Genomic DNA, 72,089 nt, shown 5'->3' on the forward strand with positions numbered 1-72,089 from the left:
CTTATAACCATATATTTTTATATGATAATATAAAATATTATTTATAATATATTAAAAAAAATATAATGTTTAATATAAATGTTTTATGTACAATCAAGTTCGAACATGATTATTAGTGTGCTTTATATATTTTTTCTATAAATACACATTATTGACTCTTTTTACATGATAAGATATATAAAAGTAATAGTAGAATCAGCGGCAAAGAAAAAATATTTTTTCTAATTAAGTTTACTCAGCCTTTTTTAAATGTTTTATAATTTTTACTCTTGTCACGTTGTAAATATGTTTTAATGTAGAAATTCATGAACAAACAAAATATGACAAAAACGTTAGCAATCCATAAAACATTACATGCTTGCGATACTTCACAGTCGTTAAGATATAGATATCCTAAGAACGCGATAATAATAATGAATTGAGCCTAAAAAAAATAAAAAATTGATTAATACTTACATAAATATTAATAAATTGAACTGTGAAATATAATCATGAAAATTACATTTTCCTTTTTCTTTAGGCTAACAGAATTTATGTATTTTTTGTTTATTATAATATCACGAATTTCACTCTTTCTTCAATTTATTTTTCTTTATATTACGTTAAATTTTTTAACATTTAATAAGTCTAGATACAGATTTAAAAATAATATACAATAATAATTCTGAAATATTTTTTAATATAAACTGAAACATAGTCATTTGATGAATTTTAGTTATACAACATCAAAACATTGTTTCTATGTCTTTCAAATGTGAAGTATATTCTAAGGCACATTTAGAATATACGTCCAGTAACAAAATAATACGATTTTATTGGTAGGACGTAAATTAACAGGTCAAACAAAGATTGTAAAATATATAAATATAGATTCTTAATATTGACCATAATCGTAGGAACTATTGTTATTTACTTTATAGGGAAATTTATTATTTATTATATTATATATAAATATAATATATTATATTATATATTATTATTATATTATATTATAAATATATATATATATATATATATATATATATATATATATATATTAAATATATCATAGTAAACAAAAAATAATAAAATAAAGTAACTGAAAATTATATTATTGTTTGTTAAAAAAATTCTTCTTCTATGATAAAAAAAAAAATGGAAAAAGGCTTAGGAATTTAAAATTCGTAAGATATCCAACGTTTTAATATCTTACTATCGTATTCGTTTTACAAGTGCAATTGATGTTGCACTTCAGATGATGACGTAATAGCACTGATGATGACGTAATAATGAGGTAATGTGAGTTACACTTATTGTTTTAAGTTACATATTATTGTTAAAATTCGTATATTGGTATGAGATTGGTAAAATAAGGTGGAAGATGTTTGTACGACTGGAGATGGAGTAGGAAGAACTATTTGTTTATACATTTGAATATTCCCATGTGTCGAGCATTGGCTTTTGACCAGTGTTGCGAAATCGCGTGTTGTTATTTTTTTAAATGCAATTAACCGTTGAAGAATTTGTTTTTGTGAAGGAAACTTATTTAGAGATGAGATTTCATGTTGTGTAGTGGAGAAAGTTCAGGAGAAACTTTAAAAGGAAAAAGGAGTGAAAAGTTTTATTCTGCAGTTAGTTATATATTTTCATGAAACAGGTTATTTGTCCGAAAAAAATATGTTTTGACGACAAAGCTCGTACAAAACATTAAAGCGGCACTTACAAGATCTCTTCATAAATCTTTGCTGAGACGATCCCGAGAAAAGGAAATTTTACTAGGTTCAGCCCATACTGCTATGAGAAGAATGCTGAGATGTTATCTGAATGGAATACAGGTTTTCCATTAGGTAACTAATTCTGATTATGGTAAAAGGATTCAATACTATCACTGGTACAAGACTTCATTAGAGGAAATACAGGCATTTCAGATGAAGTGTTTTTCATAGATGAAGCGTGGTTTCACCTTGGTGGATATGTTATTAGAGAGAACTTCTGGATCAGGGGTGATGAAAACTCACAAAATTTATTTGAAAAAACTCCTCTACCCCAAAAAATTGGCATATGGTTATAAAATATACTCGGATTCAAGACACGGAGTAACCGAACCATTGTTTTATGAAAAAACTGTGGATGCTGCCGTCTACCAAGAAATTACGTACCAGTTCATAGTTTTTCTGCAAAAGGATGAGCGAGACTGCTGATTGTAACAGGACAGCGTCACTTGTCATACAGGTCTACCAGGGGTTTCTACATGATTATTTCGTTCCAAAAATGATTTAAAAAGGATTGTGGTCACCTAGATCCCCTGATAAGACTAATCCAGACTTCGTTCTTTGGGGTTACTTATAATAAATTGTTTATCAGAACAATGCACGCACACATCCTACAGGAATTGGAGTTAAACATTACCACTGTCATCCAGGAAACAGACACCGTACAGCTAACAGCGACCTAGAGTAGCCAAAAACATGGACAAACTTGTTGGCTAGTGCATAGAAGTTAACCGACATAATTTTCAACACCTTTTGTAAATTATTATGTGTTTACCAAGAAACTATTATTTGTAGACTAAACCAATAAGTTAAGTACGCTAAAATATGTGCTAATAATCCCTGTAATATTTATTTCTAAACGCTATATATCAACACAAAGACATAGGAAACATTGTACTGCGTAAAATTAAAATAATTTGAAAAATCTGTACTTTGCACACCCGTCATCAGTAAAACACATATAAGAGAAATGTCTACACCTAATGTTTCACTGTTTGCATTTCACATTTTCTAAAAATAATGTTTTTAAATATTATTTTCTTGGGACTTTTCATCTGTTCCTTAAAATCTACTTTACATAACTTTAAGACTTTTCTTTCATATTTATAATAAATATCTGAGACCATTTTATTTTTATTTTAATTAAAATTTACTTCAATAGCGATATTTCATTTTTTTTAAAATCCAAAATTCCAATTTTTATTTTTTATTTTTATGTTGCTGTTGCTTCTTTTTTTTTGTTTTCTAATAATGATAATTTTTGATTGAGATTTCATTCGTAGTTTCTGAAAATATTTTTGTAACTTATTCCATTGTCTTAATTTAATTTTTTATATTCTAATAATGCTATCATAACGGACTCTTATAAATTATTATTTATTTGAATTAAGGCTAATGAACTAAATAAAATCAAAAAAATAGTTTCTTAATTTAATTATTGAAACAAAAAAGTAATTAAATCTTTATTTTATGTTACGGTAATTTAATTTGACTGTCATTTGTAATATAATTACAATTTGCTATAAATAACTTAAATATTTATTACTTAAATTAAGGTATAGTTTTTGAAGCAAACTTACAATTTGTATTTTGGTTAAATAACGTTTCCACCAAAGGTACTTTTGTACTTCAGGTCCTAATGCTGCCAGGAAATAATAGGTATACATAATTACATGGACACCACTGTTTATTGCACCAGGTATAACTCCTAACTCAGCTGAAAATTAAGATACTTTAAGTTAATGAAACTTTTTGTTCTATTGTTAACTTTATGAAAAACCTTAGCACAAAACGCTATCGGGTCAATATTTTTATTTTTAGTGAATAAAAATGGAACTTGAGCTATATTTGAGCTAACTTGAGCTGACGTTATTCATTTAATTCTTGTTGAGACAAGAGATAAATAAATGCAATCATAACAGGAGTAATAATTTATTAAATCAGTCATCTCCAATTTCAGTGGTTTTAATGAAAATTGCAACCTCTTAATTAGCACTACTTTAGAATGAAATGTTTGAGCGAAATGATGTAATTTTTAGCGTTTTGTTGTGCTAGTCAATCATTTTATATGTATACAATCAGAGCAGAATTGTTTAATACACACCTCTGACATATTTTATGCTGATCCAAGTTCCAGTTACCATAGCTGTATGATGATACAAATGTAAGAATGTTATATGGGAATTTTTCTTTTTTAGTACCATAAAAAACTGAAAATAAATTATAACATATTATTTTTTAATATAAACTTTCTATTATACATTTATCAGATTAAATTATGCTACTGATAGTAAGTCACGGGGTTGCCACTCCCAGATTGTCTAGACCCTAAAGCTCAACTGGGGAGTGGTAACCGAACTTTGGCAAAATACGTTCACTAATAAAAACATTGACCTGCTCTCAGATGTGAAGTGTCCGAGGGTCAATTACACATTGACCTCAATCCAGGGCATCAAAATGGTTAACGACCATTTCATAGTTATCGTCATCAAAAATGTCGTCATTAAAATAGTTTATAAGAAAATCATCATCACCTTCATCATTATCCTTAGCATCACTCACCCAGTTTATATAATCGATTCCTAAAATGCATTATTATTATTATTATTATTATTATTAATACATATTTTTCCCAATAATATTAAACTAAATCATAAAAATTTTTAATTTCTCATATTTTTATCAGGCGATGTTCAATTATTTGTGTGTACTTCAGTGTTTTGTGACTTTGTTATTGTTTTCCTTTTTCTGCCTTTATTATTTGCCATCTGTTTTTATTGCCCAATTTGTGTCATGAGAGGGGATGCATATTACTAATATTGTATTTGAGGTTGGCTATCTTTGGATAGCCTTTTGATACGTTACTCTTATAAAAAAATGCAATTTTATCGCAATCCTTTTGGCGACCGTTTGTAAAAATAAATTGTTAAAAAAAAATGTTGTGGCTACTCACATTATAAATAAATATAACATGCTTATACTACATCAATCAAAACATGTTTAAAACATCAATCAAACATTTTTTTTTTTGTTGCACGTCCATCTACTTAACGGTCATTTTTTTCAAAATTTTTCGGTGAGTGCCGGATCTCCATTTAAAATGGATTTTATTTTGTAGTATCAGTAAAATAATTTTGCTGGAAGCAACAAATAGTAAACTCAGATAAAAATCTTCTATTACTTCTTTCATTAAACATTTTTCAAATTCATTAATTACAGAATTCTTATGTTCAGAGCGTTTTCTTTTCTACTCGTTATCGACAGTATTTTATTTTCATTACATCAACGTTCCATTCCTATTCATTTCCTTTTTTTATTATCGAATCGTTATCGTAATTCGACTTTCGTTCGGTGTATTGCCGAGAAGAAAACGAAGAATTTTTGTTTAGCTGCTTCTTTACAGCTTATTTTTAGGACCATATTTCTTTCAGCATTACAAATAGTTTTACCATGTTTTCGTCAACCTTTGAAATCTAAAATAATAACACGGAAAATACAACATCCTAATAAAAGGATTCTATGCGAAAATATTAACAGTACTGCACAATAGAAAGTTCAATGACCGTGCCGATGTAAGAAGGAAGGCACTTAGATATGGTGGGCGTATGGGCTGTAATCTGTACTCTTCTGTAATCTGTCCCTCAATTTTCCAGAATTCCCCTTCTGACTAATTATCGGTAGTCAGTTCTTTTCATAAAGTTTATTTCAAAATTTTTCATAAATCTCAATTGTTAATAAAATATATAATGTATTACTTACCATTAAAGTGTAAAATTATTTATTTCATGAAATACTGAAAAGAGATTTTTAAATATCGTATGTAAATTACAATTATTTAAATTTTACTAAATACATTTTACGTACTGTTTAGCAGATTTACGACGCTATTATGAATTAAGCATAACTTTTAATTGAATAATTTATGTAATGTTTTTAGTTGAATGTAGAAGTTAGAAATATAATATGAGGTTTTTTAAACCGTCATCATTAAAAAAAAAAAAACAAACAAGAATCTTATGAACCTTAAAGTGTCAAGGATCTCTTTCTATACAAGCCTTTCATGTAATTAAATTATTTTTAAAAACTAATATTAGGAAGTATGTTTTAAAAGCTTTGATATGAAAATTTGAAGAAAAAAAAACTAAAAACGTTTTTCTACAATTATGGCAATCTTATCAACCTAGAAGTACTACTAATATGTATTTTTTAAATATACAAAAGTTAGAATTTCTGTATACGTACTCCTTTCAATACGGTGTCCCATTTCGTATTACTTTGTGAAATTTTTATCACAACAATGCAATATCATTTTGAATAATATTTACTCGGGAAATTAATCACAAGTCATTAATGAAATAATTTAGCATGATTAAGGTTTATTTATGAAAGGTCATTCAATAGTTTTCAGATGTTTAGTATGTATGTTTCAGATGTTATGTATGTTCTTTTAAATTTTTTTTTTTTTGGAAACAAAATTTACCTCTATTATATATCATTTAAGTATATGATGCCCATTACCCGGTTGAAATTCCTGTTTGATATACATAAAATACTAGAATTTAATCAATAATTTCAGATGATTAATAGTTAAGATCTTCAATTTTTGTCTACTCTAAAATTAAGTTACTTTATCATATTATACGTATTTTTATCAGTATTTTTAATATATATGAAACTGTTGCTGTTAAGGTGCCGATGTTGTTCGGGGCATGGGAGCCCTGAAAGCTTCGGTGTGTAAGGGCCTGGAGTCAGTGCAGAGACTGCGCATCCGCTCTCTGCCAGGACATATGCCGGTTCCACCGGAGTACCGGAACGGACCTCCAGGGTTGGTAGCCCTGGAGTGGGGGTGTACCCCGGCGGCTAGCCTTACTACAGAAGGGATTGATTTGTTCATGAACAACTAAACGTAACAGAGGGTTCACGTAAACACCCTCGTCTAGAACCAGCTGTTTTGCCTGAGGAAAAACGGAGAAAGAGTGCAGAGTCAAGAAAGATTGAGATTGACTCTAGGAAAAGCTTACAAAAAGTTTTTTTTAAGACTAGTAATGTACCGAAACCCAAATATTTGGTCATTACAAAGGAGGATGGAAATTTCTCGAGTCCTTTTCTCATCGCTCGGGAGATAACCAGCGCATTTGGTTATCTCTGGTGGCCCTGTAAAAGAAATAAGGAAGACCTTCACGGGACTTCATGTTGAGACTGTAAATGATGTCCAGTCTGAAAAAATTCTAAGGCTAAAAAAGATTGGAGAACTGGCTGCAGATGTCGATCCCCACGGTAAGCTCAACACCTCAAGGGGTGTGGTTGTCTGTCGGGATCTTCTAAATTGCACGGAGCAAGAAATTGTTGAGGAGTTGTCATCGCAGGGAGTAATAGAGTGTCGCCGATTGAACATGAGGAGGAATGGCGAATTCCTACCTTCAGCCTCTCATGTTCTCACATTTAACCGGCCTACCTTGCCGGAGAAGATTAGAGCGGGGATAGTGCGGGCATTTATCCCGCAACCAATGCGATGCTTCAAGTGCCAACGTTTTGGCCACACCACTATCAAATGTGAGGGAACGCAAATATGCGTGTGCGGCGAAGAGGTGCATGAGGGAGAGCCGTGTAAAGAGCCCCCTACATGCATCAATTGCAAGGGACAGCATTCATGTAGGTCCAGGAATTGTCCTGTCTACAAAGAAGAAGTAGCTGTGCAGGAAGTTAAAACCCTGCAGAAAGTCAGCTACATCAAAGCAAGGAAGATTGTTAACGCCCGCAAACCTAGAGCAACAACATCTTATGCTCAGGCTGCGGCTACTGTTCCTGCTCTTACTCCAATTGCTGTAGATAAAACTCAAATTATAAATAAAATTGCGCCTACATTGGCTAACATGATTGACAGGATCATCGAAAACAAGATGAAACCTTTCAGCAATAAAGAATTTGTTAAGCCAAAGATAGTGGTTCAGCCTGCTGAAGATAAATCGGTAAAAATGAAAGTGTCTCCCGCAGAAAAGAAAACGGACGCCAAACCAGAATGTCAAGCCCGTCTCAGCGAGATTCTTAATGACAAGAAAGAGTGTGTTATAGAGGCTGCAAAAAGCCTCCTGCAACTGAGGTGGCCTCTAAACCACAGAGGCCACAAAATATCACACAGGGGGGACGAGTGACCCCCTTCCACAGGCGGTGACCAGTACGACCACCGTCGTACTGGTCACCGGCCAGTACGACTAAATCGGCGCCTGAAACCGGCGCCGATCCATGCCCGTCGTCGTCGGCGGCTTCCGTGGTCTCCGATTCGGAGACCGGAAGCTACACGGGCGACGACCTTCTCCACGAACACGATGCTGTTCGAAAAATGGACAAAAAAAGGAAAAAAGGGTGGCCGAAAGGCAAACACAGATCATAATTAATTAAAAATTAGCGAGTCGATTGTACAATGGAACATCAATGGATGTTTTTCAATCCATGAGCTCCAACGCTTGGTACATGATGTAGACCCGATTTGTATATGTCTGCAAGAAACGCATTTCCGCCGAAATGAAAATTTTAAATTAAGAGGATTCAATATATTCCGGCGAGATCAACCGCCAAATATAAGAGTTGGAGTATATAAGTATATAAGTAAAGAGTTGGAGTAATATAAGAGGTGGAGTAGCCATATTAACATCAACTGGAGCTACCACCGAAGTGGTTGTTCTAAACACTAACCTACAAGCGGTCGCCGTTAGAATGAAGCGTCCGCTCCAGGTCACTGTCTGCAGCATATACTTGCCGAATTTTGATTGGAATAAGGATGACGTAGCAAGACTAATTTCCGAGCTTCCCCCACCTGTTTTACTGGTGGGTGACTTTAATGCACATAATTCTCTTTGGGGATCAGATCGAGTAGATCCCCGTGGAATAGAACTGGAAAGGTTCCTGATGAATTCAGAACTTATTATTTTAAACGACGGATCAGGAACCTTTTTCAATGCCAGAGATGGATCGACGTCCTGTACAGATCTTGCACTTATAAGCGGATCGATAGCACCAAGGTACAGCTTCCATGTCATAGACGATTTGCATGGAAGCGATCATTTACCGGTGCAAATTGTAACTGATATTACAAGAAAAATATATCCCATCTCTAAAAGATGGTTATTTGATAAGGCAGACTGGACGAGCTTCACAGCTAGAACGATACTCCCAGAAACAACTGGAGTAATCGGGGACGATGTCGACGCCATAACAAATGCAATAATTGAGTCGGCATCGAGATATATTCCCAAAACATCTGGGAAACTTACGAAGAAACCCGTTCCATGGTGGAACTATGAAATAAGTGAAGTTATAAAAAGAAAGAAAAGGGCGTATAACGCCTTTAAGAAGCGTCCTAGCATAGAAAATCTTGTTGCCTTTAAGAAATACAGGGCGTATGCAAAACGTCTTATGATAGACTCAAAGAAACGATCCTAGCAGCAATACGTGTCATCCATCGACAAAACCTCTACTGCAGCAGATGTTTGGAGGAAAGTGAAGGCGATTTGTGGGCGTAATGATTTTGCTCCCATAACTAGCCTTCAAGATGAAGATGAAATAAAAGACACTCCACATAATTGCAGAGCTGTTATCCAATCACTTCGAAAAGGCCAGCAGAACGGCCAACTACGAAGAAGATTTTCGTACTAAAAAAGAACAACTTGAAGGTCTACTAAACTTCAGAACTGAGTTTAATTACCCATATAATGTACCATTTAAAATGGAAGAGTTCGCGAAAGCGTTGGAAAAATCAGGTAACACAGATGCTGGTCCGGATGAAATCCATTATAATATGATCAGGCAGCTAAATACCACTGCAAAGCGTAGATTATTAGAACTTTATAATAAAATATGGCGGGATGGAATGTACCCGCAGCAGTGGAAAAAAGCTCATGTTGTTCCAATACCAAAGAAAAATAAAAATTTAACAGACCCCAATAGCTATCGTCCTATTTCGTTGACGTGCGCTATGGGAAAAATATTTGAAAAAAAGATTAATAATCGACTTGTTCGGGTTTTGGAAAAAGAAAACCTGATATCACCGTATCAAGCAGGTTTTCGGCAATACCATTCTACCACTGATCAAATGATCAGCTTAGAGGACGTTATATATAACAGCTTCATTATAAGGAAACATTGTGTCGGAGTCTTCTTTGATCTTCAGAAGGCTTTCGATATGACCTGGCGTCATGGTATAATGCTCCAGATACATGAATGGGTAATTCGTGGCAACCTGCTAGTCTTACTGAGCAACTATATGAATGACCGTACTTTCCAAGTACGAGTCAATAGCCAATATTCATCTGTAAGAAATTTGAAAAATGGCATACCACAAGGTTCGCCGTTGAGCGGTACCTTGTTTACCATTGCCATTAATAAATTGATATTAGCCATTCCAGTAGAAATCAGCTAAAGCGTCTATGTTGATGATCTGGCAATTGTGTATGTCAGCAGCAAGACTGCTATGGTGAGGTACAAATTGCAACGAGCGATCAATGCTCTAAATGAAGTTTGCAAGGAATAACGGATTCCAATACTCACCAGAAAAAACGCTTTGTAGGAAGAGAATTCCTCATCAAAGTCCTGCATTGACAATTCACGATAATCCAATACAATATAAAGACAATGTAAGATATTTAGGACTAGTATTGGATAAATTCCTTACATGGGGATTACATATACAGGACTTGAGTGATAGATGCAAAAGAGCCCTAAACATTATAAAATGTTTATCGAATTTAAATTGGGGCTCAGACAAAGAGACATTACTGAGATTGTATAAGGCATTGGTTCAATCTAAACTAGACTACGGATGTATCGTATATTCATCCGCTAGAAAGTCGCATTTAAAAAAGTTAGACGTAGTTCATAATAGCGGAATAAGATATGCAACTGGTGCTTTCCGCACAAGACCGGCGGCTAGTCTGATGTCTGAAGCCGGAATTATGCCACTACATTATAGAAGAGAGACCCTTTTACTAAGATACGCAGCAAATATATGGGCTTATCCGGCCCATATAAATAATAAACTTTTCAATAACCATCCTATGGCTGCATTATACGAACGTCGTGCAACCTATTCCAGACCAGCCGGAATTAGGTACCACGAATTAAGTAGTAAATACGAAATTGCCTTTCCAGATTCACTGGCAATTTCTACTAGAGAAATACCGCCATGGCTCTTGCCAGCGGTAAATACAAGTTTGGATCTCTCTCAAGGAGAAATAAAAACGAAACCAGCAGTGATAATCCAACAGGAATTTTTGGCAACCGTCAGTAGTTACGGGGAACATATTAGAATTTATACTGACGGTTCTAAAACCGAACATGGTGTTGGATGCTCAATATATGTAAATGGAGAAGCACACTTTTGGAAATTGCCAGATGTGGCCAGTGTCTACACTGCAGAACTCACTGCAATTCAGCAAGCTCCTCGCTACACTGAACACTATTGCGAAGAGAGAGTGTTAGTTAATATGTTCCGATTCTTTAAGTGCACTTGTCGCAATTCGGAACAAGAACATTAAGGATGTCCTAATTGCAAACATTCTGTCCATTTTATACGTACTAAAACAACGAGGACAGCGATGCGTATTTGTATGGACTCCGGGGCATGCTGGTATTACAGGTAATGAAATCGCAGACGAAGCCGCCAGAAAGGCAACAGTCTGCGATGATTTGGATGCATTTCCTGTAAGAGTGGCAGATGTTAAAAACCGTCTAACAAACATAGTAAAAAACAAGTGGAATGCTGAATGCAGGAGTTTAAATACAAAATTAAACTCAATGAAAACTTCTCCTTATTAATGGAAAAGCGATTTTAAGTTGACTCGCCGTGAACAAGTAGCGGTGACCAGACTTAGAATCGGTCACACGCGATTAACAAATTTATATTTGTTAACCGGCGAAGTGAGACCAATGTGCGGTGTTTGTAATAAAACACTGACAATCAAGCATCTAATAGAAGAGTGTACCATATATGACGACCTCAGAAAGAGGTTCCGTCTTATAAATAATATTAGTGCTGATCTGGATAATGGAAATGAAGAAAATATAGTTGCATTTTTACACGCCAGTGGACTTCTTAAAAGTCTATAAAATGAAAGTTTAAAGCTGTGATAAAAGAATCTCTAAGCGGTAGTTTTATATATATATATATATATATATATATATATATATAAAGAAAGAAATGGTATTGATAAGTTGAATTTTTTAATTTCATAGTCTTTTGATTACCTTATCTCAAATTTTAATATTGGGGCCCTTTACACCCCATAAGTGTTTGTGATTGTCCTTGTCTTTTATGGCTTAATGTTTATTGTGAAGTTTGTGTTTTTAAATAAAATGTAAGGGCCCTTTACACCCTTACATATGACGATCCAGATGGTGATAGTAATTTCTTTTAAAGAATATGACGAGGGCTATCCCTCGACCTAACCCTAGCAGTCAATGCCGTAAAAATTTCAGTTAAAAAAAATAATAATATTAGTAATAATTGTGTAATAATTTAGTAATAATTACCGTGTCTAGTAGATCAACAATTTTGGAAAAAAGATAACACCACGATGCGTGGTAAAACTGAAAAAAAGATACAGTATTTATTTTAATTGATATTTTTACTCTGAATAATAAATATAGCTTATGTTGGTAAAATTTAGATTTCATGAAATGTAAGTAAATGATGAAATTATATCAACTCTTTCAGACATTATTTTACGTTAACCTGTAAATGATATTTTAGTAGGAAAGGATGTGGTTCTGTAAAGTAATATCTACAATAATTAGAGACGATAGTTTTTGCAGTTTCTTTTTAAAAGGTCCATGAACAAACTGGCTTTTTGAATAAAAGGCCATTTTTGAAGGATCAAAAACTGGTTTTTATTCTAAAAGCCACTTTTTGAATAATTTTTATTCTGTCAGAAATTATTATAAAAATCAATTGAGCTGTATTGAAAATAGACAGCTATAGTACAGCTGTAGAAATATTCAGCCTTAGTACACAGCTTATTAAATACATATGTAATTAAATGAAGATAATTTAGTTGATATTACGTCAAAGAGAAAAGTAATATTTAAACTAGAAAAAAATGATCATACATTTATTAGCAGAAATATTTAATTATTTGTATTGGGAAGACATTGTCTGGCACTTCGCCTTAGCGTCTATTTCATGATCATAACAACCGCTTCCTCTAAGTTAGTTACGTTACAATTATTTATAAAGAATGTTTTTTCCTTGACGGAGAATAAAAGTACGCTAATTATAATAAATAGTATTAATACAATTACTCAAGTTCTGGTTACAGGCACTAAAATGTATTTACATACGTTTCTAATGAGCTAGACAGATTTGAGTAATTGAAAACATTAGTCAGTAGAACATGTATTTCTCTACAAATATTGTTTAGTGTTAAAAGGACAGTTTATTTTAATGAAATTACAAATTTCATATATTGTTTGAAAAGTGATTATGAAATGAAGTAAAATCACTTTCAATTTATTTTTCCCAAGACTTATTAAAAATCAACCATTTCGCGCGAAAAGTACATACTCAGAAGTATAAAAGTACATACTCTTTTATATTTACATTAACATATCATATCAACGGTTAAAACTTTGAAATGAAATTAAATACAATCTGTTTGTCTGTTGTCAACATTCAGTACAGATATCAAGAGTTTTTCTAGTAAAAAAAAAAAAAAAAATAAATGACAAAAGGAAAAAAGATAAAAGAAAGTCGAGATAATATTGTGTAATTATCTTGTTACTTATTTGTTAATGATATCAATTAATTTATGTCATTCACATATGAATTTCTACAGTTTATCTAACAAAGAATTTAGTTGAGTTTTAGGTTTCATAATTTAGTGAGAATATAATAGTGCAAAAGCATAACATATACCCTATTCTTTTTATCTTCATCTATAACATAATCGAAAATAAGGTATATATAAATGTGACCCTCTATAACGAAATCATTTCTGTAATCTTTTTCATAAATATTTAATCTGATGTGGACATCACATGACTTCCTTGTACGCCTATGAAATAACATATACATATTTTTTTTTAAATGAAAAGTACAAAAAAATTTCCTTTACCAATAATAACTTTCGATTTTTTAAAATTATTTTTTGATTTTTTGTAATCTGAGATTAATAATTATTATTAATAACTCAATATATTTAAATTTATAAAAAGGTAAAAAAAGGAGATGAAGTCTGTCTGATTCGAAAAGATGTGCCTTCCCTTGCAAGATCCAAATATTTCATTAAATAAAATCTTATTTGGCTATAACTCTGGAAATCATGAACATAAGCACCAGTTATGATATATCGTTGAAAAACTCCGAATGAGGGTTATTAGTGCAGTTAAGAAAAATTTCAACATCCAAATATTTTGAATTTTGGCTTTTTTTTTGTACATTTTTGGTCCCAGCGATTTCAATCAAAAGGGAAGGCTCACAACTACGTGTATTCAACTTTCAACGGCTAATCGTTTTTGAGTTATGCGAGATAAATACGTACAGATGTCACGCCAAAACTATTAAAAAACCGAAAATTTTCGCAATTACAATACTTCCTTTACTTCATACAAGGAAATAAAAAAGACCTACTCATTGCGACTGGAATTTGAAATACAGTTAAGAATTAAGTAAATGCGAAATGGCAGGCATATATTAAAAATATTCTTGTACATAGTATTTATTGATTAGAAAATCATTTTTTGTATCATTTCATAACAACATTTAGTATTTAAACAATTTCTTATTTCTACTAAAAATAATATGTAAATTAAATAAGAAAACTTTCCGCCAATTTAGTAATGAATTTTTTTATTTTTATTTTTTACAATGTTTATATTTAAAATTACAAATTATAAATGGTATTTAGTATATTTTAATTAATAATAAAAATTTTTTTTTATGTACAATGTTCAAATTTTTTTGAGATGATTTAATGAAATATTAAATTTTTCAATAAATAAGATTAGTTGAGTTTTTTTGGGGGTGATGCACATAAACTCAAAACATACACATGGGAATATGAAATGGTAATTTTCTATCGAATGAAAAAAATATGATGGATGATCGGAATTCGTTTCCCAGATCTTTTGCCAGAATGCTTTCATGAAAATATGGCATTATTTGAAAAAAAAAAAGTATATGCAGGTGTTTATATATATATATATATATATATATATATATATATATATATATATATGGGGGCTTTAGAGAAAGGTTGGCCAGTTTAACTAATTCAGGCTTGTCTCAGGAGTCTAGGGCCGTTGATTATTTTCGGACAAGACATATTATGTCTTGTATGTCTGACCTAGGTACGAAGTTGATTGTATCAAAGTATGTTTGATGTACACCAGTAAGGTATGATGTAAAATGAATGTTCGATTTACAGCTGTGTAAAGTACAAAACTGAAATAACCGAAACTGTACCATAGTAGTTAAAGAGATTGGAAAGATCAGTTCTGCTTTTGATCTGTAACTTAATTGGAAAGCAGAAAGGGAGTGGAACGTAGTTGCTGGCATCCTGAGATTCTTAGATCTGTGGAAAATATCTGAAGAGGTTTTCTACTGTTATGGATGTATAGAAAAAAGTAATCGCGGCGAGGGGTAGCTAGCGGTCCATCTGCGTACATACTTCGCCAAGATAGGCGTTTTGGCATCGAGCGAGGGTTAGCTGAAAGTTTCGCTGTTAGAATGAGAATGGCTGCGTGGAAAACTGTAATGGAGCTGCTGAGATAGAGGATGTACGCATTGACCTCATTCCCGAAAGCAGACTAGAGCAGAGAGTGATAGGGAATGTTTTCATTAAGCGTTAGCAAATTATTAATAGCTTTCTAGATTTTTGAGTAAATCAAGAAGAATTTTAGCGGGTTGGATTTTAGAAGAAAATTGTGTTTCGATAATCATTGTTTTGTTGGTTTGGGAATAGTATTTTTGTTGTTTAAAAGATTCAGTGAAATAATGATTTGAGTGCGTATTTTAACAAAAAATTACAGTTTTTGTGAAAAAACCTTCGGTGTTAGAGGAAGATGCGGGATTCCCCGAATCGGTTAGTTTGGTACTGGAAGTTATAAGTTATGATACGTAGTCGTGGTTGAAGAAACCATTAGAAGGCGATGCTGTGTTATATAAATTCATGGATGGAAATATCTGCCAAAGCATTTGCATCGGAGGCATCCTGACAGAGAACAAACCAATGTTGTATTATCAAGTTCAGAGAGTCTAAAAAACGACCTCCGGTAAAGTCCATCATGGCTAGGAACGGAAGGGGTGATGTGGCGACCGGGATCATTACTAGGCGAGTGTCTTCCCCTACGAATATCAGGATGTTAACGAAGTGTGTCAACAATTAAATATTTTTTTACACTGAAAGATAGGACAATGAAAATTAGCAATGTTGCTTTATTGAAACGATCTATTTCTCGTGTGTGACTCCATTACAACACTAGCAACGAGGGAGGGGCAACTCAAAATGTTTTGATGGAAAGGCTATGGTTATGGCACACTATTTAAAGAAGATTTTGCAGTGAAAAAACCCAAACGAAACTGCGGCTATTTACATTTTTTTGGAAGTAGCTTTAAAATTATTCTATATTACCTCTTAAATAACGGTTCAGCAGCGAAATACTAAAAAAAAAAAATAAATAAATAAAATTTAGTAGATACATGTTCCTCAAAACGATGTATATCTTGGTTTGAAACAATTATTTGTAGTTTACTGGACTCCAGATATGAAACTTTTGAAAAATATTAAATGACCATCACTTTTGGTAAGAATTGTATATGCCCATTGTAGTGTACGTCAAAATGTTTGGTTTTTGTCCTTTAAAATGATATATTCCAATCTCATTCCTTTTACTTAGTTTTCCATTCTTCGTTGATTGATAACCTCAACATGGTTGGACCTTTGATGTGGTAATCTCATCAATATTGTCACTGCTGATACATTGGCTGATGATACACTGATGTGTCTCAGGTCAATATTGTCCTTTCCTTTGTTTTATTGTTGTGTTGACTTATTTATCTTTTTTGCTCTATCTCATTACGTGTTGATTTATGCGTACTTTGTTACGGACTTTGTGAACATAATATATACTTTGTTTAGAATTTTATTGTATTGTACTGGAAGGTACCACTGGAGTCCTCTCTTTTACGTTTTTCTCACTTTACTTTTACGTTTTTTACACTTTACTTTTGTTATTTGAGAAACTGATCGAAAATAAAACAGTACAACGAAGAAAAAATGTAGGTTTCCAAAATTCATGTTTAATCGTAATATATAAATTTTTTACGCATATTAAATGAAATAAAAAATACTTTACAAACAAAACGATATATATATATATTTTTTTTTATAGTATTTTTAAAAACGAGTACAAAATATAAAAATAGGTAAACTTGATTTCCTTCAATTAAATTAATTACAGTTTTTACAAATATAAATATAATTTTGCAAAAAGAAAATGTTTATGCAAATTTACATGAAAATCATCTACGTAAAACTGTATAATATTTTAGATTTGTTGAACATACTTACTTGATGAATTAACATAAAGTGATGTTATTATTTTCATTTTGACCTATTTCTGAACTTCTATATAAATGATGAAATTGGTAATATAATTTTTAATTTACAAAATAGAAATACTTACTTCATCATTGAATGGATTCTTCGAATAATGCAGTGGTCTACAGGAGTGTTCAATTAAATATCTCTGTACTTCCCTGTTCAGTAAAAGCTGAAAATTAGATAACAGAAACTTTTATGTACGAAAGCGAAAACAAATAAATTTGATTAAAAATGGATAATTATGTATGTATTTAAATTATTTATAATTAACTATACCATAAAAATTAAGTTCTATTGACTATATTTAAACTTTTTTTTTTTTTTTTTTTTTTTATACAATTCACTTTTTTGTGAAAAGTGAAAATTCAGTTTTTCAAATCATGAAAAGTGAAGATAAAAATATTAACTAAGGATGGATTGTATTTTTTAACTAAAGATACTGAAAAATATGTGAAATTTATTATCTCAAACATTATAAATATTAAAAAATTTACCACACATCTTTATAAACATATTTGACAATCCTTCTACTTTAAATAATTTCGATTTGATGAAAGATTTCTCCCACAAATATGAGAGAATTTAGTGTAAAAAAATGTCCTTTCAGAGGAACGTTCGTTCCCATTAATTTATTGTTTATTTTATCAGATGAATTTTTTTCACGTTTGTCATTAGTTCTTAATTTGGAATACAGGGTTACCAAATTGGGTCAATCATTTACAATTACTTTGCATTTTGCCTATTTGCCTTTTGTCTAGTTACAACAAATTTTGTAGTGATGAAGAACAAAATTTAACGCATCTGTGGGTATTAATTTACCCTCAGTAAAAGTTAAAAAAAAAAATTAATTAATTATAGCTTGAAGTACTCAATAATTTTTTTATTTTCTTAATTTGTTTTTTAAAATATCCAAAAATCCTGTGATTTGATCTGATCTTTATAATATATTTTATAATAAGATGATTTCGGAAGAACATTTTACCTAAAAGTTGAAGTTTTAAAAAAAATTAAAAATATTTTAGTGGTTATTAAATAAATTACTTCATTACTAATTATTTTTTCATCAATTAAATTAACTAATAAATAGAAATAAAATAAAACATGTGTATAATAAGGGCAAAAATCTCTTTATTTTATTAATATTGGCAAAGAATGGAAAATATTTTAATCTTATAAGATTTTCATTGAAAAACATTTATAGCAACCCTCAAAAATGTCGTATTTTTAATATATACAATATTCGAAATTCACTTGTTAGAAACACTGTTAAGATTAGAGATTCTTTTTTATAATAAAATTAAAAGATCATTTTCAAGAAAAGTGATGATACTCTTTTTATAAGAATACTCTTGTTTATCTAAACCTCTATGTATTTCATTTATTTAAATTATTAAATTTATAAACTAATTTACTTTTAGATTTTCCTCTTAATTAATGAAAAATAAAATGCATTACAGATAATTTTATCGAACTGTTTAAAACTTATTATTTATTACGATGGTCGTTCAATAATTAAAGAGACTACCGATTGTTAAAAAGTTATTATTTTTATTATTATACATTATATTATATATTATATTATATTATATTATACATTATCAAGTGATAATGTACATGATAGTCCCCGGCTACATTTAGTAACTTGTCCAACCACTCTATAAGCTTTCTTATTTCACTGGTTAAGAATTGTTTGCCTTGGTGTCTGAACAATTTTTTTAACGGATTATTGAGTTGATAGTGGCTAAAGAACTCGGTGATACGAAAAATTTCTTTGAAAGGGCTAAACAAAAATAAATATCTGATCGAGCGGGAACGAGACTAAGTTGACTGAAGCAATACCGCCTAACCCGACTTTTACAGAATTTCCCGTAAATTTCGAGTGGTATGGTAACGAGCTTAGTCTTGCAGAAGAATTACTTGTTTTGTGAGAAAATCAGAACGTTTCGTAAGTATTGAGAGTTTTGTTTAATTTTATAGCATGATTATCGATGATTAACTGTTTGACAGATCACTAGAAGTTAATTCAATGTTGATTATACGTTTTTCTTTCACATAGTGTCAATAAATTTTGCCTTTATAGTCCAAAAAATATTAGCATTCATCTATCGGCTGACACGCAGATTTTTAGTTTTTCTTAGCGTGTTAAATAAGGTGTCTCCATTATATACTCTGATATTTGGATTCCGGTTCAAAATTATGGATCCAAGTTTCATCAGAAGATATAATTCGATCAAAAAGGAAATCATCGTCTTCCTTGAAAAGCCGTTGTTTAAATTCCATTCGTTTTTAAACATCGTTAGTAAATATATCATCAGCTACGTTGATGTTTTTCTTCCTTAACATCACTTTAGGTGGTAGGATTCTACTTGATTACGTCCAGATATTGAAGGTATAAAAATTTCGCTTCGATGCTCTCAGAACCTTCGAGCCCGACCAAAATAATGTTAATTTATGAACAGGGTTTTTTTTTGGGCGACTTTTGAATTGAAAATATTCATTTTGTATTTTCATTCATTTTTACTCCCTTCTACTTCTCTATAAGTTTTGGTTTTTTTTCTGGTCCTTCTATTACTGTTTAATTAGCTTTTCTCCTTTTACGATATATCCAACCAATCAAATTTTTTAATCTAGCTGTAACCATTAAGCTTCCCTCTACCCTTCCAGCTTTAAGACAACTTAATTTAAAGGTCTCTGGACTTTTTATATTCTTATTTTTTTAGTGTTCATACTTCTCATTCATGCAAAAATACACTCAAAATCTATCGCTTCACGATGTGTCCAGGCAAACCTAACTCTGTTCTTACTAGAAACTAAGTATTCTTTATTTCAATTTTTAATTTTTCTAATCTAGCATTCCTTAACAATTTTTTTTTTGATAGGAAAATTGTTAGATAAGTTTCTTTATATACTTTTATTTCTGTATGTACTTTTATATATTATTATTTCTATATATATATATATATAATACGTACATACGCACACGCACACGTAATATTCCTATGGTAGACTCAAAATTAACAATAAAAATATCTATTATAATGTATAATTTATTTTTTGTATTCAATTTAAACATGGTTTTCTAAGAATAAATTAAAAATATAAACTTACCATTCCGACAATATACGAATTATATATGATTTGATATAAATTATAAACCATCATAATTCCTTTAATATTGTAAGGTTCTCTTTTTTCCATAAATTTTGGTCCTATCTTTAAAACTGTAAGTAAATATATCCCAAGGATTACGATGACAGGAATTGGCGTTGATATTAAAAGCCATTTGTTCAAAATGGAATCTACAAAATGGAAATTAAATATAAAAAACAACAAAGATACGTAAAAAAAAAGATTAAAAATGTAATATTGAAAACTTTATCATTTTTCTTATCTTATATTTGAATGTGTTTAACAGATTCGTAGGGCCCGTCTCCGTGACGCGAATGGTAGCGTCTCGACCTTTCGTCCAGAGGTCCCGGGTTCGATTCCCGGTCAGACATCGCATTTTTACACGCTACAATAACACTCATCTTATCCTCTGAAGCAATACCTAACGGTGTTGGTCCCAGAGGCTACAAAAAATAAAGAAAAACCACCAGATTCGATATGAAGGACTTAGGTAGGCAGTTAAATTCGTTTAAGTTATTTTTCATGCATTATCAGTTCGATCCTGAATAAATATCTAGTTAAGTTTTTTTAGGTAGTCATAGATATCATGCTAAATTTTTTTTTTTTTTTTTTTTTAGTTGTTGAATTATATACTACGTAAGCTCGAAATTTGTGTGCGAACATATGGTCCGGTAGCTTTAAAATTTATGAAAACTCCACTTAAATTATGGTTACTTCATTATTATTGAAATATGAGATAAAACCACAACAGTTAAAATCAAACTCTTTTTGATGAATTTATTCCCTTTACTATTTATCTCTTCCTTCCCGCTCAGACAGTTTCTCTCTTTCTTGCTTGTCTTTAGTAGATCATGGTTCAATAGTTTTTTCTTGTTGTAAGTGTTAATTATACCTAAAGAAAGATTTGTTAATCTATTTCAATACAATTACGATAATTACAAAAATAAACTACAAGTAATCTGTAGTATTAAGTATAAAGTTTGTAAAATAAATTATTATTAGTTTCATATTATCCTAAAGAAAAAAATCAGGACGAAAGATTTTACTTGTTTTAGGCTGAAAACAATAGACTTTTGGATCTGGAATTACATGACATTCTCTATCTAATCTTACAACTCTATAATCAGTCGGAACAGTGCCCTTTGTTTGTGGAACACTATTCAAAGTAAGTAGATCAGACTATAAAAAGTTTTTATATCGGATCAATGAGGAACGCAGTTTTAAATATAGTATCTATAAACAAATAAACGTGCGATGAAAACATAGATTCAATAATTATCAATCATTTTATATCTGTAAAAGTAGTTAACAAATTCACAAATCTATGAAACCTTATAATCTTTTAACGAAAAATTAAAATAACAGACGCAGTTAAAGTTTAATACTTCTTTTGACCCAGTATTAAATCATTCACTTTCTAACTTCTAAAATCACCAGCAAAAACATCCAGTAGTCGTACAGTGAAATACAAACGCCAGTGATAGTCATTAGGGCTACGAAAAGCTCTATGATTAACCCATTAAAATAAATTTAATTTATTAACAAAAATGTAATATTCCAAAAAATAATTTTCATCACAATTTTCAGTGAAGAAAAATCCTAATTAATTCCCTGTAACTGGAAAACAAAGCGTTTCCGGAATCAAGTTTTTGTGTGCTTTTTTCTCTTTTTTTTAATCAGAATAATACACATATAAAATTTAGCATGAACTTCATAGAAATTTCTGAATTTTTTTTAGTTTTCAGACTCTGCCCAAAATCCTTCTGGCTTAATCAAATATCTACTTAAAAGATTAAAACAATTCATTAACAAAATGTAAAAACACGGAAATTTCTACTTTGGAAATAAATAAATAACATGTTTTTTTTTTATATATTTTTTTTTCGTTAATTATTAGTTTTTGTAACCTGAGATTTTTTTTTAAATCTAAGCTTCTTTTAATATAAAACTAGCTTTACTTTTGAAGTTTAGTTATTTTATGTATTATATTATTAGCATTATTGTATTACATAGCACATTATTTTATTAAACTTATATACCTGAGAAGTGAAGATACTAATTAATTTCAAGTCTTTTATTCAATATATCAGGGATTTGATATACATAAACGGTTTTTTTTTATTAAAATGTAATATTGGTAAATAAATTTCCTTTTATAGTTAACTAGTACAAGAATTATTTATTTGTCGACGTACTTCAATGATTAAAAACGTATTGGATTAAAGATTATTTAAAAAAATTTAAATGTGTATTAACTATAAAACTATTTATTTAAAAACAAATTATATTTTTATTAAATAATGCTACTAAGAGGACAGAGCAAATACATACTACCTGCGTTATAATTTTTGATATAGAACATTCCTTCAACGTAGCTTAGGATTTTTACAGTAATCGATTAATACACAACAGATATAAAATAAAGCTTCATACTTATTCTAATATATTTGTTAAATAAATGTTTTCATAATTTTTTTTTTTACTACGCGTATTCATATGAAATTTACACCAATTTATTTTAAAAACCCAATTAAAATCTTTTTACGTTTAGAACATGAAAATATTATTTTAATTTTACGTTTATATTATTCTTTTATTTCCAGAAAACAATCTTTGTTTATTGTTTTATACTTACATATACAGAATTTCCTTGTATGGGAAAACAATCCTTAAAACTGCAATTTTAGAAACTCTACTTGTGTATCTGTCGGCCATTTTGTGTTTGAATATTGAAGTTTTTATCTCGAAAACTGATTGAGATATTTTAATAAAATTCGGTTATAACTGAATTCCCAATGAAATCAAAGAGATTTGTTTGCAGATTTCAAAACTGCAGAATTTTAACTTTTTAAATACAAATGAAAATTGTAAACAATAAATAAGTAATAGTTAAGGTTTAAAAGGTGAGGAAGGAAAAAATGAAATCAAAGTGATATGACCGGTAGAGGGAAAGACCAAACAGGCGGAAAAATTTAAACAATGTTGGAAGTTTTTACAATATTTTTACAACCATTACTATTTAAAAGATTACTATTTTAAAACATTACTATTTAAAAGAATGGTTTGACATTCCAACTTGGAAATGTATTTATTTTAATTGTTGCATCATCATTGTTGCACGTTTAGAACATGAAAATATTATTTTAATTTTACGTTTATATTATTCTTTTATTTCCAGAAAACAATCTTTGTTTATTGTTTTATACTTACATATACAGAATTTCCTTGTATGGGAAAACAATCCTTAAAACTGCAATTTTAGAAACTCTACTTGTGTATCTGTCGGCCAGTTACTGTTTGGTTATTGAAGTTTTCATCTCGAAAACTGATTGAGATATTTTAATAAAATTCATTTATAACTTAATTCGCAATGAAATCAAAGAGATTTGTTTGCAGATTTCAAAACTGCAGAATTTTAACTTTTTAAATACAAATTAAAATTGTAAACAATAAATAAGTAATAGTTAAGGTTTAAATGGTGAGGAAGGAAAAAATGAAATCAAAGTGATATGACCGGAAGAGGGAAAGACCAAACAGGCGGAAAAATTTAAACAATGTTGGAAGTTTTTACAATATTTTTACAACCATTACTATTTAAAAGATTACTATTTTAAAACATTACTATTTAAAAGAATGGTTTGACATTCCAACTTGGAAATGTATTTATTTTAATTGTTGCATCAATCATTAAATTATAAATAAAATATAATAAATAAGTCTGTTGTGTTTATAATACGTGTTTATGAATAAATATTTATTGTGTATTCTTGTGAATAAAAAATGGAATAATTACTTTTGTGTGGTAAGTTATACTTTTACGAGTTGTATGTGTATTAAGGATGCGGAGGCATTATCTTTAGGTTTTTGTTATTTTTATAAAAAAACTAATTTTGTTTTTAATTATTAAAATCACTATAGAAAGCTTTGGGATTTTTTTTTGGGAACATGAAACAAGAAATCTGTACGCAAATTTTCTCACCTGACTGGTTTGATAATTTTATTAGTAGGTATTTGTAATTAAAATATTTAATTTTTCAATTAAATTTTTATTCTTTATATGTTTTTCATTTTAAAATAACATTAAAAGTTTATATATATATATATATACACATACTACTTGGTCAGGCCTCGCTTTGCTCACAGCAGATGGCCAGGGAGCTTCGCTCCTCTGGCCCACTGTTGTATTCGTTTTCGTCATTGTTGTGAGAATAATGCTAATAAATAACAATTAAGCCTGAAAAGCCCTCTTTCTCCAGCGTTGCCCCCGTTCTTAATGTAGAAGCTCTGATATACTCCTGCTGTAAACAAACATATCCCTTTTAGTTGCCCTTCCCTTTACCCTTCAGTACTCTGTACCTTAGGAAAGGGTAAAGGTAAAGAGCTGAAAATCGAATTTTTTATAAAATCCATAGTCTAATTTTTTATGCCCAAAAACGAAATCAAAAACCGTATTAGATCGTCAGCTAAGATGAAATGTTCACTTCACCCTCAAGGGGGCTAGGGCCTTGCATTTTGGCTTCAAACCTCCCCTGCGATAACAGGAATGTATTCTGCAAGTTAGAAAGCAATTGGTCGACGGTTGATTCTCGCGTGATGTTATTGGAAACGGACAGAACCGCCACAAACATCAAACATTTGCATATATATATATATATATATTTATGTTAATAACGATTACATTTTTTTATGACTAGTTGTGTTATTCTAGTTTTATATTTAAACAATATGTATAATGAAACTATTGTACTGTGCGATAATAAACAAACGAAAATGTTTTCAATGTTTTAAAACACTATTGTACTGAAAAGTTTTGTCAGTTGTCAGTTTTAGTAATATTACATTCAAAGATGGGATTAAAAAAGTACATCCTCGTAAATGAAATTTGCAAGCAGGTTTTCAATGTTATAATTGAAATGTGTATTGCATTAATAAATAAATTAGCTTATCCTATTACCCATTGCGTTGTGTCATGTAACTAATAATTATAATACAAATTAATTATTAAAATAAATTAGGAATGTAACAGTTATGTAAACAAATAAAAATTACATAGTTTTTTTTTTTTTTATTATCATGTAGCTAAAAATAATGTTATATCCTTACCGGCTAATTAATTATTAAACGATGCTTACACAGCAAAAATATAATCCATAATAAAATAGTTAATCTACATCTATTTTTTGTATGTTTTAAACCTTAATATTCAACATTTCATAATAGTAATAACAACAAACACCAGAATGCAGACTCTGTTCAAGCTGAACACTTAGATGGCGCTATGAAATTGATATATATATTCCACCAAAAGGTAACCAGAAAATGTGAGGTTGTTTGTACCAGCCTTATTAGAATTACGTCTCATGTTCTTTATTGGTGAATGATCGCTTTATGTTATATTTCAATTGATCAGTAACACTAAAACTAATAGTTAGAGTAGATCGGTATCATATTAATTATAAAAGTGAAAGGTTTTACCTATCATTTATATTTCGCCATTCCCAACAACATTAATCTTACTGCTACAATCGAAAAAAACAAGGAGCAGTACAGATAACTGACTATTGTAGTTAAGCGCGTGCCGAATATTTCATCAATGACAATAATGTAGAGTTTAGAACACGAATCGTAACGAAGAAACCTTTTGTAGGTTAAAGATCTTGAGATAACCGGAAGCTCTAGATAAATCCATGCAGAAGTTTATAATACTAAATATGTACTGAACACTTCAATAATTCGTAGATTAATTAATTTAATTAAATTTTTTATTAAAATTTCAATTACATTTTACATCAACAATTTAATATAAGTATTTCAACAATAAAATCACTTCCTGTCCTTTTGAAAACAAATACCTGGTAAGGAATTTGTATAAACTGCTGTCAATACTAAATTGTGCAACTTATTATAATAATAATAATATTTTTTTTTTATTTAAAAAAATATGAATATATTTTTTTTAAATCCTCGATGTTTCGAGGATTTAAATCGATGTTTCTTCCTGCACTTTTACTTTAGATATAGTTGGTTCAGTCTTTCTCTCAATTACTGCTTCTTTTGGCTTCACACATTATTAATTGTAGGCTTTAATTTATTCTTTACGGAGCTCTTTTGAACAGCAACTTGTGCTTTCTTCTGCGATGGCTTTGGACGATTTCCTTCTGATGATCGGTTGATGTTCCATCTACATATGTAGATGGGCTTGACTTAGTTTTGAACTTTAAAAGCATTAAATATAAATTTATTTAAAATTCTGCTTGATTTAATTTATAACTGTCGAATGTGTTTATTCTAAACAGAATTACTTTCTTCAGGTTCAGTCGTATTTTTAATTATTTATATGTTAATAGTATTATAATTATTTTTTTTTATTCTGTCCTCTAAATTACTTAGATAAATCAATTTTTGATTAGAATTAGCGTTAAAAATATTTTATAAAATTTTTTTTATTATTTCTTAGCTTATAATAAACAAAGATGCACAGTACGTAAATATAGTTTCTTCTGAGTGCTGATAAATAAATAAAAAACACGTTTTAGTTATACCATGTACATAAATTGCGTGCTAAGTATTCGAATGTAGAGGTTTAGCTAATTTTCTTATAAATGGCGGTGTAGAAGGTATAAACTTCTGAAGAAGGAATAGAGACTGCATTCCTTATGCATATAACATATGGTTAAAGATTTAGAGTGCAGTAATTATACTGAGGATAAAAGGTTTACACAGAATTGAGTCCACAAAAACAAAAAATAAAAAATTATATAATATACGTATAATAATATTAACAATATGTTTTATGTGTATTTTCTAAATTTATTCTAACATTATGACACAATATTTTTTTTTAATATACATGTATATTACTAGAATATACTACAAGTATAACTAGAAAATTAACATATAAAACTTTTGAATGATAGTGACACGGTAAAAAATGTATAATAAAAGAAACTTCTAATTTAATTAGACAGTGAACTAGGTATTAATTTACAATTTGAGAGGATTGATATTTTATTAATTAACAGTTTATTTATTTTATTAACAAGTTATAAAGACACTTATAATTGCTTTTCACATAATTTGTAATTAAAGAATAATATTAATGTTCATTATTATACTATAAAGATTAATCATTATTATGGATTAAATTTTTAATTCTAACTGTAAAACAATTTTTAATCGTAAAATGTGAACTAAGTTCTGTAAATGTAAAAAGTTTCCGTTATACTAAACTGCGCGGTATGTTTGGATAAATCTAAAAATAAAGATAAATTTTATTTTTTTTGTGAGACAAATCTCTACATAATTTCATCTTCCTAGTAATCTATTACCTTTCTAGTCTGGTAAAAATTTCAGATAACAAAATAATCTCAAAAGAAATCCTTGGCATGCTGCTACATTAATTACTTTTAATTTTACTATTAATTACATTAATTACTAGTTAGTCACTAGACGCCCCATCTACCAGAAAATTAAAATATATACAAGTTGAAACTACAGTTTGTATTCTTTTGTTTCTGACAATGTATTATTGAAGAGTACTGCTGTACGTACTAAGTAAAATTATTAAAATAATACCAGTTGATTGCAGTTTGTTGTTGATAGTCGCGATAAGACAACGAAAGCGAAATTCCTGTTATAACCATAATGCTGTATTCGTGGTTTTTTTACTGGAGTAAATGTCACGGTCATCAAGTTATTGTTATAATATAATAATGCCTTTCGTTAGTGAGTTAGAGGGTAAATTTCTAATATTTTCATTCTTTTCAGTTTCGAAAATGTCACTTTTTCAATTAATACGTGACGAACCAGTAAATAAAGATAATATGCTGTGGATCAAAATATGACTTTATTCTTATGTCATAAGCATAATCAAAGACGGTGTCTGATTCAAGGGACATCGAACCGAAATCGACTTGCAAAAAGGTGCGTGGCTCAAGGACTCAAATTGCCAATCAAGTTTAATCTATTCACCGATCTGCCATCCGTGAGCAAACGTATATACGACGGATTATTCTTCCAAGACCGAATTCGGTATTGGAGCGCACTCAAACCCCGATAAGAAAAATTTCCTACGAGTAGTTTTTACGGATTCACTTTTGAAAAAATTCCTTTAAAATCGGGGACCCAGCTAAATTAGGGATCGAATAAAGTTGTTTCTAGCGTAAAAAATACAACGTAGACCGCGTTCTATCGGAACATTGAAATTTCGGTGGCATATGTAAGCAGTGTATACGGTATACTGTTGCGAACCGAACAACAGAAACGCATCGTAGTATTTATATTACAAGGAAGAATTATAATTTTACATTGCTGGAAACCGGATTTCAATGTCGCTCGAGTTTCTGAGTGAGATATATACTAACTACTCTAGCATCTATAGTGAAATGTTTGCTGACTCTTTGCGGAACGCATACGCAAACAGCAGAGAGTATGTGGGCAGCAGGTAAAAACAAAAATATGCGTGAATTGGGATGCCGCCTTCTGGAGAACGACTTGTTCAAAAAGATACTGGAAGACATCCACACTTTCTGGCCACCAGAAAAACAATACCCACAGTTTATGAATCGATTAGGATAGGATTTTTTTCAGAAATGGGGGCGTCTACTTCAGAAGATTTGAGTCCTCAATATAAAAGAATCTAGGCTGAATTTGTTTTACAATTTCATTGATTTGTCTCCATCAGCTGACCTTTTCAGAGAAAATTATGTTAACGTCATAACGTAGGCCTAGGTTTACACTATATATATATTCCTTCCTACTCCATAAATTCAGCGGTAACTTTGTTGTGGGTAAATAAGTATATTTTACAAATACGTAACGGCTGTTAATATATGAACAACAAAAGCGGTATACACGGTACACATCTCCTTCAACCAACCAACAGGCCTCGGTAACAGAATTCAAGGAGTAATATATTTCCCCTTATATTTTTTTTTTGTTTATTTTATACACCTTTCCCTTTTTATTTTAATATAACGGAATATTTTATGTTTTAGAACTAAATAGAATAGTTTTGAGAAAAAACTTCATTAAAATGAAATTAGTAACATTAATACTTACTTACTTTCAGTAACTACTATCATAAATACTTTTTAGTAACTACTTACTTTCATGTATATCTGTGATTTCCACCAAAGGAACAGTTTCTAAAGACATATTTTATTTCTGAAAAAAAAACAACAAAATATTATCTTACCAAAATTATTACGTAATATTTTAGGAATTATTAATTAATATTGGAAATGCTATCAGCATGTGATAGTTAAACTTCTGATGTGGAGAAGTCATGTCAGGGAGAAAAGGATGCAATTTAACATTAAGTTCAACGAGATTTGTTGGTTGCTTGCAGTGGGTGTCAACAATCATTACCTAACAAGCAGTTGTAATCAACGGTCCTGAAACCGATTTTCTCCTACAGAATCCAACTGTGGGCTATGGCAAGTGAGACTAAATTGAAGTTGCACAGGTATTCGACAACAAACTGTTGAAATATATAATAGAAGCGCCATGATCTGCGAAAAATATTGGAATACGTATTTTTTTATCTGAGATTGCCAACCGTTCGATAGGAGATGCAAAATATAGAATTTTGTAATTCGGTACAATACACAACATATTAATTAACATACGAACTGATTAGCGGTTAACATTCTAAATACTGCAAAGACGTTAAACGCCTAATGCGACTGCATATATTAAATATTCTCCGAGATGTGACGTAAATCAGTTAACCTAGGGTGTTTTGCAAAGTCAAATTCCTTAATTTCGTTTCTCCACTTGCTTTTATTGGTACTCTTTTTGTTTTATTTTTGCATTAGTTATTGTTTGCTTAACTGATAAGCATATTTTTTGGTGATTTCTTTTCGTTTTTATGTTCTGGATTTGTTTTTTGGACTCATCTTATTATTTATATTAATAATATATCTATGTTTATTGTATAAGATATTTATATATATCCATGCATATACAGTTATATGAGGGATCTTAATGGAAACCTATATCTGGCAGAGGAAAAATGGGGTGTTAAGCACAATTTCAAGGTCATTCGACGCTGCTGGTTGAGGTGTGGTATGTGCGAAGCCAAATGAGGCAACCTTGCCTCATTTGAAAAATTTAATATTAAAAATTAATGTCACAACATTATAAAAAAACCAAAATATTACACAATTGTAAAATAAAAATTACTTTATAATAATTTTTTTATTAATGATAAACATAAAATAGATAATTTTAAAAGTTATTATTTCACATCGGTAATTAAATTGAAGCAGTTGATCAGCAACACCCAATACGGTATTAGTGTTTATTCTATTCTGTAAGCAACATTAAATATATCGGGTACTGTGAATTTTACTTGCCATTGAAGTAACGCGGTACTGCAGATACGGTTCTGGCACCTATTTTGTTTGATATTTCAAGTTATAAACCATAACAAACTATCAATTCTGCTTCTTAACTTCGTAAAAATTTCAGTACTAACTCATTTCACCGTAGCAGCTCAATTCAGACCGAAATCCTTGACTACCTTAACTCGCAAATAAAGTACGCAAGTAGAATAGGTAATGTAGGTCCAAGGAGAACTTTGTGATACTCTATATAAAAATGAGACGTAGATTTTAAAGGAGTTTTAAAGAAATAAAAAGGAGTTTAAATAGTTTTAAAGGAGTTTTTAATGGAGGTAAAGTCGTAGATTTTTAATATAAAAAAATTTTTAAATTAAATTTGTAGTTTAGGATATATGATCTTACTGAATTTTTATCCTAATGAAATCGTAGAAGAGAAATTTTTTCGATGGTTGCACAGTATTTTCAAATAGTTATAAGAATCAAAAAAATTTTCGTGGTGTTATTGTTTTAAAAATTTAATTTTTTTGATTCTTATAACACCACGAAAATGAACATTTTCAGCTGTTCTTTTAATACTGAATTTATTAGAAAACAAAGTAATTTTAATTTATTGTAGGATAATAAAAATTGATCATCTGTAATAATAAAAATAGTTCAATTTTAGCTATTTTATAATTAGAGATGAGGAATAAATTTTGAGTTTCATCGGAGAACCGTTGGCGACTGAAAAGTGAAATTGAATACAAATATTGTTCAGCTTGACGAACTTTTCAAAACGAGCTACTCCTTAACACCTTTCTGTTCAAACATTTCCGGCTATGAGTTATGAAATGTTTTCAAAATTCCCACTTCAAAATTTTTCCAACACATCGAACTTAAATAAAATTTAATACCGTTAAAACTTCAATGAATATAATAATTCATAAGTAATTTTTTTTTATTTCCTATAGTTTAATATCAAAATAATGGATGTAAAATAACGATTCACGAAATAAAACAAATTAATTAAATTTGAATATTATAATCTTATCGATTAATAAATAGTTATCTGTAGGAGTTTTTTCGACCCAAGGATGAATAGTAATAACAATTTAAAAAAATAAATCGTATTTTCACAGATTTCGATGTGTTTGTATGGTATATTTATTAATAATATTGTAAATTCGGGTTTTAATAGGTTTCTGTTTCGAATCCGGGTCAGGTTTGGCATTTTTTCATACGCTACTAATTTCCACCGGGTATAAATATTATTGCCGGTAACATATAAGTATTATATGTTATAATGATCGTAATTGTTGATGCCCATTCATTAGTAAAAAATTCGGGTTTTATTTGGTGTTTGGTTTTTAAATCTTATTTTGTGTCTGCTGATTAAGATTGATTAACAGTTAAAATTACTTCTCTTTGTAAATATTTATTTTAAAAAAATAAACTTTTTTATTTTTTAAATAAAATAAATCAATTACGAAAACTATATAACTATATAACTTTTTTACAGTTATATTTATTATTATTTAATTATGGTTATTTTATTATATTTTACAATTATATTTAACAGTTTATTAGCGGACTTTTTATTTTCAGATTTACTTTTCATAGCTATTTCTTTGGATTTACCAGGAATTTATAATTTTAAATTATAAATTCTAAGAAAAGCTGTTTTAAGACGCCATTGTAATTATCAATTAACGTAATATAACTAAACGTTTTTATTAAAATTTAAACGGTTGTAGAAATGTTTATCGTCAAAGATATTTGTTGTAGATGATCCTGAAAAAAAAACATATCCTCACACAGTCGAGATGCTCATTACTTTTTCTGGATTATTTTATATTCTTTTTTATATTTACTTTAAATGGAGTATGGTTTTTAATATTTTCAAAATTCAAACAGGGTATTATTTTTTAGTAGTTTGAAGGCTAACTTTTCGCATGCACATCTACCGATAACGGTTATTTGATTATAGTTTCATTATGTAATTCCGAGTGGCGAACCGATTCAGTGCTGTTTTTCTATGAAGTTATTTTCTATAGAAGTTTTATTGAAATTGAAGACAAGGTCAGTCCTTTTGAAAAATATTTGTGATTTCCGTCTACCGATACTAAATCGTGATGAACAAATTAATTAAAACCCTTATGATACGATATTACAAAATTATTTTCACTTCGATGAACTTCAAGAGTACATAAATATTAATCTCTCTAAATTAATAACAGATCAGCGCCAAGCATATGATTTCATCATTCATAATAGCTATTGCGACAGAAAAATGTATTTTTTTTTAAATGCAAAGGTAGGCGCTTGGAAAAACATTTTGATTAATTCACTTTTCGCATTTGTTCGATTGACAGGTAGTTTGGGTTTGAGTGTAGCATCGTATTATATCTATAAGAGTCAGTTTATTCTGTGCGTAATGTTGAAACGATTGACCGTAATCTCAGAGATTTTAGGTCATGTAATAAGTCGATGGAAGGCGTAACTGGAGTCTTTTCTGTAAATTTTTGACAAAATTTGCCAGTGTGGGCCAAGCCGCGACGGGGACGCTAGTAAGTTTATATAATAAGAGTCGGACCTTGTGGTCACTCAAGGTTAGGTGGCTTCTGCAAGGTAATTCAAGTTAAGGGTTAATCAGTTATGTTGTTTATTTATTTAATTTTTTTATTTTGCACTGACTTTTGAAAGTCATAATTTAAATCGATATGGAAAAATATTTAAGGATCCCTTTTGAAGTGGAAATTATTTATTTTTTATTAAGTTTATTTCTTTTACCGCATCAAACGAGTCTGATAGTTTATTTAATGAAACACGAAATAAGTTCAAATTAGTATTTTATTTAATATTAGTTCGATTAACCGTTTCACTTTGGTTAAGTCGTAATTCATTACACAGAAGAGGACAGATTGAGAAAATCCGTAAAAATTTAATTTTCTTTAAAATGATTATCTTAATAAATTGCATCCCTTTTTAATAATAAATTTAAAAAAAAGCATTGAATGAAAGTCATTATAATTCTGTCTCCAATAATATATAAACGTTTTGGCTAGTTCAAATGATTAAACGCTTAATATTTTTCACTAAAATTCATTTTAAGCCAGTAAATATAAAATAAACAGCTATGTTGAATAAAGAGATGAGAAACCCCCAAAAATGTAAAAATATCATAACAGCGTTCTTTCGAACTGTAGTTTGTTTTACTAAACTATTCTAATAAACTAAATTTTATAAAAAAATAAGTAAGAAATATTAAAAATAACAATTAGCTGTAAATTATAAGCGTTCAATAAGGTTTTTAAAAGAGGTTTACATAAATTTTACTTGATATTTAACCTTTGTAATTGTTTGCTGAAACAGAACTCATCATCATTTTAGAACTCATCAGTTTTATCAAGTAGGTCTCTAACGACGTTACAATAAGATTAGCAACTTAGCAATAGACGTTCAGTAAAGAACTTCGATTTAACATAAATTTGTTGTTCATTTATGTCAATTGATTAAATTTTAACCCTCATTGGAATACTGTGGTATCTTCTTAAAGGTTTTTACAGTAACTTTAATTGTATGTTATCTGGTGAATTGTTATCTTTTATTTTTATACTTATGAACATAATGTTAAAAAAAAATTGTATATGTTTTTTGTAAGTGTTGAACAAAGGAATTGAAACTCAATTTTCATAAACACCTTTTTGAAATAAGTAAATAAATAAAATTACAAGTAAAAGTTAAATTGTTACAAATAAAGTTTAAGCTGTTTTCTGCTAATTACAGGCCTACCTGTAGACTAATTTTATTATTTGTTACCTAATGTAACAACTGCTAAGATAAAAAACAATCTGAATAAATTTAATTACCAAAAAACAGGTACAAAAATGGTTTTTATTTTATGATTACATGAAAATTTCAGCCTAAAATAAACATTTGAAATTGTTATATACATTTGAAACAGCAAGTAGTGATGAAGAAATAATAGATCAAATTTTTCTGAAATTTTGAATCAAATTGCTTTTTAGTTCCTGCTTATAAGAACAAAATCGTCTAATAATTTTGATATAATTAAAATATATTCTTATTTTTTCGCGTTGTTACGAATTCGAATAACGTTCCCAATTCTTAAACGTTTGAACCAATTTTATTCTAAAATTATATGTATGTTTTTATGTAAATTTTATAACTCGAATCATTTAAGATGATCGTAATCGATTGCGGTGGGATTGTTCGTAATACATTTTACATAAGCGAGCTAAGGTAGGAAGATAAGAATCAAATTCTAGAAAAATTCCGTACAAACACACAGCGATCACACCCACCTGTAAATAATAATTACCAGTTTTTTATTTTTATTTTATGTTTAAATATTTTCTTGTATAACTGGATTTTAAGTAATATTGATTTTCATATTTAACAGTAATATATTGAAAAAAATCAAACCCTTAATACCGTAGTAGATACCCAGTAGTAAATTTTTTTTATACAAAAATAAGTAGTCTTACTTTACGGAATTATGAAGACAATACAGTTACTGCAGGATGGTTTCTTTAAGAATTAGTGTTCCACCGCTGACAGGAGTTTCGATACTTCCGATTTTGTTGATCTGATGATAAATAACGAAGGATACAGTTGTGGAAGCAGATCACTTTTTATACGGTGAGATCGTCGACTGCAAGCCAGACTTGTTACATGACTACTGAGCGGTGCTGCGTTAACATACAGTATTATATAGGTTACTCACGTTCCGGAAACTATTTTGGTCACTCGTTATAGTAATATTGTCGTGTAATTAGGGTAATATGATAATTTAAAGTATCGGATTTGATTACAGTAGAATGTTTTAAAGTGTATTATCGATTACTGTTATAATATTTTAATTGAAATCAGTATCGCTGTACTATAATGTAATGTGTGACACTTTCATTGTTTTGGAACACTTTTTGTGATATAAAGCGCCAAGGTCATTTATAAGATGCATTTTTAAAGTATTTTAAATATTTAATTATAGAAAGAGTTTAATGAAACGTGTATTTAACGATTCACTTAGGTTGGAAAAGGAACAGTTTGTATTAAAGTTTAAATAAGGCAGAATACAAAACTATTGGACGCCATTTTCTTAATAGAAATCATACAAAATAGGTAGATGAATTCTCATCAACTTCAAATCGTACAATTGATAGTTTTAAGCAAATAGATTACAATAGACTGTTTTAAATAAATGAATATTATTTAGAGAAATCAATTTGTATAAATGATACTAAAAACAAAAAAAAAAAATTAATATTTAAAAAATAATATTACGATTTTTGACGAAATTTTCCGTATTTTTAACAAAAAACAGTTGAGATGAATTAATATAAATATGAAAGACCATTAGAAATCGAACTAAAGGTATTGATTTAAAATAAATAAAATTCTCGTAAAAAATAATTAAATTGGGTTTGTTTTGTAAGTGACACTAGGTTAGGGCAAGTTTAATTTTTTTCATCTAAAGGTTCCCACCAAAAATTATATTTTTCACTTTCGGTTTTATTTCGGAAGAATGCATATTTTATTAAAAAATATATGTTTATGGTGTAATTTAGCGTACATCGGCTGTAATGGATATATTAACTTTTGTAGAAAATTAATTAACTAATTTGATAGAGGAATTCTCTATTTATAATCATTTGAGACGTAACAACGTAATTTATTGAAATGTTGCTAACATTGAAATAAAAACCGGTTTCTGAAATCGTTTTTTCCTTTTGTATACAAATTATCATAAATTTTCTTTTCCTTTTTTTCAATACGATTTTTGAATTCTTTTGAAATATATTTACTGTAATCTTGTATTTAGATTTTTATTATACAATTACACATTTTCTATCTAGACATTTATTATTTGAAAGCTGTTTTGGTTTTAAATATTTACATAAATATATGGATTCACAAACAGCTGTTTGTGAAGAAGATACCATATATTAGCGCTAAATCGGTGTTGAAATTTGCCTTCCACCGTCTTATGAGGAATTCCCTCTGCTCATATATGATCATCGAGTAAGTTGTTGACGTCATCCAAGTGAAATTTGTCTTATCGGTTAAGGAAACATACTTTTAGAATTACCGATTTGTATTCCATCAGATGCAGAATTCTAAGCGAAAACAATCGTCTCCTGGGTGTAGATGTTTAAATAATCCTGGTTGTTTTTTTTTTTTTTTTTTTTTTTTTTTCTTTCCACCGTAAGGTATTACTTCAGAAGATGATGTGTTTGAATGTAAATGAAGTGTAGTCTTGTATAGACTAATGAGAGTGGTCTCAGCTCGACCGTTCCTGAGAAATGTAGTTAGCTGGAACCCAACCATTAAAGAACACCGGTATACACGATACAGTATTTAAATCCGAATAATAGTAACTGCCTTTACTGGGATTTGAGCCTTAGAACTCTCGACTTCGAAATCAGCCGATTTTTGATGACGAGTTCACCACTAGAACAACCCGAAGGTTGTTAAGAATAAAATTGGTTTTAGTTAAGTGTCCTACAAATCATCGAATGCGAAACTCTTATCCGCTTATAGACGTCGTGTACTAACGGCTGGATTGCGCTGAACTGCATCGATATTAATAATTTCATTAATAACGTGTTTGGCAGAAGGTGAGTAGGTGGTACGAATACTGGGGCTGTCAATCTGTTCCCCAAGATTGCGTAAAATCGCGCTAATTTTTTAGGAATCTTGAATTCAGCTATTCGGAAGATGGATTTCTTATTCTACTGCAGTAGTTGTAGTATTACCATTACTCGCATAAAAATTAATATCGTATCAGCTTATTCCTCTATTGTAAACAAGTACGGTATTCCTTCAACGGCAAACCGATCACATTCAAACTAAAATTCACAGAAAAACTTCGCTAATGACAGCACAGTTCACAGTACCCGATATATTTAATATACCTTACAGAATGATTTAAACAATAGAACAATATTGCGCATTGTTGTTATTTTATTGTAATTTTTTAAATAATATTTTTCAAAAAAATTATTGTATTTGTGACATAATAAAAAATTATTATACAAGAAATTTTATTTATTTGTTCCACAATTTTTCTGTAATTTCCAACTGTTTTAAATTTTTTAATAGCAATTTTCAACAGTAATTTTCTTTTTAAAAATTTTTCACTCGCTATAGACAGTTGGTTTTTGTTTGTATTAAATTAGTATTTTTCTGAAAAAAATATAGTTAATGTCTTGTTTCTAAATTAAATTCGAATTTACTTTCCAATGTTTAATTCAACTTATCTCTCTCCATCATGTTAAAAATAAAATTATATACACGTTTTATTAAAATAGTTTAGTGTTTATAACCAATTTAACAAAGTTATTGTTCGTCAAACATAAAAAACAATGTTCTTTATCCCAATTTATTGGTTTCATCCCATATATCTCAAAAGCTACGGCAGATACGGTTTTGAGAGCTATTTTATTGCTTTTTTTCAGATCAAAAAGCATAAGAAATTCTTAATTTTGCTACTTATTTAACGCTCTAAAAGTTTCAATACGACCTCGTTCACCGGAGTATCTGAAATCCGAGCGAAATCTTTCTCTAGCCGTAACTCGCAACGAAGCATTTTAGAACGTATATCCTAAAATATTTATATGAACATAAATATTTATATTTATATGAACTTTTTCCATTATTTTCACGAGTAGAATTAAAAGGTAACGGAAATCCAGGAGAACTTTGTATATATATATATATATTTGTGTGTGTGTGTATATATATTATATATATTATATAAATTACAAGTAAACAAGGTGAAATAAGAATAAAATTGTTTTAATTTAATCCGCTACGAACGATGAAATTGAATTTGAATAGAAAATTCAGAAAAAACTAAAAAAAAAAATTTGTAAACAATATTACAACAATTTAGATACAATTCAATTTTTTTTTCTTTTCTATGAGGTCTATTTTTCAGGAAATTTATTAACCTTTCTTACAAATTTAAATCCGTGTATAAACTCTTGACGTTTTCTGAAAAGTTATAAAATAATTTATTGTCGTTACTTTAATATATACGGCGTGAACTGTGTCGACAATCCTCCCATTATTACACTTTCTAATGACCTCTAAATATAATATTTTCCTCTAGGTCAGCGTACATATCTGCACTTGTATTAAAGCTAATAATATTTTAATTAGAAGCAGTATCTTATGTCAAAATGGAAACATTCATCCTTTTACATTCGAGTAAATTGTAGGTTTGTCGTCATGGGTGTATCGTGTGTTTTTCATTTTTAATAAAATATTATAATATATATTCAGTTACAGTTGCTGGTTGATAATGAATTTTGTAACGTGCGAACTTTACCATGCCTGAACGGGATCGAACCCGGAATCTCCAGATGAAAGCCGAGACGCTACCTCTTTGCCTTAGAGATCAGTAAATGTAACGTTTTATATTCAAATATTGTTTAGAAAATATTTTAACAACAATTTATGTACATTATTAAAAAATAAAAGTTCATAATTTATAAATATTATTTTTAAACAAACTAGGAAACATTCCAGATTACTGTTGGTTATGTGATTGTCAGAGCAGTCTCAGCATTTTCTTCCAAGGTTTCGGAATCAAATCCCTGTCTGGTATGGCATTTTTTATAAGCTATTTCCTTTTGTATTTCCATAAACGAAGCTTTAGCTTATATGATGAATCTGTCGTAGACAAAAAAAATATATCCATGAATGCTATTTTTTTTTTTTTTATTGAGATAATTTTTTCTTAAAAAAATTATAAAATATAAATATGCTATTTTAGTTAATATTTTATACGAGTAAACAGTATTGAGATTATAATATGAGAAAAATTTAGGGCTATAAATTTGGCTATGTAAAAACTTTACAATATCAAATTTGTTACCCTAATACATAAATATTTTTATAACACTTTTTTAAAGATTTATTCCCCACCGCTAAAAAAATACAGTTCGCTTTTTTTAACTCTTAACTCTTTAATTTGTTAATATTATACTATTTTTTTTAATTTTTTTTTTTTAATTTACTTCATCACTTTAACGATAATTAAAAATTTAAGTACTTTTACCTCTATAACCAATCTTTTCTCTTGACCTAAAATCAGGAGCAGTAATTTTTATTACTATCATAAAAGTTTTACTTTTTTCAATATTTAAAACCATTTTCTGTTATATTTGTTTTTTCTCAGGGAATACTTCTTTATAAATATAATTGTCATACATTTTTCCCACAGAGTAAGAAATCCTCTAAAATCTAAAAAAAAAAATGTTTTATTAAAATTTGAAAATTGAGATGCTAAAATCTTATTCTAGTAATCATCAAAATCAATAAAACAAGTCCCCTTGACACTTAGGCTTGTTTAAGGCAATAATTTGTTTTTTTTTTGTTTTTTTTTATCTAAACGTTTATAAAATGAAATTTTCTGGATATTAGCGTGATAAAAAATGTATTTTTTATCCGTAAAAATTTTGCTACAACATATAATGGCATTTTAAAGCTGTTTACACGAATTACCAAAAAGGAGTGTAATGTTTTCAGTGTATGTATATATGTGTGTTTTTTCCACCGTAGCAGCTCATCAGCCGAACCGATTTACATGTATGACCCCGCGTTGGAATCCGTACGTCGGGAGCGACATAGGCTATAAAAATATGAATATATATTTTATGTGCATATTCATAGTTACAGATTGTGCCTGTGTCTATAGGTCTGTGATACAGATTGTGTCTATAGATTAGGTATAATTAAGGATTTAGCGATCGTTCCAGATGCATTCTCCGATTATATGCCAATACAAGTTTAAATTTACGATGAAATTATAGTCAGAAGTTCTGCTCTTGCTCCCAAAACGTTGGTTTAGAAATGATGATCTATTTTCCACAACCATGTTTTTTGTTAATTTCTTTTTAGTGAGGTGGAGGAACCCCATTGACGGGCGTTAAAACAGTGTCGGACTCACTAATAGGTTCCGCCAGTTATAAACAAGGGTGTATGGTATACCTTTGCACAACCAACTAAACCTCCACCCCTGAATTCCCCCCTTCCTGGTACTGCTTATATAATCATTTCATCAGTAGAAGGGGTAATCCCCCGCACACACAGTCATAACAAACAAACCGGATGTCATATACCATACAAACAACACCCTTCGAATCTACACGCACGTCAAATAAAAACACCGACAACAACATCGCACAAGAACCATGCAGAAAACAGGAAAAATTACTAACATCCACAACACCCACGCAGCAGTGAAGGCAGAAATCTCAAATAGTCACACCATTTACCAATGGCCACCATCAGACGCACGAGCAGAGTGTCCCCGGTCTTATCGCAACCAGGCGACCCCCACGTGTACGGGGGTACTCAGCCGAGAACCTGACCGACCCTCGGACAGGACCCTCTTCCAAATCTCGTGTTTGGTAAAAAAAATTGAGTAACCCATTTCTTTTGTACTTCATGCGGTATCAGAGATGGTTGCTTGCTCTCTCCGCCATTATTTGCTCTGTTTGTAAATGATTTGCAAAAGGAAGTAGGTGAAGGGATATATGGCTCCGTAAACTAAATATCAGAGTGTTACTCTATGCCGACGACCTAGTTTTGTTAGCTTCTGTGCCGAAAACATTTTAGACCATGATCAACAAATTTCAATATTATTGAAATTTTTGGTTGGTAGTCTAACGAGCCGGTCCACAAAAGACAGTCGAGTAGCAACAACGGTTGACGTTGACTTATCGTTTGAAAGGCTGTACTGAAGTGGTACTGGAAATAAGAAAACATGCACGGCGTACAACGGCAATGACAGAGAGAGTTACCAACTCGTCGAACAATTGCCTGCATTTGCGATAAATTTGATGCCGACGGTACTGTTAAGGATGTGCACAAGGAAAGATCCATCCCACCACGAACAGCTACAAGTCCGGCGTCCAGTGCTGTGGTGTTGCAAAATTTCGCCCGATAAACGGAAAAAATCAGTGAACCAGGGAGCGCTTGAAAGTGAGGTGAGCCCGGTCAAGTGTAAGACGCATTCTGAAGAGTGCTAAATGGAAACTGTGGAGACTGTGCAACACGCGATGAATTTGGACGATCCAGATCGAAGGATGGAGTCCTGTATGAATGGTTCCAGCACATGATTGGCGAAAATGAGGAATTTGCAGATAAGTTTGTGTGGACTGACGAGGCGCAATTCAAGCTTAACGGTACTGTGACAAACCTAACGTATTGTGACAAACGTGACGGTACTGTGTACTTAACGGTACCGCCAGAGTTGTCTACTGGGCTCCTGAAAATCTTCACGCTCATGTAAACAGGGTGGTGAATCTACAAGTGGTTACTGTGTGGTGTGGTCTATCAGTGCGTGGTTTGGTTAGTCTCTTCTTCTTCAACTAGTGAAGCGTATCTTGATATGCTTCAGACAAGGATTTTACCTGCCATCCAAAACCTGTATGGTAATGAACTTTTTTAAGTTCAATAAGATGGAGCCCCGCCTCGCTGTCATCGATATGTCAGGTTGTATCTTGATAAAATTCTACCCGGACGGTGAGTGGGTCGAAGAGATGCTGTAGAGTACCCACCTCGATCACCTGATTTGACACCTCTGGACTTCTACTTCTGGGGGACCTCAAGAATGACGTGTATCTACAAAAAGTAAAATTTGTCATAAAATATGTAGTCATGTAAAATCTATATATATATATATATATATAATGAATGTTTGTCTGTCTATATGTCTCTTTTACCTTCCTAAACCGTTCATCCGATTGCGATGAAACTTTGGTAAGTTGTTGTTCGCACGCCCGCGAAGGTTTCTGAATTTGTTTGGACCCGCGAGGTGGCGCTGTGGTCGAGATATTTTGACAAATTGTATTTATGGTTCGATTTGGCTCATATTCAGAATATGTGTTACTTACATGGAAAGAAATACTTCGGCAAAAAATGGACCCACTAGATGGCGCTGGGGTTGTTATATTTGGAAAAAATTATATTTATGGCTCGATTTCGCTCATATTAAGTCTATATATTAGATACGAGGAAGGAAATATTTTTACAAAATATGGATCCGCTAGGTGGCGCTGGAGTTCAGATATATGGAAAAATTGTTTTTATGGACCGATCTGGCTCATATTCAGAATACACATTAGTTAAGCGAAAAGAGAAATTTTTGCAAAAACTATACCCGCTAGGTGACGCCGGTGTCGAGATATTTACGAAACAAAGAAAGAAATATACAGACTTTCTTCTTCTATAGATATAAAAGACAATGTTCGTATGTGTGTCCGCTATAGACTTAAAAACTACTAGACCGATTTACGCTACTGTTCCGAATAAAAAGGAAAGGGGGGAAATAGGGAAAAGAAAAAAGAACAGGGAAAAAGAGAAGAGGGGAAAAGGGAAATAGGGGAAAAGAGAAGAGGGGTGAAGGGAAATAGGGAAAAAGAGAAGAGGGAAAAAGGGAAATAGGGAAGAGGGGAAAAGGGAAATAGGGAAAAAGGAAATAGGGAAAAAGTGTTGAAGTGAAGTAAATTTTATGAAGTTCCGTACTGTTAATCTTTTTAATGTTTTACCAAACTTTCAATTATATTCATTTAATATATATCTAAACATATATATATACTCAAATCTAGCAATAGCGAAGAATTGCTGGGTCTGCTAGTATAGGAACAATCGGCGAGTTACTTGAAAATATCGTAGTCATGTGCTGCCATTACGCCAGATACACTAACAGTCGTAGTTCAGAGTGTCATGGGCAAGCTTTTTCGGCGCTATGGGCGTTGTATAGAAGCTGCTGGTGGCCATTTCGAACGCATACCATACCCTCTCTTAGTGTCAAAAACTGTTAGGTAAGTCAAATTTGTCACGAGACATGTACTAAGAAACAGTGATTACACTTTCTGACCGCTCTGCATAATTAATTAATAGTAGCACAGAAACATAATTCACTGGTAGAAAAATAAATCACTGTTAGAAAAAATAAAAAGAATTGCTACTATGAACAATTTACATTGGTCTACAAATTTAAAAATAATTCCGAACTGAAACACAAGCAGGAAAACTTAAATATATGTTTATTTTTATATTTTTTGTTGAATTGTAAATCAATATTTCTTTGTCAACCCCAGAGTTTAATTTAAATCCTTTCAAAAATAACTGGGAAGATTTGCCTTTATGTTTTACGCTATATATGTTTTGACATTATAATTTACTTGTGCATAAACACCTTTTATGTATTTCTTTGTAAATATCATTTAAAAATAAAAAAAAAATAATGAAATGCAAAGTTGGGTCTGTATTTTGCTGAAATTAATCTAAGTAACTGAAAAATTACTTTCTACTTTGACTTAAAAACCAACAGAAGTCGTTTATTAATTCCATCTGCTTCGTTTTACGTTCCTTCTAAAGTTATTTTATTTTTCTTATCTCTTGATGGAACTTTTCTTCTGTTCGTTCTTCATAGCAACCAAATTTGTAGGAAAAAGTTAAGACGAGTATGTAAAAAATGAATTTTACATTTCATTCTACAGTTCAATTTTGTTGTATTTCACTAACAATATTTCTGCAACAAATAACTTTTGTCAGCTTTTTTTTTCAAGAAAATGCTTAACTCTTGAATGATTTCTAAGTTACTAATTCCTTAGGATCCAGTTTTCTATCAAATATACGAGTATTTCTACGTATTAATTTTCTGATTTCAAGTCAAGTAACTCTGCTGTCTTTCAGTTCTTACTTAATCGCGTTAAAATCTTAATTAAATATGTAAACCTTTACCATCCATACCTAATACTTTTATAAATTTCTTCATTATTTGCAATTGCATATTTAAAGGTGATAGTGTTCGATGAAGCCCAAAAAGTAGAGAATTCTAAACATTTTTCTATCCTGGAGTAAAACTTATCTCTTTAACACGCTTTACAACTAAAATTACCACAAATTTCTATAAACACAAAAATAGCGGTATTTTGTAGTTATTTCCTGGAGATCGAAAAAAAGTCCAATGACTTGAGTTTATACAGATTTATCATAAAAGCGCACTACACTGAGAAGCTTTACAAATAATTTACATACTTATTTTGCTTCTGTCATTCCTACAAAGTGAGCTGCTAGTAAATAGGAAATCGTTTTAATTATCTAATAACAATGCGTTAAACATTTTTGGTTGAGTTGTAAATGAATGCTAATCATCAGCAGCATTTAGCTATGTTCCCCCCATTAACATCACAGCAGGAACAAATTAAGCCATCCTTAATAAACTGGTTCATTAAATTTCTATCATTTTTATAAAATGGAGTTTTAGATTGAAACTCCTTTAATTTGAATCTAGGAGTTCGTCTCACAAATAAAAGTCACGAACTAAATAACTGCTTCCTGCTTGTGCGGTGAAGTATGATTGAAGTTTTATTATTCTGATACGGATGTTTTAGCTCTTGAGTTGATACTTTTACAGTAACGTTAGAAGAACCTTCATAAAAGTCAGAAATTTCTTGCCAAGATGCTGGGATATAGTAAACGGTAAATCTTCACTATGAATACTGGTTTCATAATGATAGAAAATTTAGTTATACGATATTGCAATTTGTTTAAAATTATTATTTTAATAAAAATTCCGTTAACATTTTTTTATTTAGTTACATTTCTTTCATGAACGCTTATCTAATGGTTATTTCATCAGATGAGTATAGGTTTATTAACAATATTCATTAACTTTAAAATATACAGAGTAAACAATTGTATGTATCCTTTTATTTTTATTAAATAAATGGAGAAACAATTAAAAGCTGTTGTTTTCTCCAGAATTTTAATGTAATTGATATTTAAATTGATATATACTCTTCACAATAAGAGTGAAGAGAATGAAGAAGAAGTGAATGAATACTCTATAATGATATTTAAATTATAATAACCGCTATATTATAATATATATGTATATTTAAAATTAAAAGCAGTAATTAGTCTTTATTAAAATAATATTTTTAATTAAAATATAAAACATCAAATAAATTAATTTAATTTCAAATGATAAAATAAGTTTATTACATTTTTAATGAACATTTAATGAATTAAAAAACAATATAAACATATACCAAACTTTGATATTTGGCATTCACTAGTAGTCTCAGCATATTGATATTTTTGGTATGCCCATTAATTTACTTCAGGTCTTTTGTTTGATTACTAAATCGTGTGGTGTTCTTCGGTGATCGGATTTCACTTAGTCTTAGGAATGGTCGGCTTGAATTTTTTCAAGACTACACATTTACCCGTACAGTTGCATTACACTGATAAGTCACTAATGACTTTAATTGTTGATGTGACTATAAAAAAAAGTGTTAAATACTTTGCGATTTTACCAAGAGATTTTTATCACCTTGTGATTTATTGTTTATAATATTTCTGTTTGATATTAATATAATTTATAATTACTTTCCCAGTGAATAAAGCTAGATAGCTAGACCGATTTTCTACAAATTTGTTCAAGTATTTCTATATATAAAAGCGATGGTCGTAATGATTTTTATTTCAAAATTCGTTAAAGGGGTTTATTGATACTGCAAAAAACCAATTTCAATTTTCTTCAGAGAAAACTTCATTATCGTGAAGTTGTTACCTGCAATCCAAATATAAATAATCAAAAAACGTTTTCCAGAAATCAAACCCCACCTATGAGGAATTAAAATATATTTTTTGTTGTTTTGCTTCATCTCCCTTTGGTTTAAATATGTATGTAAATATGTACTTCTCGTATATTAACTTGTTTACATTTTTTTAAAACTATAAATCCCAGATAAAGTGGAGAAATTTAAAAAAAAAAATTCTTTTTCTTATTTCAGCCTCTACTGAAGACAATGTTACATTTAAAGAAAACTTTATTTAAGCTAATTTGTTAAGCTTGATCATAAACGTATATTTTTAGAAAACTTTTTCTGAAAATTTATTCCTCACCTCTAAAAAATATTTTTGGTTTTAATTTTTAAGAAGAAGCTTCAGATTAATTATTTTCAGATAGTCTACTCTCCAGCCATTATAAAATTGAAAAAATTTATTAAAAAATTTGTTTTTTAACACATATTTTAAATGTCAATTTCGTAGGTTCAAGAGTTACCGAGTTATTTCGATGAGCGGAAGAATTTTGAATCACTATAATAAATTTAACGAGTTATTTATTATTATTTTTAAAAGAATTAGAATTTGTATCAGTTGTAATTAATACATAGATTTTTTATAGATAAATAATAATGATCGATCTAAAGTACAACAGGATGACGTAACATAAAACATTAGATTGTTTTACCTAATATGTTACGTGAATTTGTGGTTATCATTAAATATTATCTTTAGTATGATTAAAAGGATTTTTAGTATTAACGAACAGAATGATAATAGATCAAAGTAATACCTATTATTTCAATTGTTTTGGAAAGAGATTGTTACCGATGATAAATCTCAACCATTAAAATTATCAGGATATTATTGTCTTCATTAACTAGTAACATTGATGTAATTCGTACATTTTAGTATGTAAAATATATATTTATTTTTATATTTGTTTATATACATATTCATCTGTTTTGTTTCAAGGTAAATTTGTGTGCATGTGAATATTAGGGAATTATTTCTTTCAATAAAAACAGGAATAAAAATAATAATAATAATAATAAAAGAGATTGACTAATTAAATAAGTAATTACTTATTTATTTACATAATAGCAACAGGATTACGCCCTTTGCAGTTAGTATAGTTATGATAAATAAATTTTGAAGCGTGTCAAAAATACCATAACTGACCGGAATGGGAACCCGGGATCTGGAGATGAAAAGATAATAATAATAATATTAATTTAATCATAATATTAAATGATTTAATTCAACTTTACTACTATTAATTTTTTTATGAGGGATTAGGAAGATTTTCAAGAGCCACAGGATGGTTTGAATTACAACCACTTTGGTTCCTCCATAAGATGTCCTCCTAGAAGAATACTAAATAATAATATGGATTAATTCTTATCATTAAGATCACGCCAACACCATTGTGGACAATCTATCAAGGTCAGTTCTTCTTTCATAGATCGGTTAATAGGAATGAAGGAATCATCGGTAAGGAAATAAAATCTTTAATCAGAAAACATGATCTACCTCCTTCAAAAATTTAGAGTAGTTTATCGTTTTACCCAGGACGTTACTATTAAAGTTCTGTGAAAAGTAGATACTGCTCATTTTTGGTTGTTTATAAAAAATCGAGTTCTAAAATAAAATTAATTAAATAAAAATAAATTAAATTCCAAAAAATAGTCAATATTAATTGCTAATAGAAAGTTTAGTAAGCGCCAAAAGAAATCTCATTTTATCACAATTTTTTTCTAGGAACATCATAAATCACTAACAATTATCAAGGAAATAATCCTACAACGTTTCCACGTAAGTTTTGTATTTTTTAATATTTTATGTATTATAATCTTTTTTTATATTATACGCAATAAATACAAATAAAAATTTAATAGCTTATACAAATAGCACAGGTCAAATGATGACTGTGAATACGGGCAAACAGCTGGCAATTACCATTAACTCTGTTAGTTGCCATTTTGAAATGGATAAGTTTCTTCAAATAATGCATAATAATATTCTGCACAACAACCTTACTGCAAAATTACATAAAATTCGAAAAATACATTTTGCCATAACTGAAGATGTATTGTTTAAAGATCAATTTAAAATGGGGGCTTCATAGTTTTCAACTCACTTCACCGGGTCGTTTAATTTTACTGAATTATGTACAAGAACCTCAGTAATGCAAATTCATAAAAAACATATACAAAAAAGATTTATTTTTTTAACTTATTCGTTACAACATATTTATTTGAGTACTTTCAAGTTGTAATTAAATGTAAAAACGGTTTGAAATTTTTTTTTCTCAAGAAGCAAGAATTTATTTTTCTCAAAAATATATATATGGATGTTAAATTTCCAAATAAAATACTGGCCTTTGTAAAAATACTTCTGAATTTATTTTATGTATTCAAGCAAGGTTACAAGTTTACTATATAAAGAGTTCAGAATTAAACGGAATAATAAAAAAAAAACGTCACTATTTGACTTGAGAATCCTTAGAGAAAGAAATGAAATATCGTCAATTCTGAAGTAAATAAATTTAAAAAAATGATACTCCTTACAAAAGAAAATAAAATTAACAAGGTAACTCTTATAAGGTACATAATCTCTTATAAGAGAACTTTCGAGGAAGAAAATTTTTTGGAGATTTCGAATTATTTTTAAAAGCTACCGTTTGACATAGAACTCTACTACCAGGCTGATAAAAATCCGGAGACATATTTCTATAGCACTTGGATAAATTTGTTTTTAATATATAGATATATTTAATTATAAGATTTTATTTAAGATATTTACTGATTCGTTATAATAAACTATTTGAAGTTTCATAGAAAAAAATGTAAATTGTTTTCTAATAATTTAAATACAAATACATTGAAAAAATAAATTAAAATATCATTATTAGTATATACCAAAGTAATATCTATGCGTTTGGTATGAGTCATTAAAACTTGTTATATTTCATGAATGTTTTTCAACATCAGACCACATTGTTTTCAACAATAATAAAGTAACGTATTAGTTTTACTTAAGAAAATTTTTAGAAAATACTTCAAGGGCTTTAAAACTTCGTACAGATTTTTTTGTCTGTCTGTTAGCATTTAAAATCGATCAATCATTTACAACACCTCTTAGTGGACTATAAGTAAACAAATTTAAGTCATGATAATCACGTGAAGAGAGGTACCCGACGAAACCCCTCATTAAAGCATACAAACGTTCAACTCATCATATACAAGAAAAGCACTTATAGTAAAGTTTACCTGTCACTAGAAATAAATCACTGAAAGTAAAAATAAAATCAGTGACATCAATCCCAAAATATTATAAAACACTACAATTAAACAAATAGTCGTCGGAAAAGGTAAATAACTATATAATTCGTAGACTAACAAAGTGACGTTCACTACCCAGAGACAGACTCATCCTGTGTTTCTACTCCTAGGTTCCTTCTCCAAGTGACTCTGGTACATCTCCCAGGTCCAGCTCATCGAAACGTTTCATTCAACTGGTAACATCGCTGTTGTCGAATAAATTTACTGCCAGATAATTTACATGGTTGCCTAACCTCTGTTTCTTATGACTATCACGGATCTTCCTTAAGAGAAGATCCGTGATAGTCATAAGTTTGTCTACCCCTAACAAACCACGGCGCCTCTATTATGGTACTAATTAATTTATTTTTGAATCTTTGAATAATCTCAATATTGCATTACTCGTCGTACCCCGTAGCTGGATCCCATATTTCAAGATAAGTTAAGGATAACTCTGTGGCTCAACATTTTATTAGACAACGATAACTGTGAGTTTCTACCCGGCAAGGGTAGAAACTAACTTAACATCAAGTTAGTTCCCTATACTTGATGTTAAGTTGTTTCCTGTTTTCTACTACGTGGCCCTTCTACGTCAAACGACAATCCAAATAGGCCAAGGCACCGTACATATTTAAATAAAAAATATCGTATTTTTTATTAGAATAACAAAACTTTCGACCATTTGTTTTTGTTATGGAAAAAATATAATCATGTTAATGTGCAAGTATAACTAAAAAAAATATTTCTTCAAAATATGTAAAGTTTAAATTAAAAAAGTGCTTCTTACACAACGTATAAAAAATCTGATATATACAGTTTACATATAAAACTAATATATACGTTATTATATGTTATTCTCATAATGTGTAGTAATTTTACAGCTAATTCACTTCTCATCCGAATGATATTAATTGTTCGATAATATTGCATTCATCATAGAAGCATTCAGACTAAGTTAAAATAATCTACGCTTAATTTCATTTTGATTGGAACATGATTACTGCAAAAAATGAGGAAAAAGATTTAACTGTTATTAGAAACAGATCTTAAGATTTAACCGTATCAGCGAGTTTATAAACGTTAAGTATATTATTTTATTTCAAAGAAACCTTGAATTTATTTACTTCTGTAAGAATTTATTTAACTGTGTGTATTCCTATAAACCTTAGTGAAATCGTATACTATAACTACTATTTACCTGAAAGATTTTTGCTTTTGAACTGCAGTATTGCTTTTAAAGACGATTTCCAAACCGGAATATCGAGTGGTCATCTGCGTGGAGCTTGTATATCAACATATACATCCGGACTGTTGAAGAGAGATTTCAATTAGCAATGATTTGTAAAGTAGAAAAACTGCTTCCTTGTTCAGTGACAGGTTACTTATCAATCCAACGATGATTGTTTATAAAAAATTATAAATTTAACTCGAACCGTAAGGAAAATGACAAAAAATCATTACTCAGTAGGTGAGGAAAACAAAAATTTCTTTCAGTGATTATAGAAAATCCAATAATGTAATTAGAGAGCTTAGTTAAATTATAGTCAACATTTTCAGTACTTGTAGGTTAGGGAAGGTAGTTCGTTTTTCATGCAAAAATAATTATAAAAATAAATCGCTCGAAATTTTTAATCGATCTGTAACAAACAAAATAAGAATATATACATAGCAAGTACAAGAAAAGTACATTATTAATAATTAACGTAAAAATTGAATAACAAAACCTTTTTTTTACGAATTATCAGTCGTTATTACATAAATAACTGATTAAAAATATATATTCCTGTAGACAGTATTTCGGGATTCTGTTATTCACTTTTACTCTATCCTAAACTCTTAAATTTTCTTACTGAGAAATGGCGTTGGGATTTGATTGCATTGTCTGTTAAAAGGAAGCGATTGTTTTGCGTTTTGTTTGTTATTGCGTACAAACTCCAATTTTTTAAATTTCTGATGTATGTAGATAGCTTATTGTATAACTATGATCAATCAGAGTTGCATTCTCAGAGAGTATATTATATGAGGTGTTATCATATAACAGTCCTTTGGGCATATAGAATGAAGGTGTCACGAGTAGGTCTGTATATCATTAGCATTTGAATAAACTCGGAATATTCATGAGTAAAAGCATGTTTGGTTTCCAAAGAAGACAACGGGAAAGTGCTTTATCTCTCATTTTGGTTGGTAATAATTTTTTTTCGTGAAGATGACTCTGCTTTTTAAGGTAACATATATATCATGTAATGTACCCTCTAAAATCGTCCAGCTTCACCACTTAACCGTTAGGAGTTGTTTTACTGTATTCCGTACAATTTTTTACGTATTAATTTTGAAGTTTTTGTAATTTTATTTTTACAGTTAAATAATTCTAATATTCATTCTTCATTTGAATTTTATTAATATACACTTATTCAAAATATATTGTCAAAGCGTATTAAAATCTCTAATAATTTATATTTTACTCTTTTCTTACAATTTTATTAGTAATTATTATTAGTACTGTATAACTTTAATGTTTGCCATTAAAAATACTTCTTTATTGCAATCCAGGGAATTTACGTAGCACCTGATACACAGTATTAAAAAAATAAAACCAACATACTACTATTTCAATTTTAACTACTTAATCAATGCTTAACTACTATTTCAATTTTATTCTTAAATGTAGCTCCTTGTTCAATTTTCCCAAGTACATACATCACTTTAAGTATAAATGTCATCTTCTCTGAGAAAAACAAGTTCTACTTGAAAGAAACATAAATGTTCTAAAAAATACTAATTTTTTGAGTTAATCTTTAAAAATAAAACCGATAACTTTTATTGCATCCACATTAATTGTGAAAATTTTCCCCAAATTTGAACATGATGCGGCATCATAGAATAACTAGTGTTTTGCAAAGAAACGAAAATTTATTAATTGTTTTATACTATAATATATATATATATATATATATTATAAGGAGATTATTTAATATAAATGGTATTTTCGAAATCCTCACACGTTAAAACAAAGAAAATTGATTTTCATTCCCCAATCCCACCGTGCCACCGAAAGTAATATGTACTTTTATTCGAAAAGGCGGTAAAAATGTTGTCGCATTTTCTAAAAATTATAACTAACTTTCGTTCACTTTAAAAAAAAAAAAATCTGTAAAATACTGTCCCATTTTGATGTTATAAGTCAAGTATGTAATTTTAGTTCTTTGTCCAATCTTTTAATTTTTATAATTAAAATAAATTTTTGCTTTACAGAGAATAAAAAAAGATGGGATAACAAATATATATTCTGTTTATTTAATTTAATAGCTAAGCTTTTTTTATGTAAATTTAAAGAACTTTTATTAATTTTTATTTCCATTTGGTTTTTAATAAATTTTTTAATTTATTTTTTATGAAAAAAAGTTACAATAAAAAATAAGTAGTAGTTCTTTTTTTGTTTTTTTCTATCAAAAATGTAGTTACTAAATTTTAATAGTTTGATATAAATAAAAATATTTGTCATGTAAATAGAGTTTATTTTAAGGATTATTAAAGAAGCTTTAGTAATTTTAGTTAATAACTCATAATTTGTTCTGCTTTATAAAAAAAATAACCTTATACTTTAAAAAATGAAATTTATATTTCAATGGATATTAAGAAGTGTTTTCTGGTTAAACTTTGTAAATAATAATTTACTTATTAACTTTTATTTAGATATTTAAAAGGTAAAAAATTTGAAGAACTAATTCATTGCATTTAACAAATTTATATTTTTCCTCTGTTTATTTTCTCCGGAAATCTTTTTGTTTGCTAGTTATTCAATTTATTTATTCACCCAATTAGATCTACTTTTGGAATGAAAATATTTGTTGGAGTACATCCGACAGGATTTTTTTAGTTTTTTATTTCATATGTGTGTGTGTGTGTTTGCGTGTGCGTGCGTGCATTTTCATGCGAATTTGATTCCAGTGTTTTTCTTACTTTTATTTTAAGTTGTATTAAATTACTTGAATAAAAATAGTTGAACCTTTTGGGTTAGGGAGTTTTGGTTGCGTCAACGCTAGAACAGTGAGTGTTCAGGGACTTATAGTCGCTCTTTGTATCAGACAGACACGCTAGTTTTAGTTTCTAGAGTAGATTCTCATTGAGTAGATTCTCTCATCGAGAGAATTGTAATAGCTGGACTGAAGGCAATTGCTTCACCCCCATTAGCAAAGTCTTTTGTCCTCGAACTTTCATGCAATTCACACTAATTACATGTTGCTCCCTGCTTTCCCTCTTACTATACCAACCCCTCTTTTTCCGAAACAAAACACTGTACAACTTCTTTTGTTTTGGATTCTACTCTTTTTTTTGTAACAATAATAAGAATCTTTACACTTTTTTTATAATAACACCACAAAAATTACTCTACAGAATTAAATAAGAATAATTATTCAATTTATAAAATAAAATTAGAAATAATGTTTGCACAGGACAAATCATAATTTAAACAAAACTCGTTACTTACCTATTTTTACCTTATTTATGAAATATGAAGCGTAAATAAAGATAATCCACTGGAAACCTGTAGGTTTTTATTTCCATTTACATATTTATCAGGCGTGTATGACAGAGGGAATTGCTGCGTTTAATTAATCTTCTAGAAGTATAATTTTTGTAAATACAAAAAAAGTATTTAATTAAATAAAACTTGTTACGGGTCTTGACGAAAGCTCGTGGTAACAATTCGAAGTAGTTTCAGTACACACTAATATTTACAGTAAACTCGTAAAATAAATACCGAACGTCCTTATTGTGATTTAAGTCTTGTTAATAGGATTTTTTTAACGATCTTTACATTAAACCGCAGCCGTTTTATATGGTGTTACCTTAAACGTGCCCTAAAATATGCATCAACCGGCGGCTTTCCATCACTCTGTATGCTGTACATCTTTTAGTTGAACATGAGTCTTACTCTCATCGTATCCGATGTCATATTAGCTATTTTTCTTTTTTCTTTCTCTTCTTTTCTGTTCTACGATTTCTTTCGTAAAGCAGTTATTGCGAACAATATATTGTTAATTCTCTTGAAATTTCCCTCTTTTTAATATCTTTCAAGAGACATTTTTATTTTCCCCCTCCTCAGCGTTTTGTTTATTATTCTTTCACATCAATATATTTTCTCCATTTTTTTCTATAACTACATTTAAAAAAGTTCAGGGTGTTTTTCGAATTTCTTAATATTTCACGTTTTTACTCCATACATTATCAAACTTCAAATTAAATATTTTGCAAGCCATTTCTTTAATTTCAGTGTCTTTTCTTCGTTGCTAATAATTCAATCCCTAAAGCTTTCTACATCCTGTTTTTTTATTGTAAATTCTTCTTTTTATTTCATAATTTAGTATACATTTAAGGTAATTATATTTCGTAAAAACTTAAATGATCTCACCTTCTGAAATCTCATCAAATGAAATTTTTAATTAATATTTTCTCTATCCGTTCATATAACGTTTATTTTACCAACACAATAATACCTACTGTATAAGAAATTACAGCATTTTAGAGTTATATATACAGTTTGAATGAAATATATAATCTGCTTGCTTTTAGTTTTTCCACTTCATATTGTTCAAAAATGTATTATCGATCAGTAATTCATACGTTAATCTTTTATTATAACATTTTTTAATTCTACTATGTAAATACTCTTATGTTATGAGAAAATAATGCTTTTTTTCAGCATAAATAGTCTCAAGAAAGTAACATATCCCTTTTTTACGTTGTTAGTGAAAGAAGTAACAAAAGAATTAAATGAAATATTTGAGAGAGTAGTAAACGACCAGTCACAAAAATTTGAATGTTATGATTCGATGTTAATAAATTTATTTTTTATATTTAAAATCGTAATTAATTCAGCAAAATTGTTGTATGAATTACACAAAAGTAGTAAAATATGCGAAAGAAATAAAATCAGCCTTTAATTATTAAAATAGCAGCATATATTATAATACACAAAACTGCGCCCAGTTTCTTTATGTAAGATATTGTAATTAGTCTTGAGTTATCCTAGAACGATTTAAAAAAAAAAATGAAATCTGCCGGTGCCGAACACTAATTGGAATAACAAAAGACATTCTCAAAACTATTACTACGGACTATAAAAACGTTTTCTAGTGAAAAATTAACCAAACATTAAAACATGTTTTTAATGAAGTATTATAAGAAAATAAAGTAGGGTAGACGAGTTTTTTTTTGCTTCAAACCTTACTTACATCGATATCATTTAAAACAGCCTTGTAAATTGATCACATCCTATTTGTCATGATAGTTTCTCAGCGAAACTCCTCAAAGATTACACACTAGTATAATAAACGTTTTTGGCAAATACATACGGTTAGCGGCTATGAATAACAATTAAATCCACTAGAAAAATAGAAAACAATATAATATATCATAAGTAGAAATTAAAAAAATTATGAAACAATGTAAAAAAAAAGAAAAGTATAAGTATCAAATTTGAAATTAAGAGTCGAATTGATAACACACAATTCTCACATCAGTAACATGTAGTGTTTGCCTGTCGGACCTGGGACAGGTAGCGCTTGCAATGCGAGTTGATTACTGGGCTACTTATGGTTGAGAGTATCGTGGGTCGCATGTTGGCGAATGAGGTACAATTACGTGCTATATGTGATTTTTTCCACGGGTCCTTCAACAGAAGGATAGGGCTGCTAGGGCAACGAGGGTATGAGGGACAGCTCCCTACTGAGCTGCTATTCGTTTGTGCATGCACAGATGCGTAGCAGTGATGAGACACAGTCCCCGTGTCTCATCCTCTTGTAGGAAAGACCGTAGTCCCGGCGAGAATGCTCTTTTTGGGTGTTCTCGTTTAAGGCAAACACGACATAGCGACCGAGTCCCGGCTCCTAGGGTTGGGGAACAGGAGCGACACAGTCGGGCCTGGTAATCCTTCTTTCTTTTTCCTGTTTAGCCTCCGGTAACTACCGTTTAGATAATTCTTCAGAGGATGAATGAGGATGATATGTATGAGTGTAAATGAAGTGTAGTCTTGTACATTCTCAGTTCGACCGTACCTGAGATGTGTGGTTAATTGAAAACCCAACCACCAAAGAACACCGGTATCCACGATCTAGTATTCAAATCCATGTAAAAATATCTGGCTTTTTACTAGGACTTGAACGCTGTAACTCTCGACTTCCAAATCAGCTGATTTGGGAAGACGCGTTAACCACTAGACCAACCCGGTGGGTTGGGCCTGGTAATCCTACTCTGGGAGTTAGAGGCAGGCATTAATAGTTAAGATCCAGCCGGATTATAAAAGGACACTTCCCAGGATTGTGTTATGCTTCACTGTGGAATCCGATTCGAGAGAGAGGAAAAAACATCTCACATCTGAGTTTACTATAGACACATTAAGATATTTTAGGGATATTTAGGTCTAGAACGTGTCGTCGGTTCAACCTTCTCATGTCATTCACACTGCCTAGTAGATTTAGTAGACTACATTTTACGTAGGAAAACTGAGAGAGAAATTTCCTGTGAATCCTATATAAAAGACAAAGCATAGTGATGGTATGTATATAAAGGCGTCTTGTTAGTATACTTGATTCTAGTAAGATATAGGTGATAAAACAGTAAAGTAGAATAAAAGTAAAAATAAATGAAATAAAAGTAAAAATAAATGAATTAAATAATTTAAAACGTGATGTGAATCAAACCAGTCAATTCATTGAAGTTATTTATCTTCAATTAATAATTAAAAAAGACAACAATAATTTATAAAAAGATAAATTTAAAACAATTCTCCTGCAAACAGAATTTATAAAAATTAATAAAATTTTTGTTAATGAAAATACTTTATTTTGTAATAAATTGTAATAACAGTTCATGTAGCAAAATTCAAAACAATCCTAAAAGAATTAATTTTCCTTCAAATTAAAAAGAAAAAAATTATTGAATAATATTTTTATTACCATCCCTAAAATGTTAATTCCTTTGTTGTCAAACTGGGACGTAAAATATTTTTGTAAATACTTTTCATTAAAATATCAAAAAGCATGAGTTAATATTGCAGGTTTTGTTAAAAGTCAGTCTCGTTCGCTATTCTCAAGAAGGCTGGATGAACAAATCAGGATATATAAATGTCAAATATTTGTGACATGTAAATGTGATATAGCAAATGCAGAAACGTTTAATTTCTCTTTTTATTCTTAAAATAATATACTATAAGAAAAAGATAATTTTTTGAACTTACTGGTGATATAGTCATTGATTAGATGACACTTATGTATGTAGCATTGCATAGGTGAGTAAGTAAAAAATACAATTTTATAGCGTATTTTTAATTATTTGATATTTTAATATAAAATACTCGTATTAAAAGAAATATTTTACATCCCTTTTTGATTACAAAGAAGGTAAAATTTTACGAATTTTTTTTTGTCTTCAGTCAATTGACTGGTTTGATGCAGCTCTCCAAGATTCCCTAACTAGTGCTAGTCGTTTCATTTCAGTATACCCACTACATCCTACATCCCTAACAATTTGTTTTACGTATTCCAAACGTGGCCTGCCTACACAATTTTTTTCTTCTACCTGTCCTTCCAATATTAAAGCGTCTATTCCAGGATGCCTTAGTATCTAGCCTATAAGTCTGTCTCTTCTTTTAACTATATTTTTCCAAATGCTTCTTTCTTCATCTATTTGTCGCAATACCTCTTCATTTGTCAGTTTATCCACCCATGTGATTTTTAACATTCTCCTATAGCACCACATTTCAAAAGCTTCTAATCTTTTCTTCTCAGGTACTCCGATTGTCCAACCTTCACTTCCATATAAAACGACACTCCAAACATATACTTTCAAAAATCTTTTCCTGACATTTAAATTAATTTTTGATGTAAACAAATTATATTTCTGACTGAAGGCTCGTTTCGCTTCCTTGCCTTTTCCAATGCTTGCATTCCAATCTCCAACTATTATTAAATTTTCATTTCCTTCTACGTGTTTAATTGCTTCATCAATCTCTTCATATACACGCTCTACCTCATCATTATCATGGGCGCTTATACGCATATAGATGTTAACAATCGTTGTCGGTTTAGGTTTTGATTTTATGCTTATTACAATGATTCTATCGCTATGCGTTTTGAAATACTCAACTCTCTTCCCTATCTTCTTGTTCATTATGAAACCTACTCCTGCCTGCCCATTATTTGAAGCTGAGTTTAGTATTCTAAAATAACCTCACCAAAAGTCGCCTTCCTCTTCCCACCGAACCTCACTAATTCCCACCACATCCACATTTATCCTATCCATTTCCATTTTTAAATTTTCTAGCCTACCAACCTTTTTTAAACTTCTAACATTCCACGCTCCGACTCGTAGAATATTATTTTTTTAATTTTCTGGTGACCCCTTCCTTAGTAGTCCCCACCCGGAGATCTGAACGGGGGACTAGTTTACCTCCGGAATATTTTACCAAGGAAGGCGCCTCCATTATTGCTATGTGAAAATGCAGAGAGCCACATTTTCTTGGAAAAAAAGCAGCCGTAGTTTTCCATCGATTTCAGCTGCGCAGTACTCAGAGGACTGAGTGATGTTGATATGGCCGTTTAAGTCGTCCTGACCTACGCCCTTAACAACTACTGAAAGAGCTGCTGCCCTCTTTCAGGAATCATTCCTTAGTCTGGCTCTCAACAGATACCTCTCCGATACGGTTGCACTTTCGGTCCAGCTACTCTGTATCACTGAGCACTCAAGCCCCCTCACCAACGCCAAGGTCTCATGATTCATAGAGGAGGAGTTTACTAATGGAACGTATTAAAGGTTTTAATGTGTAGTTTTTTTTTTAATTTGAATGAGAGTTTCTACATTATTTTAAAATTTTACTGAATTTCGGTGCATGAATTGAAATTATAATTATAAAAATAAAAAACAAATATTTTAATTAACAAAAATAGTATTAATTTTTTTTTTAAATTGTTATACTTGGGAAATTTTTTTTAAAGTTATTTTTTATTATAATTTTTTTTATTATATAAAGAGAAAGAGGATTTTAATTTATTCTGGAGAAACAAAAAAACTACCCGAGCAAATCATAACCAAATTTTTACCCATGTTTTTCAACATAACTAAGGAGCTTTTTAGATATATTTAATCTCAAAAAAATATATATATTGAATTAATGAATTGTGAACTATGAGGGTCTATCACTATGAGATCTGGGTTTGAACTGAATGATTGATTATTAATATCTAAAATGAATTTCTAGATGTTCTGAAATTCCGAGTTTCAAGGGTTAAAATGGTTTTTTTATTTTTTTGAAACCGTGTTTCATTTTTTTTTAATTTCTTGGTAATAAATGAAGAAATCAGTTTGATTTTTTGGTTATGACATGAAGATTAATGTCACAACATTAATGGTCTACTGGTACCCTTCTGTTATTGGTATATTATTATTTGGTTATTATTAATAACTATTTATGAAAAATAAACATCATAAATTTGATACACATTTCAATATGTTTAAACATTTATCAATTGACACAGGAATTAATAAAAATAAACATAAATAACAAAGACCTTTAATTAGTAGCATAAAATAAATATTAGCATTAAAGTAAATTTAGAATCATTAGTTATGAAACATTATAAAAAAGAATCAAGTTATTCATATAAAAACATTTATTTACTTATGATAGGGGACTAATATAAAATATCTGTTAGAAAATTTAATAAATATTTTTGTGAAGGTTTCTAAAAAAAAAAAAATAATAAATAACATTTATCTTGTAAATATTTCATATATATCATAAGCATAATTCTATTACAGTTTACGTTCGTTTTGAATATGCTTGAAATAGGTTTTTACTTCCTTATGTATTGTAAGCAAAACAGGGCAGATGGGCAGTCAAGTCAACATTTTTTATTGGTATCTTTTAGGTTAGACTTTCACTTTTGATTTGGTCTGTTAAAAGAGTTTATTTTTAAAAAAATATCTATTTGATTAGATATGGATTTGTTTAGTTCTAAGTACGAGTATTCTTTAGAAGTTTTAATGTTTTAACATTTTTTTTTTCATTTTTTGCAATTATATTTTCTTTTATAAAACCAATTTCTAGATTTTTGAAATTCGACATTGAAAGGACAAAGAAAAGAAAAAAAAAAACTTTGAACAATGTTTGTCAATTTTCCCGATCTCGACTATACCACATATTCAGTAGGTTTGGGCTTAAAACTACTCTTCAGATGAATATTTAAAAACCATTTGTGGGCTTTTTTTTTAGTTCTGATTTTTTTAAGGGTGTGAACGTATACGGTGCTGTGGTTCAACCAACATACCTACACAGCTACTACCACTGTTACTGCATGTTTTACTGGCTGCACCTGCCTCCGATTACTTGAATAAAAAACATAAAATACAGAGATTGACCGCTACGAGAAATGCAAGTAACCATATAGCGCGGGCGAAGCACCGACGGATAGCTAGTTATTTATATTATTCAAAGTATATAGACCATATACTCTATAAAAAAAAGTCTTAGCCAGATAAATAACTAAACGAATTGAATTTTTGATAATAAATTAAATTTTTTTGAAAGTGTGATTATTACTTAGATTAGAATAGCAAATTACATAATTGCTAATAACAAATTATACATACCTGAAATAACTTTAAAGAAAATTTAAAAAAAATGTTTAAATATTTTAAAGAAAGTATATTACCGCTTCTTAATATATTACCATTGATATATTTAAAATAATTCTGTAGCAACAAATTAAATTGGTGACCGATGTGATGTACTGGCGAGTAAAACGTCCTTCCTGCTCGTTACTGACATTACTGTAGCTATTTAAATAGTTCTACTAAAATGTATAACCATGAGAAAATTACATAGAACCTTGATTTGCTAACAATTCAAGGTTTCTTGGTCGGAAATAGTTAAATCCACTTAAAATATATAATACGTATCACAATGTAAACGACTTTAACTTGTTGAGTAGTAAGACAGGTTTCATTTTTACTGTTCTGTTTAATTTTTAAGAATTGTCGTTTATTACAATTATTTATATTGTTCTTTTATTAAAATTATAAGAATAATTCGTTGTTTCCTTTCGTTGTTTTTCTTAATGTTTAATTGAAGTGCAAGTTCCGTTTAAAACGGTTCTTCCGTTGTTTTCTTCAATCAATGAAATAGTTGATTTTTGTTTTCAATGCGTTTTTCGAGATTCAAAATTTATTTTAATTCTACCCAAATAAATGCATAGAACTCGCATTAATGGAAACTTGAAAGTATTTTTATTGTGTCTAACTTAAATTTAAGTGAATCTTTATTTTTACTGTAATTGTTGTTAAACCTTTCAAGCTATACAATGTTTGAATATATAAAAGTTTATCAGGTATGTAAGTTACAAGAAATCATAAAGTTGAAATAATGATATCTGAAATAGAATACATGATGAAGAAAGATTTTTGATTTTTAAAAATAAATAATTTAATTAAAAAAAGATTATTATATTTAGAAATAGAAAAGTTTTACAGGTAATTTAAACATTTTTAACATTAACAGGGTAAATATTAATTACTAACTTGGATAAATATGTATTGTTCCAAATAAATAATAAAAAAAAATTACAAAATATCAAGCAGAATTTGTTTTTTGTAATGCAAACAGTTTTGTTCAAAATTATAGTTTCTTCATTCTTTGTATTGAATTTCCAAATTTTTTTTAATTTATGATTTTAAGAATAACAGTAGCTGAAATTTCTTTATAAACCAAAAAAAATTATTTTAGAAAAAAGTTATCGAGATCCTTGACCAAACAGAACAGAGCCAAAGGTTTACTTCTTATTTAAACAGAAATAAATAAAGGTTACGAATTTCTTGAAAAATGAAATTGTTATAAATGTTAACTTACGTCAAGTTATTAGGAAACGAAATGATAATATTAATAATAAACTTTAATGTAATTTTAAAGAAAAAGTAACATAGTGAAACCTTGAAATGAAAATAGAATTCCACCGATTTCTGTTACAGAGTCGTAGCGTCTCGGCCTTTCATACGGAGATCTCGGTTTCGAATCCCCGTCAGGCATAGCATTTTTCATACCACACAAAATTCAATATCCATATTCCCACGTACAATTTTTTAAAGCTTCAATGGTGAATTAATGAATTAATTTATCAAGAAAAAAAATGCAAAAAAAAAAATAAAACTAAAACAATTAATAAAGAACGAAAAAGAGAATATTTTTATCAAAACCTTAATAAATATATCTCAAACAATATCGTACTCCTCGATTTATTATAATCTCTGTGTTAACATATGTAGAGAATATACAGTCTATTTATTGAAAAAAAAGTAGTTATAGAACACATAAAAAATTATAATTTTAATTTAAAGAAAAAATGTAAGGTTATTTATATAATTCAGAAAATGCTATAATTCAAAAAGGTTTATTGGAGTCATTTATTTCAGCCACTTGGCTGAAATAAATCTATAATTATTTGAAAAAATATACATGCACACATAATTATTTTAACAAAAAATCTGTAAAAATACAAAAAATTATGAAATTAACTTAGAACAGTAGGATTGGATAGAGAAAAGATTGAACAAGTTTCATGACTACAAGAATTAACATTAAACATATTAACATTTGTCCGGGATAAATAGTTTTATAAGTTTTATATATTAACAAAAAAACTTTTCAACATTTTTAAATTATTTTTTTTTTTTTTTTAGGAAATCACTAAAAACAAACTCTTGCAAAAATGATAGAAAAGGATTAATTTCGAGTTACGATTAAAATTGCTTACTAGAAAATTAAAAATTTTAATTAAAATTTAATTCACTCGTTTTTTTTATTAACTTTAGCTTTTATATATTAATTTCATTGTTAAATCATTCTGATGTATTTGTATTTTCTCGCAAAAATTAAAAAAAAAATAAATTGACTTAGAAAACTTTTAAATTCTTTATATTTTTTTCACTTTCGAAAGTCAGTTAACTGATTCTTCCTCTATTTACGTTATTTATCTGCTTTATTTTTCTTATTTCAATAAAAAAGTAGTTTTTTTGTCACCTACGTTTTCATATTAGTTAAGTATTTTTACTGGTATAATTGCCTCTTCATCTTCCAAATCACGCTTCAAAATGAACACTATTTAAGGTATGAAAATAACTTTAGGTCAATATTTAGTACGATGGTTTAAGTATAATAATCATCCCAAGAAGGATGAATATTTATACTACAAAATACTGTTAGGGATAAATGTGGCTATCACAACTCACCTCTCCAGCCTACACGATGAATTAATTACGGTTTCCATAGCAACAGTTATTGCTATAGAAAAAAATTTAAGTGTTTTTTTTTGGATATTTAAACTATTTGTATAATAATCCGTCAGCAAATATTTATTTTCTAATATTTAATGCAAAGATTTTACCGTTTATCATGGATTAAAATCATATAACTCGTAGATTTTTAATTTTTATTTCGTCAAAAACTATTTACAACATGCTTTTTTACTTATGACTACCAGATTACACAGTAACAGCACAATGGCATGATAACAGTACTCTGCAGAGATGTCAAGTCATCTGTGTGCAGTCTGACATGTAATTGAAAATGTACCGGGAAATATGTAGTCTTGAACAGATTCAGGCCGACTATTCGTGGAGACGTGTGGTTAATTGAAACCCAACCATCAAAGAACAACTATATAAACAGACTAGCATTCCGATTCATATAAAAGTAACTGCATTTACAAGAAATGACGATTTACAATGACGAGTTTGCAATGACGAGTTTAAACACTAGACTAAGCCGGCGGGTTACAATTAACAGTTATTTATATTACATATTCATATAACACTATATTCATATTTTATATTATTATGAATTGATAAAATTAAATAACCTTCTTACACCTGATAAAAACACTTAATAAAAACCTGATGTAGACACTCCATTTCTTCGTTGTACGCGTATTAAGTTACACATACACAGTTATTTCACTAATAACTTCTGATTTTTCTTCATTTTTTTATTGTTATTGAATTATTATTTCTCTTAGTTTTTTTTTACAATTAGTGCTTAATAAATTATTAATAAATAAACATATTTCAATTTAAAAAAATTCGAACAGATGTGCTTTGTCCTAGTAAGATCCAAATTTTTCATTAATTAGAATTTTATTTGGTCATAACTTTGGGACCAATGAAAATAAGTACCACTTACGATATATCGTTAAAAATCTCTCAATGAGGGCTTATTACTACAGTTAAGAAAAAATCAAAAATCCAAATTCTTTGGATGTTGTGCTTTTCTGGACATTTTTGGTCAAGTCGATTGCATCAAAAGGAGACGTGCACAACTAGATGTTACAGCGGTCCTAAATAAAAAATTTCAACATTCTACGGATAATCGTTTTTGAGTTATACGAGATACATTCGTACAGACGTCTCGCCGAAACTAGTGAAAATGGATTCAGGGATGGTGAAAATAGATATTTACGTAAAAATGTGAAAAACTGAAATTTTTCGTGATCACAATATTTCCTTTAGTTCGTATAAGGAAGGAAAAAAAACACTAACAAAATTACTTATCTAATCTAAAACACTTATAACCAAGATAATATATTTTTAATATAAATAGTAACTTAATTTTTTATGTAAAATCAGGTTCGAACATTATTATTAACAATTTTTTTTTTATTTTTTCTTCAAATACACATTATTTACTCTTTTTACATGATAAGATATCTATCTATTAAATAAGGTTAAAAATATTACAATGAAAATTGAACGTTAAGGTGAATTTGTTTTATTTACATACAAAAGAACTATACTAAAAGTAATAGTAGAATCAGCGACAGAGAAAAAAAAGTTTTTTTCTAATTAAGTTTACTCAGCCTTTTTTAATTTTTTTATTATCTTTACTCTTGTCAGATTGTAAATATGTTTTAATGTAGAAATTCATGAACAAACAAAATATGACAAAAACGTTAGCAATCCATAAAACATTATATGCTTGCGATACTTCACAGTCGTTATGATATAAATATCCTAAGAACGCGATAACAATAATGAATTGAGTCTGAAAAAAAAATAAAATTAATTAATATTTACATAAATATTAATAAATTGAAATATGAAATATATTCAGGAAAATTACATATTCCTTTTTTTTAGGCTAACAGAATTTTTTGTTTTTTATTATAATATCATGAATTTCACTCTTTCTTCAATTTATTTTTCTTTTTATTACGTTAAATTTTTTAACATTTAATAAGTCTAGATACAAATATAAAAATATTATAGAATCATAATTCTGAAATATTTTTTAATATAAACTGATACATAGACATTTGTTGAATTTTACTTATACAACATCAAAACATTGTTTCTACGTCTTTTAGATCTGATGTATATTCTAAGGCACATTTAGAATATACGTGCAGTAATAAAGTAACATGATTTTATTGGTCGTATGTAAATTAACAGGCCAAACAAAGATTGTAAAATATGTAAATATAGTTTCTTAATATTGATCATAATCGTAGGAACTATTCTTATTTACTTTATAGGGAAACTTATTGTTCTATTAAATGTTTTGATATATGTAACAAACTGCTATTTTTTTTCACCTTAAATTTATAAGTGATCATAATGTAAAAAAATAAAGAATAAAATAAAGTAACTGAAAATTATATTATTGTTTGTTAAAAAACATTCTTCTTCTATGATAAAAAAATAATGGAAAAAGCTTAGGAATTTAAAATTCGTAAGATATCAAACGTTTTAATAGCTTACTATCGTATTCGTTATACAAGTGCAACTGACCGGGAAGTTGAGAAGGAAGGTTATTGGTTGTTGGTGTTTGATTGGTGGGAGGTGTTACGTAATGATGAGGTAAGGTTAGTTATACTTATTGTTTTAAGTACGGGGGAAATACAAGTAAATTCTAATTTTTTTCTATCTACAGAGTCTTCGGTGTATAAGAGGCCCCATCACTCGTTCATAGTAAACACATATTTTTGTAAAAATGCGTGTATTGGTATGAGATGGGTAAAATAATGTGGAAGATGTTGGTACGACTGGAGATGGAGTAGGAAGAACTATTTATTGGGTACACAATTGAGTATTTCCAGTCTGTGTCTAGCATTGGCTTTTGACCAGTGTTGCGAAATCACGGGTGGTTATTTTTTAAAATGCAGTTAACCGTTGAAGAATTTGGTTTTGTGATGGAAACTTATTTAGAGATGAAATTCATGTTGTGTAGCGGGGAAAGTTCAGGAGAAACTTTAAAAGGAAAAAGCAGTGAAAAGTGTTATTCTGCAGTTAGTTAAATATTTTCATGAAACAGGTTAGCTGTTCGACAAAAATCAATTTTAACGACAAAGCTCGTACAGAACATTAAAGCGGCACTTACAAGATCTCTTCATAAATCTTTGCTGAGACGAACCCGAGAAAAGGAAATTTTACTAGGTTCAGCCCATACTGCTATGAGAAGAATGCTGAGATGTTATCTGAATGGAATACACGTTTTCCATTAGGTAACTAATTCTGATTATGGTAAAAGGATTCACTACTATCACTGGTACAAGACTTCATTAGAGGGGAAATATAGGCATTTTCGATCAAGTGTTTTTCATAGATGAAGCGTGGTTTCACCTTGGTGGGTATGTTAATAGACAGAACTTCTGGATCAGGGGTTAATGAAAACCAGCACATTTTATTTGAAAAAAACACCTCTACACCCCACAAAAATGGCATATAGAGTTATAACATATAGTCGGATTCAAGACACGGAGTAACAGAGCCATTGTTTTATGAAAAATCTGTGGATGCTGCCGTCTACCAAGAAATTACGTACCAGTTCATAGTTTTTCTGCAAAAGGATGAGCGAGACTGCTGATTGTAACAGGACACCGTCACTTGTCATACAGATCTACTAGGCGTTTGATTTGAAAAGGATTGTGGTCACCAAGATCCCCTGATATGACAAATCCCGACTTCTTTCTGTGGGGTTACTTATAATAAATTGTTTATCAGAACAATGCCCGCACACATCCTGCAGGAATTGGAATCAAACATTACCACTGTCATCCAGGAAACAGACACCGTACAGCTAACAGGAAACAAGAGTTTCCAGAAACATTGACAAACTTGTTGACAAGTGCATAGAAGTTAACCGACATAAGTTTCAACACCTTTTGCAAATTATTATGTGTTTACCAAGAAACTATTACTAAAATATGATCTAACAATCCCTCTAATATTTACTAATAAACTATAGATATCAAGACAGTCAAAGAGATAGGAAACATTGTCCTGCACAAAATTAGGATAACCTGAAAAAATCTGTACTTTGTACACCCGTCGTCAGTAAAACACTTTTAAGAGAAATATCAAAATTAACAATAATATGTTTTTAAATTTTATTTTCATTGGACTTTTATTTTCATTTGTTCCTTAAAATCTACTTTACTTAACTTATTTTAGACTTTTCTTTCATATTGATAATAAATATTTAAGACCATTTTTTTATATTTTATTAAAATTTTCTTCAATAGTTATATTTCATTTTTAAATACTACATAAATCCAAAATTCGTATTTTTATTTTTGTATTTTATATTGCTTCCTTTGTTTTTGTTTTCTAATAATGATAATTTTTGATGAAGATTTAATTCATAGTTTCTGAAAATGTTTTTGTAACTTAATTTAATTTTTTATATTCTAATAATTCTATCATAACGGACTCTTTAATTGTTATTTATTTTAATTAATGCTAATGAACCAAATAAAATCATAAAACTAATTTCTTACTTTAATATTGAAACAAATAGTAATTAAATCTTTAGTTTATATTACGATAATTTAATTTGACTGTCATTAGTAATATAATTACAATTTACGATAAATAACTTAAATATTTATTACTTAAATTAAGGTATAATTTTATAAGCAAACTTACAATTTGTATTTTCGTTAAATAACGTTTCCACCAAAGGTATTTTTGTACTTCAGGTCCTAATGCTGCCAGGAAGTAATAGGTATACATAATTACATGGACACCACAGTTTATTGCACCAGGTATAATTCCTTGCTCAGCTGAAAATTAAGATACTTTAAGTTAATGAAAGATTTTGTTCTATTGTTAACTTTACGAAAAACGTTAGCACAAAACTCTACTGAGTCAATATTTTTATTTTTATTTTAAGTGAATAAAAATGGAACTTTAGCTATATTTGAGCTAACTTGAGCTAGTGTTATTCATTTCATTCTTATTGAGACAAGAGCTAAATAAATGTAATCATAACAAGAGTAATAATTTATTAAATCACTCACCTTCAATTTCAGTGGTTTTAATGAAAATTGCAACCTCCTAATTTGCACTACTTTAGAATGAAATGTTTGAGAGAAATGATATCATTTTTAGACTTTTGTTGTGCTAGTCAATCATTTTATATGTATACAATCAGAGCAGAACTGTTTAATACATACCTCTAATATATTTTATGCTGATCCAACTTCCAGTTACCATAGCTGTATGATGATACAAATGTAAGAATGTTATATGGGAATTTTTCTTTTTTAGTACCATAAAAAACTGAAAAAAAATTATAACATATTATTTTTTAATATTAACTTTCTATTATACATTTATCAGATTAAATTATGCTACTGATAGTATGTCACGCTGTTGCCACTCCACAGTTTTTCTAGACCCTAAAGCTCAACTGTGGAGTGGTAACCGAACTTTGGCAAAATACGTTCACTGCTAAAAACATTGACTTGATCTCAATCATAGATGAAGTGGCTGAGGCTCAGTTAGTCGTTGACCTCAATTCAGGGCATCAAAGTGGTCCATGACCATTGCATAGTTATTGCCGTCTAAACTGTTGACGTTAAAATCGTTTACAAGAAAATCATCGTTATCACTTTCATCATTATCTTCTGTATCACACACAAAGTTTGTATAGTAGTCCTGAAATGCATTATTCTTATCACACCTTTTTTCCAATAATATTTTTTTGCTTTCTTTACGTAACATAACTGCAGTAATCGATCAAATCTTTTTTAGACAAAGTTTTTAATTTTTTTTCCGAAAAATTTTCTATAACTTCATCATGGATTATACCCAGAATTGTTAATCGATTGAATGTAATATTTTAATGTAGTTCATGCTAATTCTATCAGACTGGACTGATAGCTTAAGGAGGAACTATTTTATGATCAAATCTAGTAAAAGTTTTATCGGTTAAAAGATTTTTTCTTTCGATTTTATTTTGTCAACTAAATCATAAAAATATAAAATTACTCATATTTCTATCAGGTGATGTTCAATTATTTGTAAGTAATTCTTCAAGACCCTTCTTAGCAGATATTTAGTGGAAGGTTTTTTAATTGTCTTGTAATAGAAACGAGTATTGTCCGTCATTATCACACACAGTATTTCATTTAATCTTCAATTTAAGTCTTCGTGATTTAAATATTAACTCGGTCCCAATTATGAATCTTTCTCGTCCTCTTATATGAGCATGGTCAATAAATTAGAAGCACTTGAAGTGATCATAATACTCTTATTTTGTTATTTGTGACTTTGTTTAAATTAAATGACTTCAGTGTTTTGCGACTTTGTTATTGTCTTCCTTTTTCTGCCTTTATTATTTGCCATCTGTTTTTATTGACCAATTTGTGGCATGAGAGGGGATGCATATTACTAATATTGTTTTTGAGGTTGGCTATCTTTGGATAGCCTTTTGATACGTTAATCTTATAAAAAAAATTCAATTTGATCGCAATCCTTTTGGCGACCGTTTGTAAAAATAAATTGTTTATTTATTTAAAATTGTTAAAAAAAAATGTTGTGGCTACTCACATTATAAATAAATATAACATGCTTATACTACATCAATCAAACATTTTTTTTTTTTTTGTTGCACGTCCATCTACTTAACGGTCATTTTTTTCAAAATTTTTCGAAGAGTGCCGGATCTCCATTTAAAATGGATTTTATTTTGTAATATCAGTAAAATAATTTTGCTGGAAGCAACAAATAGTAGACTCAGATAAAAATCTTCTATTACTTCTTTCATTAAACATTGTTCAAAGTCATTAATTCAACAGAATTAACAGAATTCTTATGTTCAGAGCGTTTTCTTTTCTACTCGTTATCGACAGTATTTTATTTTCATTGCATCAACGTTCCATTCCTATTCATTTCCTTTTTTTTAATATCGAATCGTTATCGTAATTCGACTTTCGTTCAGTGTATTGCCGAGAAGAAAACGAAAGAATTTTTGTTTAGCTGCTTCTTTGCAGCTTATTTGTAGGACCATATTTCTTTCAGCATTACAAATAGTTTTACCATGTTTTCGTCAACCTTTGAAATTTAAAATAATAACACGAAAAATACAACATCCTAATAAAAGGATTCTATGCGAAAATATTAACAGTACTGCACAATAGAAAGTTCAATGACCGTGCCGATGTAAGAAGGAAGGCACTTAGATATGGTGGGCGCATGCGCTGTAATCTATACTCTTCTGTAATCTGTACCTCACTTTTCCAGAATTCTTCTTCTGACTAATTATCGATAGTCAGTTCTTTTCATAAAGTATATTTCAAAATTTTTCATAAATCTCAATTGTTAATAAAATATATAATGTATTACCTTCCATTAACGTGTAAAATTATTTCATGAAATACTGATAAGAGATTTTTAAATATCGTATGTAATTTACAATTATTTAAATTTTACTAAATACATGTTAAACTGTTAATAATATGTTGTATCTTTTATGTGTATTGCAATAAAGTTAATAAATAAAACCGGATACCGTTACCAAAAATAGTATACAAATTTACTTAATTTTAGTTCAAAGTTTAGCAGGTTTACGACACTATTATGAATTACGCATAACTTTTAATTGAATAATAATTTATGTAATGTTTTTAGTTGAATGTAGAAATTAGAAATATAATATGAGGTTCTTTAAACCGTCATCATTAAAAAAAAAAAAAAACAAACAAGAATCTTATGACCTTAAAGTGTCAAGGATCTCTTTTATACAAGCCTTTCATGTTTAAAAACTAATATTAGGAAGTATGTTTTTAGTTTTTTTTTCAAATTTTCATATCAAAGCTTTTATTTTTTCTAGAATTATGGCATTCTTATCAACCTAGAAGTACTACTAATATGTATTTTTTAAATATATAAAACTTAGAATTTCTGTATACGTACTCCTTTCAATATGGTGTCCCATTTCGTATTTCTTTGTGAAATTTTTATCACAACAATGCAATACCATTTTGAATAATATTTACACGGGAAATTAATCAGTCTTTTAAA

General features: G+C 29.4%; 2 protein-coding genes across 3 annotated transcripts in view; both read right to left on the reverse strand.

The window, feature by feature from the left end:
- Window positions 1–235: 235 nt before the first annotated feature.
- Window positions 236–29,629, reverse strand: LOC142325789 (very long chain fatty acid elongase 7-like). The gene is made up of 7 exons (XM_075367819.1): window positions 29,581–29,629; window positions 20,453–20,643; window positions 17,427–17,513; window positions 12,276–12,332; window positions 3,856–3,961; window positions 3,332–3,468; window positions 236–424 (listed from the first exon to the last, which is right to left on the reverse strand). Exons 1-7 carry the CDS (start codon window positions 29,627–29,629, stop codon window positions 236–238), a joined length of 816 nt encoding a protein of 271 aa, XP_075223934.1.
- Window positions 29,630–65,460: 35,831 nt separating this feature from the next.
- LOC142324581 (very long chain fatty acid elongase 4-like) overlaps window positions 65,461–72,089 on the reverse strand; it is a 23,773-nt gene continuing 17,144 nt past the window's right edge. Inside the window, exons 5-7 of one of the 2 annotated variants that reach the window (XM_075365427.1) lie at window positions 69,239–69,344; window positions 68,709–68,845; window positions 65,461–65,826 (exon numbers count right to left, since the gene is read on the reverse strand). In XM_075365427.1, the coding sequence (XP_075221542.1) occupies window positions 65,638–65,826; window positions 68,709–68,845; window positions 69,239–69,344 (432 nt within the window). In that variant the 3' untranslated portion in view covers window positions 65,461–65,637. The remainder of the gene's footprint in view (window positions 65,827–68,708; window positions 68,846–69,238; window positions 69,345–72,089) is intronic. The other variant, XM_075365426.1, reaches the window with a different exon arrangement.

This window comes from Lycorma delicatula, chromosome 5, assembly GCF_047948215.1.
Source record: "Lycorma delicatula isolate Av1 chromosome 5, ASM4794821v1, whole genome shotgun sequence".
Taxonomy (NCBI): Eukaryota; Metazoa; Arthropoda; class Insecta; order Hemiptera; family Fulgoridae; genus Lycorma; species Lycorma delicatula.

Bases quoted from the DNA above. Each gene is read 5' to 3' on its own strand.
- LOC142325789 (XM_075367819.1), bottom strand. From the start codon at position 29,629: ATGTCTTTAGAAACTGTTCCTTTGGTGGAAATCACAGATATACATGAA. The intron at 12,333-17,426 runs GTAAGTATTTCT...TCTTTTTTTCAG, and splicing joins AGAATCCATTCAATGATGAA to TTTTACCACGCATCGTGGTG. The intron at 3,469-3,855 runs GTGTGTATTAAA...CTTAATTTTCAG, and splicing joins CAGCATAAAATATGTCAGAG to CTGAGTTAGGAGTTATACCT.